This window comes from Trachypithecus francoisi, unplaced genomic scaffold (genome assembly GCF_009764315.1).
Source record: "Trachypithecus francoisi isolate TF-2019V2 unplaced genomic scaffold, Tfra_2.0 Lachesis_group7, whole genome shotgun sequence".
Classification (NCBI taxonomy): domain Eukaryota; kingdom Metazoa; phylum Chordata; class Mammalia; order Primates; family Cercopithecidae; genus Trachypithecus; species Trachypithecus francoisi.
In genome coordinates this window covers 81,837,672-81,909,760 of record NW_022681472.1, presented here as the reverse complement: position 1 = coordinate 81,909,760, position 72,089 = coordinate 81,837,672, and the positions used below count along the sequence as shown (strand labels likewise).

At 39.3% G+C, this 72,089-nt stretch overlaps 1 long non-coding RNA gene across 1 annotated transcript; it reads right to left on the bottom strand.

The window, feature by feature from the left end:
- Positions 1–16,823: 16,823 nt before the first annotated feature.
- Positions 16,824–47,862, bottom strand: LOC117079129. Its single transcript, XR_004435271.1, has 3 exons — positions 47,824–47,862; positions 44,312–44,378; positions 16,824–16,867 (listed from the first exon to the last, which is right to left on the bottom strand). It is a non-coding gene; the product is annotated as an uncharacterized LOC117079129 (long non-coding RNA).
- Between the last annotated feature and the right edge of the window lie 24,227 nt (positions 47,863–72,089).

Below are 72,089 nucleotides of genomic sequence, written 5' to 3'. Positions count from 1 at the left end.
CGAAAGCTCAAGGGCAAGGCTGGATATGACGCAGGGAGCAAGGGGCGTGAGGTTAGGCCTGGCACTCAATGATGGGAGGGAGAAACGCTTGACTATCTCATAAGAGGGCAAGGATATGCCACCTATTTTATAGTTCTGCTGGCTTTTTCACAGGAGGGGACCCAACCATGCTGAGAGCCGTGGTTCCATGTACAATGCACCTCTGTACCTCCTATGACACCTTCCATGGCACCTGATGCCAAACCAGCCCTGAATGTATTAATACGTTGATAGACTGTCCGAAAAAGTCAGTGACTATGGTCAGTATGATGATCTCACCTGTAAGAGGTAGGCTCTATCTACTTGTGAAAGTACATCTTTTTTCATAATCCTAAAATCCCATTTGATGGAAATATTAGGTTGCTGCAAAAACAATTGCAGTTTTTGCCATTACTTTTAAAGGCAAAAACAGCAATATCTTTTGCACAAACCTAATAAATCCAGTGCCAATAACACTGTGTGATAGAACACGTTTCCATAAAGTTTTGTGTTACTAAAGCACAGAGGAACAGTAAGTTTTCCTTCCTCCTTTCTTCCCTTCCTTTCCTCTTGCTTTCCTTCATCTCTTCAATGTCCATAGTAACACGAAAAACTTCTAAAAGCCCTAAATACGCCAGAGAATGCAAATTCAACAGAAAAGATGGAACCCAGGGAGATGGTGAGCATGAGAGATGGAGGGAGTATTTTATACAAAATGCTCTTGGCCACCTGGTGGAATGGGACTAGACAACAAAGGAGCAGAAGAAAAAACAAAAAAAAAACCAAAGGAGTTTTATCACAAACATGGTTTCCAAAGCAACTGCTTAGAAGTCTCTTTCATAAGATTCCAAGTTCCTCTCCATTCCCTCCTAAACACACACACCTCAACTTCAATGCTGGCATTAGAACAAGTTAGGCAGTCATGCAATCTTAGAACTGAAAGGGCCCTCAGAGATAATTTGCATCCAACCGTTGCTTCTTCCCAACACCCAGAACACCCATCTATACCTGAAGACACTCAGATTCCAAGAGAAAAATCTGTCCCAAGGGCCCATACCCACCAAGCAGCAGAGCTGGACTTGGATGCAGGCGGCTCCACAGCAGACCCCTGCTCTTCCCGTGGTTGCAAAGTGTATGCCTTACTGGAATCACTGCCTTTGGCCAGAGTGCAGTCCAAGGAAGCCCCATAAACCCTTGCTTCTCAGGGGGTGGTCCTTGATCCAGCAGCATCAGCATCAGCTGGGAACTTGTTTAAAATGCTAAATCTGGCTGGCCGCAGTGGCTCCCACCTGTAATCCCAGCAGGGGATTGGGAGGCTGAGGTAGGCAGATCACCTTAAGTCAGGGGTTTGAGGCCAGACTGGCCAACACGGTGAAACCCTGTCTCTACTAAAAATACAAAAATAAAAATAAAAAATAGCTGCGTGTGGTAATGCATGCCTGTGATCTCAGCTACTCGGGATGCTGAGGCAGGAGAATCACTTGAACCTGGGAGGCAGAGGTTGCAGTGAGCTGAGATCAGGCCACTGCATTTCAGCTTGAGCGACAGAGCAAGACTCCGTCTCAAAAAATAAATAAATAGGGACACGGATGCAGCTGGAAACCATCATTCTCAGCAAAGTATCACAAGAACAGAAAACCAAACACCACATGTTCTCACTCATAGGTGGGAACTGAACAATGAGATCACTTGGACTCAGCAAGGGGAACATCACACACCGGGGCCTATCATGGGGATGGGGGAGGGGGGAGGGATGGCATTGGGAGTTATACCTGATGTAAATGACGAGTTGATGGGTGCTGATGAGTTGATGGGTGCAGCACACCAACATGGCACAAGTATACATATATAACAAACCTGCATGTTATGCACATGTACCCTAGAACGTAAAGTATAATAATAAAAAAATAAAATAAAATAAAAAATAAAAATAAATAAAATGTCAAATCTCAGGTCCCTCCCCAAACTCTCTCAATTAGCATCAGCCTTTGTGATTAGCCTCCCAGGTGATTCGTGTGTACGTTACACTTTGAGAAGCACTGAAATAAACTGTTCTTAATTTGATACAGATAGCAACAGTTCTCCAGCCGTCTTCTAGCTTAATGGTCCAAAGCTGCGAATTCTCACAGTTCAGCGTGCCCAACAGGTCCATCATAATTACCAATAAATAAGCATTAGAAAGTGGTGCTTCGTCCTCCACACAGAAATCTGTGAACTCCATGGCAGAGGCCTTCATGATTTTTGTTCTCTGCTCAGGAATCAACATTGCTTTTGGTATCTAGGAAAGAAGGAAGAGGTATCTTTTTTAAAAGAAAAAAAATAAAATATCATATGACTATAGCTCTTTTGTTAACTTCTGCTTACTTTGCTTTGGCTTTGATTTCATGAAACCAGAACCTCCTATTTACATAGTGTTTACATAAGGTCCATTGTCCTTTTGTGGCACAAAGAGGCAGCTTAGATGAAAGAAAAGAGCACTGGGCCCAGACTTATCCAGATATGGGGTTCAATACTGCCCCAGCTTTTGGATTGCTGTGTGACCCAAAGCAGATCAGTGTGCTTCTCTGAACGTTTATTTCCTCAACAGTATGGAAATATATTATATTGGCTATGCCAATAATAAGTAATTTATGAGAGTTGCGAGAAATCACGTATATGAAAGCTCCTAGCATGTGACAGATACTCAGTGGGCATGATACAGAAAGGTTGTAATTAGAGCATAAAATGAATACTTTTTGAATATCCGCAATGCCTATAGACACCAGGTATACAACAGTAAATGAGACAGATATATTAATAGTATCCACCCAAGTAGAACGATTGTTCACTGGAAAGCAAGACAAAATAATGATAGCTAACAATGATTGAGTGCTTGCTACATGCCAGGCACTGTTCTAAGGACTTTACATGAATTCACTGATATAATCCTCACCAACATCCTATGGATACTAGGTACCATCATTAACCCTCTTTCACAGATGAGGAAACTGAGGCACACCCTCTTTCACAGATGAGGAAACTGAGGCGCACGAGGGTTAAGTAACTTGGTCCACAGTTGTATAGAAGCAGCATAGCATGAGGGAAGTTGGTATTAAGCTTCAGTAAGTGTCTGAGTTCAGATCCCAGGGTCCCTTTCTTACTGGAGAGCCTGGGATCTCAACTCAGACACTTACTGAAGCTCCATACCAACCTGCTTCATACTAAACAGCAACTACATGTATATAAACACATGCTTCAAAAGGAGAAGGCCCAAGAACTAGGAGCGTGCACACCAGGGAGCCCTGGCCAAGCCTGAGGAGTCAGAGGCAGCTCTCAAAGGGGGCAATGAGCAAGCAGTACCCAGATAAAGAAGGGAAAGTTATCCCTGTAGAACAAGTATGGGGGTGAAGACCTGGAATTAACAGGGAACTGACAGCTTAGGTCATTAATATTAAGTAACAGAATTATACTTGGCTGCTAAAGACTGCAGCTCAAAAATCAAGTATCCAACAAATACACTTGGAAAGAAAATATCTCAGACACCACTTCTGTTGTATCCACGTTCTCTTAGTCTTGACCAGCATCAACGTCTATCATTTTTAGAGTAAAATTAGACCACAGGAGAGCAGATAATGAGAAGGCAAAGGAGGGAGGGCTTTGGCACTACATCTGGGCCAGGATCCACTGATGCTTGTTTCTGTGTGACCTTGGATGGGTAATTAAAACTACCTTCTAAACCTTAGTTTCTTTATCTGGAAAATGGGATTAAGAATACTTACTTTTTATAGTTGTGGTGAGGATTAAATAAAGCCATGCATGTATGGCCTGGCTCTTGGCAAGGATTCAAGGAATGTCCTTTCCCTTCACCTGTCAGCGTTCAAAGTTAGAAACTGGCACATTGTGCAGGAAGCTGAGACACAGCCTCTAAACACCCAGGTCCTCTCTCTAATCTTGCATCTTTGAGGGTGTTTGGTTTTGTCCCAGTATCTTAACCAGTATTGAATTATCAGGTTCGGTCATGGAACACTCACAAGACTTTCTTCTCAAAATCATGTGTTTAAGATCATTCAGAGGGATTGATCGAAACTTCAATTTGGATGAATACATCCAAGTGTCCTATTAGTAATCTTTCTCATCCACAAAAACAAACAAAAAAATAAAACTGGGAAAAAAATTATGAGGAAACAGCTAGTAAAATGAATGAGGATTGCTGTTTTTCTTTTTTTTTTTTCTTCCAGCAGTGAACACTGAAGGAATATTTATGACCTCAATTTCCATCAAACTCCAGGAGATACTTTTGGAGTAAAAAAAAAGCCAGATCTTTTCAGGGATACCTAGAGCGTTAGAACCAGAAATCAACTCGAAGAGCATTAGGTCAACCCCTTCATTTTCCAGAGGATGTGAGTGATTTTTTTTATTTTTTATTTTTTATTTTTTATTATACTTTAAGTTCTAGGGTACATGTGCATAACGTTTATATCATGTATAACTCCCCAATGCAATCCCTCCCTCCTCCCCCCTCCCCATGATAGGCCCCAGTGTGTGATGTTCCCCTTCCCGAGTCCAAGTGATCTCATTGTTCAGTTCCCACCTATGAGTGAGAACATGCGGTGTTTGGTTTTCTCTTCTTGTGATAGTTTGCTAAGAATGATGGTTTCCAGCTGCATCCATGTCCCTACAAAGGACGCAAACTCATCCTTTTTGATGGCTGCATAGTATTCCATGGTGTATATGTGCCACATTTTCTTAATCCAGTCTGTCACAGATGGACATTTGGGTTGATTCCAAGTCTTTGCTATTGTGAATAGTGCCGTGAGTGATTTTTAAAGCTGGAATGAAGCTCATACGGGTTATCGGCAGAATTAGGGCTTGAATTTGGGAGTCCTAAGGCAATCAGGGCAGTACATGTGTGGCAATAGCACTGATCAGCTAAGGAGATTTTCTGCTCAGGACAAGTAACTTAAGTTTCAAAGTTTTTAAGCAGAGGACTATTGATAACCTGCCAAACTCACTTGTCTGGAGAAGGAAAGTGAAGTTGAAGGTGCTATAAACCAACAAAGCCTCAATTCCACAAATTTAAGAACATATTCTCTCTCATAATAGATGCAATAATCCTCATGCGCTTTAGTTTTCATTGACCCTTTTAAGGGAAGTCGGTGGAGTTTTCTCAGATTTGCATGTGATTTGCATATTGGTCACACAATCCCCAGCTCAGGTCAATGGGTAATCATAGGCTTGTTCCTGTTCTGGTTCTTGGTCATTAAGCAAGAATGCCAGGTGCCTTAGCCTCTGCCATGGGAAACCATCACCCAGGAAAGTACAGCCATTCTCCAACTGCCTCTTTCCAGCTGAGGACCAAGGCAGCCCTCATAATTCTGATGCCCTCCAGAGGCCTTTCAGAAAACCACGAAAGACTCCCCAGTGAATATATCAGCTATGAAAGAAACTTCTGGACCTATTAAGGACATTTGAATTTGGATTGGGCCTTCCATGCCACTAAGAAATTACTGTTAATTTTTATGAATATGATAATTGTATTATTATGTAAGATAATAGCCTTACTTTTTAGATAAGGATTCTGAAGTATTTGAGGTTAAAATACGATATCTGTAATTTGCTTTAAAATATAAACTACTCTAAAATACTAAGCAGGCTGGGTGCAGTGGCTTATGTCTGTAATCCCAGCACTTTGGGAGGCCAAGACAGGCAGATCACTTGGGGTCAGGAGTTCGAGACCAGTCTGGCCAACATGGTGAAACCCCACCTCACAACATCCCTGTGAGGTATGTACTATTTTTATTCATATTTATAAAGAAACTGATGCCGGAGAGGTTTAACAGTTTGCCCAAACTCACTCCATTAGGACTGAGGGAACTGAGATTTGAACCCATGTAGTCTAACAATGGAGTACACTCTGTTGACCATCACACTATTCACACATACTGTTTTGTTTTTAGATTTATTTTTCATACATAGGATCACACTATATGTGACATTTCAGTTTTACTTGAAATATTCCTTGGACTTATTGGATAAGATCTACCTCGGCTTTTAACTCCTGTAAGTCTTTCATAGACAGGACATAGAGATGTACAGAACCATTTCCAAATTGATGGTTATTTAAATTATTTCTAATATTTTGCTGTTATAAATATTGAAATGAACAGCCTTGCCCTTTTTTTTTAGGCTTATATGTATTTGTGTGAGTTTAGATTCTTGCTAAGTCAAATGAAAATACACATTTAAAATTTTGATAAACACTGAAGTAAGATTTTTGCTTTTCAATTTACAGTAGAGGTCAGAAGCCAAAAATCCATGTCTTAGGAGGCAGGGAAAGGAAATGAGACTAATATCTTGCCTGAGGCATCAGTCCAGTTGGCTTTTCAGCCTCCCATACCGTGATATAAAAATTGAGTTCCCCCCAAAATGAGTTCATGAGTTCAAAAAATGAGCTCATGAGTTCTGAAGTCATGAATGAGTTCAGACCTTATAACTAGAAGCCTTTAGCCTACGTTGACAAAGGTTAAAAGGTTATACTATTGAATATGGCTGTATTTCACAATCAAACTATGATACCAGTAATCATAACAGTCACTATTTAATGAGCATACACTATGTGCTGGGAACCCTATTAAGGACTTTCACAGCCTCATTTAATCTTCCTAACCATCCACAATCCTATGAGTGCCTGGAGCCAACTGTGGCTGCCTGGTTAACCCTTTGTTTCCCTTGCAGTTACAGAACAATCCTCACTTCCTTAGGGAAGCCCTTCCTTACTTCCCTGACCAGGGAAAATCCACCTACAATACCCTCTCATAGCACCAAATGCCTCTTCATTAGAATGCTTTCCAGGGGTGGTAATGCTATATTGAATATGTGAATCTTTGATTAACCTCTATTTCCCTTTCTAGGCTCCACAAGCACTGGGATGGTGAGAATTGAACAAGTGACTGAGTGAATGAATTAACCAAGACATGAGTTATGGAGCTAAACATTGACTGGTAGAGACATGTTGGAAGATAAAGATGGGAGAGGAAGGATAGTCCACGCAAGAACATAGTGATCAAAGGAATCAAGATGAAAAAAAAAAATGTATAGGTCATGTTTGTAGCACAAAGAAGAATGTACAGCGTAGTATGACTAAAACTTCCTGCCTCCACTCATCTCGGTTTACCAGACAAGAGAATAGAATGAAGTTAATCATTTACACCTTAGTTCCTTACTGTAAACTCATCAATATACCACCTATACTAGCAACATATGTGTTTAGAGAAGAACTAAAAGCAAAGGAATGCTGAAATTTCAAGCACTATGACATCAGAATGGGAGAAAAATTGGAGCACTTCAATCTTTGTAGGCCACATATTGTGGGATACCCACATCTTCCATCTATCAGCACACATGGTTCTAGCTAATCCTGGATCAGGAGGGAAAAAAAAAAAAAAAAAAAAACCTCTGATGTTTGAGCTGCAGCAATGGGCAGTGTGTTAGTGTGTTATACCAAACACTAGATTAGACATGGTGGTTTCACGAGAATATACAATTTCGGTATGATTCATACCCTTATATTCCCTGAAACTTGACAGAAGCAGATTTTGCACTAACAGCCATGCACAGTGGTGCTCATGTACAATGGCTTATACCTGAAATGACAAAGGAGTAATCTACCTCTAGAAAATGTGACCCCAATCCCCTCAGAGTGCACAGGCTCACTTGGGTTTCCATCGGAGGAATTTAACTCTTAGGGTTTGGAGAAGGGCACTGAGCAAACTGTTGGGAATGCTGCACATTGTATTAAAACAATAGACTGGCTCTTTTCCTTTGGGTGACATGGTTGTGATTTCCAGAAATAGGATGAATCGTTTGTCTCAAGTAGGTAGTGTTCATTCTAAATTCTTGGTAGATTTCCGGTGGCCTTTTCCAAAATCCATAGAAGACATGTGTATTACAGACAGACACATTTGAGAGGTGCTTCCTGGGGAAAAAAATATCCTAGGTGAACAAGTTCTCCTCTGTATCTTACCCAACTCTCCATCAAAAAAGGCTTTTTCTAAGCCTTTCTTATCTTAAGCCTATAAGGTTAACTATAGGAAGAGGATGAACTAGGTTAATCTTTAGAGAGGAGAAGGGAAGCGATATTATCAATGCTTTAGCCATGTGTATATGCAATTCGGGAATGCTTTGGGTTGTAAATAAAATAATATTGGTCTAACGGTGGCTTATATAAATAGAGTTATGCATCACTTAAGGATGGGAATACATTCTGCAAAATGTGTCATCAGGTGATTTCATCATTCTGCAAACATCATAGAGTGTGCTTACACAAATCTAGATGGTAGAGCCTCTACACGCCTAGACTATGGCATATCCTATTTCTCCTAGGCCTGTGCAGCATGTCACTACACCGAATACTATAGGCAATGGTAACACAAGCGTAATTGTTAGTATATCCAAACATAGAAAAGATACAGTAAAAGTACAGTATTATAATCTTATGGGACCTCTGTCATCTATGCTGTCTGTAGTCAACCAACTCATCCTGATGCAACACATGACCATATTGAATTTTTCTCCCTTATATAAGAATTGTGTAAATAGATTGTCCTGAGTATGTGGCAGCTCAAGGATATCTATCAGAAACACCTCTTCCTTCCATCTGTCAACTTCACTATTTTTAGTAAATTGGTCTTTTATCCTCTTTGCTATCCCCTTATGGTTATAGAATGGGTCCTAGAGTGGGTCCCATAGCTCCAAGAACCACAACTTTAAATAAAGGTAGGAAGAAAAAGGAAATGAGGTATCTGTCCTTTTTATCTAGAAAAAAAACTTCTCAGTCCACCAGCCAACTTCCCCTTAACTCTCATTGGCCTGAACTGGGTTCTATCATCTCCTTTGCCTATGAAAGGCAAAAAATAAAAATAATAAAAATAAAATAAAATAAAATAAAGGTAGAAAAGGTGTTCATGACTTAATTCAACTAACCAATCATGATTTGTCACTTGGGATCAAACATATTGCAAATGTTGTTGTTTCCAAAGAAGGTGGAAGTGGGTGTGAAGCAGGTAACTCACACCTCTATCCAGTCAGATCACCATTCTCCACCTTCAGTACCTTGGTCTCAGCCTCTTCTTCCCTCTCCTCTGCTTTTATGGTAAACAGAACATTAAAACTTCTCATTCCTTAAGGCTTAAGTTTTTTTGAGTGAGCTCATCCAGGAAACCATATTGGAAGACTTCAGCCCACAAAAATGATAGCTACCATTGATTAAACGCTTACTATAAACCAGACATTTTACTATATTTGAATTAGTATTGATAATTCTCACAACAATCCTGCCAAACAGTTAATATCCTCCAAAGTATATAACTTTTTCAGAGTCTCAGAATTGGTTTGCAGTGGAAAATTGGTTTGAACTCCACACCATCTGGAGTACAAAACCTACTCTCTGTCCTAACACACCTGCTCTTTTCTCTACTGAACTCTTAATGGAACTTAGAGTATTACCAATACCTCTATCTTCTCCTGTATTATTCTGTGAAGTATTTATGTGTGTAAATTATACAAAAAGAGTTTCCCTTCCTAGGGGCAGGAAGGTCTTCCATTTGCCCCAGTCATTTATCTGCAACCATGCCAAACTAACCAAATGAGCTCTATTTATAAGGTTTTACACCCAGTACCTAAAGGGAAAGCTCCTCAGTGAAGACTTGAACTTGATACCCTCGCCTTATCAAAAAATAAAGTCTGCTTGTTAAAACTACGGTGCAGTGGTTCTCAGTCCAGGTGTCTAGGGTGGCACTGCGGTGGAGACCAGATATCAATATATTTTTTAAATCCCTTCCAAGTTTTCATGTGCAGCAAACATTGGATTTCCAAGGTAGGACTCAGCCTCTGCCTGTTGACCTAGCAATTCAGGTGAGTCTAATGATCTGGCTAGTCTGTGCAAGGCTGGCCACATAGAAAACCTTTTTGCAGTAATAGCAGAAACTCTTTCTTGGCTCTGATCACGATGAAAAATTACTCTAGTCTTAGGCTTGAGTGTGCCAGCAGGGTAGTGGAGCTTTTGTAAAACACAACAGAACTAACATCTATAGAACCTTTATTACAACGCAAGTCATGACACTAAGAACTTTAAATGGCAAATTTTGTTCTTCCTCACATCACTCTGAGGGGAGCGATCTATTTGTATTACCACACTTTATAGACAAAATAATTTCCTATGGTCACAGAGGAAGGAAACGTGGAACAAGGGGTCCAGTCCAGGAAGTCTGACTCCTTGGTCCCTACCGTTAGCTCTATGCAGTGCTCCCTGCTCTAGATTGCATTTGGGTTCCTCAACAGCATCATGAAGTAAGCATTAGCTTCTCTACTGAGCCAGAAAAGAGGATGGGAAGTTAGAGGCCAGGATCAGACTGGACCTATGTCTTACAGCAAGAGATCTGATGGAGGAGAAACAAAGACAGACTTTGGAGCTCAGAGGACTTGCAATGCTATGAAGTCAAATAGAATAACCTTCCTACCATGTGTAATCCCTTGCGCTAAGTGCAGAGATTCGATCCTTTCATAAAGCACCAATAGTAATTCTTTCTAGAAGGCATGATACAGTGAAATAACCTTGGACCTCAGGATCTAACAGAGCTTGAATGTCAGCTACAACACCTATACGTGTCCCAAAGGCTAATTATTTTACTTCTGAGCCTCAATATCCTAAATTGTTAAAAGGATAAAAATAAACTCTTCTGTTTCAAATTACTTTGAGAATAAAAGGAGATAATAAACATGGCAGCCTGTAAATAACTGCCTGGCCCTGCTCCCTCAGCGACTGTCATTCAGATCAGCGATCAAAGGGTTAAGAAAGACAGCTTGAGTACAATCATGAAGTTGGGATATTTTATTTCTGAACAAAGGTTCTATAATTTCAGCTCAGCTATGCCTATACCCAGCTCCTCCCCAAGCTCCTGCAGCCGCCTGTGGGATGTGTAAGCAGATCCAGGGCTCTGCAGTAATGCTCTTTGAAAAAGCATTGTGCTCTAATAAGTCACTTTCCTCTCCTCAGGCGAAGTTCACATGAATTAGACTGCAAGGCACTTTATGCAAAACGTGTGACCTTCACAGGCTCTGATTTGCATTGTCATCGTTCCTTTATTCTTCTAAAGTGTCTTCATTTTGCATAACGCTATAATGTTATTCAGGCTTTGCAGTTATCACTATTTCATTGCTCCAATTATAACCATTTTAGGCAAAGCTATAGATAACCTTCAGAAACCCATGCCTGTGTGATCTTTCATTCACAAGGAGGAAGCAATGAAACTGGATTAAAAAAAAAAAAAAACCAAAAAGCTCATTTTGAGTGGAAATTTAAAACTCCAAGATTAGATTTTTTTCCCTTCTTGGGAATTAAGAGAGAGAGTGGTCTGTGTCTCCCATGAAAATCTGTATTACTAGTTAGTTATTACAGGCAAAGCTTACTACTGGAGCAAGCACAGTCACCTACGCAGAATCACCCAGTGCCATTGAGGCATAATTTGAGTGTTTCTCACCTTACTGAAGATCTCCCTTCCTGTTGTTCCCATAGATCCCACCCCATGGCAGAAGCACCACCCCAAGGCCAAGGATTGCAACCAGTTAATGAACAAACGTCTGTTGGAGACATGACATATTACATTATCTGTTTTTTGTGTTAATGTAAACGAGACTGATCCTTTCTTCCAATTTAAAGTTGATTGTAGAAAGACAGAGACACAAATTCTGAGGGATAGAGTTGGAGAGGGAGTAAGGAGATGACCCCAAACCAAATGTCAACATTTCCACACTTCGTTAGGGCCCTCGGTTAAAAGTGGATATGCTAAACAGTGGAAGGAAACATTCATTTCTCATATTATTTATCAAATACCTACTATTCACCAGACATCAGATTAAGCAGTAAACAATACAAAATGTACCCATCATCCACAGGGCTTAGCATCCTAATCATGAGATTGCAATGGGCTAGGGAAATAGTAAAGGAATTTTGGTAAATCAGAGAGCTCAAAGTTATATAGAATTATATTACATTTCAATGTGGAAAGCATGTGTGGCTCTTTATTTATTATTTTACGCTCCCTCACTCCAACTTGCTAAATATTTAAAGAAAAATACTGAAATTAGGCCGGGCGCGGTGGCTCAAGCCTGTAATCCCAGCACTTTGGGAGGCCGAGACGGGCGGATCACGAGGTCAGGAGATCGAGACCATCCTGGCTAACACGGTGAAAACCCGTCTCTACTAAAAAAATACAAAAAATTAGCCGGGCGAGATGGCGGGCGCCTGTAGTCCCAGCTACTCGGGAGGCTGAGGCGAGAGAATGGCGTAAACCCGGGAGGCGGAGCTTGCAGTGAGCTGAGATCCGGCCACTGCACTCCAGCCTGGGCGACAGAGTGAGACTCCGTCTCAAAAAAAAAAAAAAAAAAAAAAAAAAAAAAGAAAAATACTGAAATTAGTCCCTGCTAACTGCAAAATGAATATTATCAATAGGTAAATAATTTATCTATACTTAGGGCCATCTCTTTGAAATCATTGCTATTTTTCTTGGTCTCCTTCTCACCGGCACTTCCCTGGCTGTGCAGGAATACAGCTGGCATGACCCCATGGTACCATATGGAGGGCAGCTTCCCATGCCTAATCTTTGGGTGTGTGTTGGGAGGCATCTCATCAAGTCTGCTTGGTTTTGCTTCACCCTGGCTGTTCAGTGCCATTGATGCTGACGTCCCTGAATAATAAACTCTTCTCAGCCCACTAGAGTCCAATGGCTCCACCACCCCTTTAATCCCTCCACCAAGATCCTCCTCAGTTCTCATTCTGTCCAAGTCCAAAACTTACTCTAGTCCTAGGTTTGAGTGTGCCAAAAGGGTAGTACGATCTTTTATAAAACATAACAGAGCTAACATCTATAGAATCTCCACTATAATTATAGCAAGTCACTATAATGCTAAGAACTTCATGACTAGTTATCTCCTACCTTATACCACTCTTTGAGTAGAACTATCTACTCATATTATCCCATTTTATAGACAAGGAAAAGTCCCTAAGGTCACAAAGTAAGGAAACGTGAAACAAGGCATCCAGTACAGGAAGTCTGAGTCCTTGGTCTCTGCTGTTAGCTCTGTGCAGTGCTTCCTGCTCTAGATTGCATGTGAGTCCCTCAATGGCATTATGAAGTAAGCGCTATCCTCTCTACTAAGGCCAGAAAAGAGGATGGGAAGTTAGAAGCCAGGATCAAGCTGAACCCACGTCTTACAGCAAGGGATCTGAGGAAGAAGGCGAAACAAAGACAGCCATTGTATATCAGGAAATTTACAATGCTATGAAGTCAAATTGAAGAACCTTCCTACCTTGTGTAAGCCCTTGCTCTAAGTGCAAGGACTTGATCTTTTCATAAATCACAGACAGTAATTATTTCTAGGTAGTATGACACCATGGAATACAGACCTCTCTGAGTCATGCCACACCCTCACAGCAACATTGACCCCAGAGGCCATCGCTCAGTGTCTCTTGAAGGATCTCCTCAATCCCACTTTAGTGGGCCCAGTTGCAGTTCCAAGGACTGGAAACCTAGTTTCTCTTCTGCTGTATGTCACCTAAGGAATCTCAGGCCTGCTAATAAAACTATCTCTCTGTGCCAGTCCATCCTCTTAAACCACGCTGGGATTCCATGTGTTGGCTTCTCTGCCTTCTGGTGTACTTTGTGAATGCTTAGTAGGGAGGTGGTCTAGAGCTCTTTGCTCTATGTAGTCCCCCAATGTAGTCAGCACATCACCCCCTTGAGAGCAGGAGATGTCACAGGTTACAGCCCTGGCTACCTTTCTCTTCCATCTCTGACATCCTTCTCAGTCCTCTGGGCTCAGAGAGAAGGAGCCTTTCCCTATGTGAGATCCTCCTTCCCCCAAAGAGCACCCAGCCCTCCACTGCCCCTTCCCCGTGTTAAACTAGCAAACAGATGCAGGGAGGCAGAAATGATAAAGTAAAATCAATTGATAGGTACCTAAAAATATTATTCTTTTCATCCTTAAACATCCAGGTTCTCAGTCACCAAACACTGGAGCAGAAATTTTGCTTTCCATTTTGTAGATAAGAAGAAAAGCCAAAATGGAGAAAAATAAAATTGAGGGCATATCCATGCCAATATATCAACCCTGCAGGTAAATATCTATCTAGCATCCATCACTTCAGTGACACTATACTTTGGAAATCTCTCAAACTACCTGTATCTTCTATTTTTCCTTTGAGGGAGGTTCTGCTTGTCCCTGCCCTTAACAAGGGGTGTTTCTCCACGTTCCTTTCCTTGGCAACCTTCTTTTTATTTTTTTCTCTACTACTCTGTGTGTGTGTGTGCGCATGTGTGTGTGAGAGAGAGAGAGAGAGAATTCACCCACTCTTCACCCACTCTCAGAACTTAGCCATAATCTTTAAGTATAGATTCAACACATCTTTATACCTTGCCCACTTTTCTGTCTTCTGAATAGTTCTATTTTAAAGGAATGCTGGTTCCTTAAACTGGGCATTCAGAGAACTGAAGATTGTCTCCATGGCATTGACGTTCTAGTTTCTGTTTAAATCATCCTTTCCTCAAACATCTTACTGTCTCACTATTGGTCTTCATTCAGCAATCCTCATCATGCTCGCTCCCATAGATTCTGCCTTCTTGGCCTTCCAGTTTTATTCACATGTATTCCTCTCTCCACCTCCCCAGCTCCCTTACTTCATACCAGGACCTCACCACTTCTCATTGGAATCCTGCAGTGGGGTCAGGTAGGTGAGATAGATTATAAAGAAAATAGGTTCAGGCTGCGCACAGTGGCTCATACCTGTAATCCCAACACTTTGGGAGGCCGAGGTGGGTGGATCACTTGTGGTCATGAGTTCGAGACCAGCCTGACTAGTATGGTGAAACCCCATCTCTAAAACAAAAAAATTAAAAATGAAAAAATTAAAAAATTAGCTGGGCATGGTGGCACATGCCTGTAATCCCAGCTACTCAGGAGGCTGAGGCAAGATAATTGCTTGAACCGAGTAGGCAGAGGTTACAGTGAGCCAAGATCATGCCACTGCACTCCAGCCTGGGTGACAGAGCAAGACTCCATCTCAAAAAAAAAAGAAAGAAAAAAAAGAAAGAAGAAAAGAAAATAGGTTCACATTCCATCTTAGTATCCTGGCATCCTAGATGCTCCAATACCTGACTCCAAACGGAGTTATCTTATCCCCTACACTCTTACACATTCTCCACAGACTTGCTGAATTTGGCACTCATTCTCCTTGGACATGGGCTTTCCTATTATATGACAGGTAACTTATTTTCTGCACTGAATGAGTTTGCCAAGCCATTTCACTTTTTGCAATATATCTACCAACCAAGACTGTTTTTAGATAATGCCTCTTTTGTGAACCAATTCTTGATCATTGTCTTGTCTGAAGACTAATAACCCACTGTTTTCTCACCTCTACAACTCCCCCTGAGACAGAAGAATGTGTCTTCACCTTGGTGAAACTTTCTTTAATCCCCAAATCCAGGTTAGGTTAGGGCCTCCCACTGTGTTATCTCAGATTTTAGGGGAGAACCCTCATCTCTCTTTGACTTCCTTTTTCTATAGACACCACTGAGAGAAACATATTTGGTTTCTTTCTGTATCCCTGACTTAATTCCCGTGGAAGAAAGACTGAAACATCTTACTTGTGGGTTGGGGATAAGGGGCTTAGTTCATCTTGACTGCTGCTTTTCTTAGCTCCTCCCTGATCCTCTGCCTCCAGAAGCTTGACTGAGTGCAGGAAGTATCCACTGTGATCGGCTTTCCACCGGGCAACCACAACTTCTTCCTTTCCGGGAAGATTCAACTGTCCCACTCTGCCAGAGTGGGGTAGGCACAGTACATTGAATGTGCTAGGCTGAATTCTAGGCCAAAATATTGTTGGTAAAACCTCTAGGTGACAGATGTGATATTGCATTTCCCAATCCAGTTTCCATCACTAATAGAGCTGCCACGTTGCTGCTGACGTTTCTCCCCTCGGCCTTTCCACGGACTCAGGACTTCATAGGGAGGAAAAAGCAGTATCTCAAACCTCCTTTGTGATGACATTCAGTATGATCAATGCCAGTTTCTTTCCCTGTCTCTTCTGTCTAGCTGGTAAATTCCTGTAAGACAGAGACCATGTTCCTTTTCATTTTTGTATCTCTCGTGTCTAGCACAGTATCTAGTTCAATAAATATCTTAACTAAACTGACGGATAGATGAAAACTTTATGCCACCCTTATGGCTCATACTATATCTTATAATAGCAATGCATGAATAAATGGATGAATGACATATGCTTGTATACTGCCTACAGCATATTCTGATTCCTTTCACATGTTGTCTATCAACTCGAACAATCTGCAGCTCACAATTTTGCTGTAGGTCTACTGTGGGAGAACACCTGCAGCTCTTTCTCCACTGCTTTTATTTTCCAAGGCTCAGAACACTGGAATTTTGCCAGGGAGGTACAGAACTGTTCAACCCTATCACCCAGAGCTGAATCATCCACAAAGCACCATAGCATCAAAGCTGATGACAACATCCCACTCACTATATCGTCTTCGCTTTCTGCTTTTCATTTCTGGCTTCGTAAATTTACTATTCTGTCTCTCGCTGCACTTTAAGCCATACTCGTGTCTTATTCATCCTTTCTTGTCACCAAAAAGCTGACACAGGCATTCAGGAAACTGGTGTTGTCAATAAAAGAAGAAAACCACTTTTTTTTTTTTTTTGGTTGAATATTTTCCTTCAAACACATGTCCTCTTTTCCAGATATTTAGTTGTACTATTTTTAGCCTGAATTAGGTGTGCTCCTTTCCAGACTTCATTACTGCAAGCAGAGGGAAATACCCAGAATAGGTCTTCAGTTTTAACTGACTAGCCATTGCCTTATTTATTAATTAACCATCTCTATGGACTGAGTTGGTATTTATAACAAAGGAAGCAATTGCTAAGTTGAACTTGGTTTTCATTTCTAGACTTCTGGACCATGGCCATTTGTACAGGGAAAAAAAGCATCTAACAATCCCACAAGATTTTAAACTTAAATTATCTTCTTGCATTAATCATTTACTAGTACTAAATAGACACTGTATATGCTTTCTTATTAGTTACTCATTGCTGTTCAACAAATCACTTTGTAATGTCCTGGCTTTAATAACAACCATGTGTTATATCTCATGAACGTATAGATCATCTGAGAAGTTCTGCTATTCTGGACTAGGCTTGGTTGATCTTGACTGGACTCACTCATGCATTTGTGGTCAGCTGAGTGTTAGGTAGGCAGCTATGCTCACTGTGGCTGACCTTCTAGCTCGTATGTTTGAGGGTGGCCTGGTGCTGGATGACCTTGGCTGTGCCAATTCAGCAATGCCTTGTCTCATCCTCCAGCACACTAGTCCAGGCTTGGGTCCATGTAGTTGGCAAGTTTCCAAATCCAAGCAAGCTCACTGAAGAGGAGATGCAGAGACCCTCAAGAACTTTGTAGGGATCTACTTGAGGAACGTTTGCTAACATCCTAGTGATCAAGGAAAAGCACAATTCTGTCCAAAGGCAGAGGGCAGAGATTACAAATTATAGGATAAGGTCAAGAATAACAAGAAGCCAATAAGTGGGGCTATAGATGCAATTAATTTATCACTTTCCAAACTCTCCTTCTGACTTTGTGTACCTCATAAAAACACACGTATAATGCCCTAATTTAATCCTTCTGGAGATAATACTATCATCATCATGAACAATGACAGCCTTCCTAGAGCACTGACCACTACACTTAAACTACAAAATAAAGGTGATTTCATTGACACAACAACCTATAAAGTAGACAGTAGTATTATTTCACAGGCAGGTGCTTTAACTCCAAACCTCATGGGCTTAAGCATCAGACCAGTCTTCCTACAAAAGCAGTTATGAAATTATGCCCCCTAGAGAGACACATATTATGATGACAGTCTTTTGCCATACTTTGTTCTTATCTCCCAGTAAAAACTCTTTGGCAAAGAGTATATACACCAAGTCTCTTCTTATTGTGCGATTTATTTGAATTTCCCAGGAGTATGTGAGTATACAAGCATATGTGAAACTGAAAGGTGCAATGAAAAATATAATTCAGGGATCATTCACAATAATGGCTCACGAACCATTTTGTGCCAAGTCCTCAGGCCTTTGGAAACTCTCCGAAGCCTCTCAAATTGTTGCTGGGCAACAACAACAGAAATGGAAGGGAGAAGAATCTGCTTCTGGAAGCAGCCCTCAGCCCTTGGCCCAGCTGTTCTAGGCCTGCTTTCAGGGATCCAGGAAGAGAGTGATGAACCCATGCAAACTTAGGGCAAAACTAACCATATTTAACAGTAGGTGAGAATGCAGAAGGGCAAGGGGAGAAGAGATACCCAGTGCTTAATAAAGGAGCTGTCATGTCTCATGGAGGTTGACTTAGGATACACTTTCATATAATAGACCTTCAACAAAATCCTTGAAGTAAAATTCACTTCATCGAACGAAAATGTTATTAGCCTCCGAAATCACCCAGACAGTTCAGAAAGATAGTCATTAGGTTGCTGAGATTTCATCAACAACCTAGTCTATGGGTAGAGAGGGACCTTGTAGACTATATCACAGTGCCTCATTGAAGTTATTTGTCGTGTATGTTTGCTCCATGGCTCCTGGGAGGGCCCCAAGTAACAATCTAGGCCAAGGATTGAAAAATGTTTATGTAAAAGACCAGATGGTAAATATTTTCGGCTTTTCCGGCCATATGATCTGTTGCAACTTTGTACAAAGGCAGCCATAGGCAATACACAAAGTAATGTCTATGTCTGTTTTCCTATAAAACTTTATTTACAAAAACAGATAGTGACAGATTTGGCCAACAGGCTGGAGTTTTCTGACAGCTGGTCTAAGCAGTCAAGAGGTCTGTGAAGATTTGGGGCATGCAGCTGTAAGCAATAGGTCTGGCTTCCGAGCAGGGTGAAAATCCTTTTTAAATAATCTGCGACTGTAATCTGTCCAGCATGGTTAAGAATTAAGTATGTGACAACCGGTGGCCTTAGGTGACAACCGATGACAGTCAAGAGAAGACCTCTTTTTCCTAGAGGAACAAGACTGACCACAGAAAAGCCTTGTCTGCTCTCAAATTCAGTGCTTTTTTTCAGCCAACCAACACTATAATACTTGGAGATCTAAAGGCACGAAGATGAAATTAAGTCCATTACTTAAGAAGCACTGAACTCAAAGCAAGGAGAGCTGAGGTCCAGTCCCAGCCTTGCTACTTACTATCTGTATGAGTCAGTTATTTAATGACTGTGATCCAGTTTTCCCCAGCTATGAAATAAGGGATTCTGGTGTTTCTCCAAGTGTTATCTGAATCAGAATCATTTAGGTTATTATCCAAAAGGCAGATTTCTGGGCTCCACCCTAGACCTCTATTGAATTATAATCTCTGAGGTTTGGGGCCTGGTAATATGTATGAACAGCATGAGCTCTGGGGATTTTAAAATCCAGTAAAGTTTCAGACCCACTGGACAAGAAAGATCCTGTTCTAGCACTCCTTCCAGTCCAATGTTCTGGCCTGTCTGAAATCTGGTTAAAGTATACCATCTTCTGTTGTTCTCAGGAAGAAATGCCTGTTAACTATAGCATACACATGAAATTCAATGGAGCCTTGTGGAATTTTGGAAAGAATAACCAGCCTCATCTATATCTCTATTTGGAGAAATGGCTTCTTGGCTTGGGCTAATGTGTTATTTGACAATCAGAAGGGGAAAAAGTCATAACTTCACTCCCGTTTCCTCAGGCCAAAATGCAAATTTAAAACTCATTCCGAATGCCTTTCCAGGGAGGTGGCCACAGCTGATGAAAGACCTCATGCTTGTTGCAACAGGCCCTGGTAGCTGAATTTTATCCCTGAAACTGGCATAGCTTCCTTCAGCCCAGCAGAGCAGCTGAAAGGTAAATGGTGCATACACATGTGTGCATGTGTGTATGTATGTATGTGGGGGTGAGAACATGTGTGTATGTGCATGGTGTTTGGTTTGTGGTGTGTGTGTGTAGTATGTTCATGTGGTGTGTATATATGTGTATGTCTCGTGTTTGGTGTATCCAATATGGTGTTTGTGTATGCGTATACAGATATATATATGTATTTGTGTTGTGTGTGGTATACGTGGTGCTTTTGTGTTTGTGGCATGCGTATATTGTGGATATATGTGTGCATGGTGTTTGTCATATGTGTATGTTATATGTGTTTGCTATGTATGTGAGTGTGCCTGGTGATTGTGTGGTGTATGTGTGCTTTGTGCATAGTATACGCAGTGTTTGTGTCTGTCTTGGGTGTATGTTGTATGCATATGTGGGAATGTGTGGTGTGCATGGTGTTTATACATGTATGTATATGTTTAGGAGGGTCGTGGAGGGGGATTGTCAGCCAAGAGAGTCAAGGTTCATAAATTCAATAGGTCCTACTATGTGCCAGCCCCAGGCTAGGTGATGAAAGTACAGAGATAAGTTAGAACAAGTCACTACCCTGGAAAACCTCAGAGCCCAACTTGCAAATTTTCCCAAATGTTATAAGCCAGGCACTTGCCTCACATCATATTTACAGCAACCCCTTTGAGATAGAGATTGTGATTATTCCCATTTAATATTCTGGGAAGACTGGGACTAAGGAAGGCTAACTATGGAGCACTGTAACAAACCTAAAGAACTTGAACCCAAGCAGGTCAGATTCCAGAGCCCATGTCATTAGCCTCCATCATCACAGTAGCTAACTTTTACTGAGTGCTTTGCATGCTTCATGATCTCGTGAAGGTTCTCAGGACTACCCCGTGAGTTAGACACTGTTACCATTCCCACTGTGCCAAGAAATGAATGGCCCAAGGCCACAGAGTCAGTTAATGGCAGAGCTAGGATTTGGACCTAGGCAGACTTGCTCCAGGGTGCCTGCTCCAAGGATTTTGTTTCTTTGTTTCTTTGTTTCTCAAAGAGAGACAAGCATGGAAATGAATGACAACTCAGGAGATGCTTGTACAAAGCTCAGAGGAAGGAAAAAAAGAACTTTCAAAGGACTCCGGGGAGGGTTTCCTCCAGGAACTGTCATCTATTTTCTTGTACTTACAAACCTGACTCTGGGAGAAATAGCAGAGTTCAAGTTTTGACCGTGACTTTAAAGACCAAGGGAGAGTTTGATGGTTGTAATTTCCTACCTGTTTGATTTGTCCTTGGTTGGACAGGGAGCCAGGAGCCATGTTTTATCTCTTTTTTCCTTTTTTTATTGAACGTAAACTCCCTCAATGTAATGTAAAATGCCTCTACCAGTCACATCTTTTTATAGTGTCCCCTCTTCCCCAGAAGCTAGAGAGTAGTTAAGGGCAGTCAAGTTTGCATAGATGGAAGCAGGGACCAGGGAATATAAAAGGTTTGTATAAGCAGAATAATGGAGACCAGGGAGCAAGGGGCTGGGGCATTGCAAAGAGAGTCTTATTGTATATTTTGTTCCCAGTTCTGCCAGAGTTTCTAGCCTTCTTTCCAAAGCAACTTGGAGATTATTTCATAATACACTCATGAACACACTCATGATTTCACAAAACACTACATGTTTCAGAAACATAGGTCTGACTAAGCTAAAGTCCCAAAAGATAGTTTTACCCTCACAGGCTTGGGTTTAGCAGCACAGGACATTAATGACTGGAACCAGAAGTCTTAAATGTGTTGGAATTATATTGTACTTGCTATGTAAAAGAAAAAAAAAAAACTTTGAAAACAAAATGTATAAAAGAATGATCAAACTTAAATATTTGCAGAAACTGCACCGAAGACATTTTAGTAGGCCAAATGAATCAACTCCTCAAATCACCTGGAGAACGTGAGAGTGTATGGGTTCACGGGTGTGTGTGCACATCACTTCTGGCCACCTTGCATCTGCATACTTCCAGGCTTGGGAGGTCACTGCTTGCCCAGCAAGCTAATCCACTGTTTTGAAGCTCTGATGGTTAGGATGGATTCCTTTTGTTGTTGTTGTTGTTGTTGTTGTTGTATAGTTGTTATTTTGAGAGAGTCTGGCTCTGGAGCCCAGGCTGTAGTGCAATGACGAGATCTCAGCTCACTACAGCCTCCGCCTTCTGGGTTCAAGCGATTTTCCTGCCTCAGCTTCTTGAGTAGCTGTGCACCACCACGCCCGGCTAATTTTTGTATTTTTAGTAGAGATGGGGTTTCGCCATGTTGGCCAAGCTAGTCTTAGAACTCCTGGCGTGCTTCAGCCTCCCGATGTGTTGTGATTACAGGCATGAGCCACAGTGTCTGGCAGGATGGATTCCTCATAATATTCACTGTTTGTCCTAGTTCTGACTTCTGAACCTATGCAGAGTCAATTTCGAATACTTTTTAGTGGCTTCAAAACATTTTTGGAAGAAAGACATGAAAAGCAAATATGTATATAAGTAAAATGAAGAAACAAACGGATTTTTCTCCACCTGAGAGCCCACTGATGATCTAATAAATTATTGCTTAATAAATCCCTCTAGGTGATTTCTTTTTATCTGGCTTAAATATCAGTCTTGCTTGTCTTCGGTGCCCATATCCCAAGTCACATGACTCTCTCCCCGGACCCACATGTGTCTTCACACCTGCACACGTGCTGCCAACTGGCAGGCTCAGCAATCCTTGAAAACTCTGATGGATACTGTCCTTAGGTAAAGTGTGATTTCCTCAGGAGACTCCCTTTGGAGTTAACCTTGCTGACTGCTTCAGCCCTGATCCACCACTGTTATAATTGCTTCATTTCATACTCCTGGACCCCACTCTCTCACTTATAGCTTGGTACAACACCGAGTCTCGTTGCCATTTCTAGACTGTGTCTCTGTCTTAAACCACTCTTCTTAATGATTAAGTCCACTCCTATCACACTTGTTCTTGGACTGAAGCCTTGATCCCAGGCTCCTAGTTGATGATCCTCCTGACCCCATGACACCAGGCATTTTAACAAACCCAGGTTTCATCTCAATCAAGCAATTAAATGCTTATCAAAGAGGTCAATGTTAGATATGAGTTCTAAATTTCTTTTCAAAAAATTGATATGTCAGTATGTTCAATTCTTTGCCTTCTACTTTTAAACTTAACTTCCTCGTAAAGCAATTTTTTCAATCACCTACTCCACCCTAACTCACCTGCTCCACCCTACATTCCAATCACCTGCTCCATCCTAACTCATTCAATTACCTGCGACCTGCTCTGCCCTGACTCCCACCAAAGCACTCACCCTGTCATTCTCTTCAAATTAGCCAATCAAAATTAGTTTAGCCTGTGCAGTCTAATGCTAGCCAATAGGAAAACGACACAGCAGCAGGGACCACATGCGTCAGGGATAAAAACCCCTTCCCCTCCCTTGTCCAAGTGTGCGCTCACCATTGCTCCACCCATAAGAGTGTACCCTTCTATATAAAAATAACTTGCCTTGCTAAAAATTAAAAAAAATTTAAAAATTAAATTTATATTCAAATACTATTTCTTTTGCAACACCAAAACTTTATATATAACACCAAGGACAGACAGATATGGTCAGTAGCTAAAGACTGCCCCATTCCAATGTATACGTATTGAAATTTACTATCTTCTAGCCTTCATTTCTCAAGTTTTTCCTCCAAAATCATCTGAAGTAAACTTCCACATCCTTGGCTGAAATTGACTCACATGGCATCAGTTGCATCGGATGCTTTGCTAGCCTGGCACCCTATCAGAAAAGGAGGTGAATTTGACATCAGCTCTTCTTATATTTATGTAATCCATACCACTTCTTGGTGATCATGCTTCCTGCTTTAAGTGATGAAATTTTATATATATATATATATATAAAATCGATGTATATATATCGACATATAGATACATAATTATTAATTGTAGAGTTTTCTTGGGGGCAAATATCAGACTTAGATGTCCACCGTAGCATTCATCTTTTCTTCCTTAACATTGAATTTGTGCATCTTCAGTCCCCTGAAGTTCACCTCTGCAGTTCCTCTGAGATTACTCACAGTTAGTGTTTTTTTTAATTCTTAGCAGTAAAAGCATGAGATTTAGATGTGACTTTCAATCTTGTCTCTTACGGAATAATGTATTCAAGGGGGTGACCATGGGCAAATAATTTACTTTCTTTGTACCACAGTTGCCTCAGCTGTAAAATGGATATAATAATATTTGTCTTCTAGGGTTGTGAGAAAGGAATTCAATAGCATCCCTAAAGTACCCAATGCAGTGCCTGTGTGTCTTTTCATAAATAGCTATCCTTGCCCCTTGGGAATCAGCTCTTTTTATTTCTGCATCTTGACCTCACGTGGAGCTTCCGCATCTTGAACTCTGTGCTTCCACCGCATTTCCTCACGTCTCCTTGTCTCTGTGTTCTTCCCTTTCCAGATGGAAGATCATTCTCCTTGACAGGGATGACACATTTTACCAGATGAATACAGCTCTGTTTTCTCATTGTCATCTGTCAGCATTTGTCTTCTGCCCTGAGCAATGAGTCTCTTCCTCCCTTACTCTCTTTATTGTGAAAGTAGCTTTTAATGAGTCTCACTCTCACCGCCAGTACCCCTTTTATCCTGAGTGTTTTTTACAACTCTCAGTTTATTCACAAGAACGTATAAAAGGCTTCTTATATCCAGTATGCACTCAATGTTGAGGACACTGATGAAAAGAGAGACAGGGTCCCTGCTGTCACGCATCTTCTAGTGAGCATTGGTTTCCTGTAGCTGAAGCTGGGTTTAACTTGTACCTCAAATCCTGGGGTGAGTGTAGCACATGATGGAAACAGGATTCCAATCTAGGTGACCTTTCTGCCGTATGATGTTGGCACAAAGAACACTTTTTGAGAAGCCTGACCAGCATCAGGGAAATATTATGAAGTGGGCTGTCACGAGGCCCCATGATCCTCCTTCTGACATCACCTGCCTCCATTCAATAGATTATCAACTAATCCTTATTAAATGATTACTGGCAAGGGTAGTTAAGGTGTAACTGATAACAACTAGGGTATGAACCATTTCTGGTGAAAATGGAGTGGCTAATTCATATCTATTTCCAGAGAGAGTGAGAAATGATTTAAGTGTCTGTCCTTCCATCACTTAACAGTAAGCCTTAATTGAACATTTCCACAGCCCTCACGCATTAACCTCTAAATACACTTGAACAAAAGATCCTTGTACTCCATGATTACACATGCTTGTGTGATCCACATCCTCATATGATTACCTTATGAATCCCCTCCCTTCTCTATTCATTCTCCTCGTAGTGAGGTATAAACAGTGCTTTGGAGCAGTGGGTAGGAGAGCTGGGCTACTGTCTCGCTCCTGTCACATGGTCACTGTGTGTGACCGTGGGGGACATTGCTGCACCATTTCTTCAACTGTAACATAAAGGAGCAGGACTCAGAAAACCTTAAAAGAAGGTTCTGCTCTAAAGTTCCAAGTGGTTAATTACCCCAGTTTGAGAGACAATTGGCTGTAAACAGATGTTAGCAATCTGCATCCTGCCCAAACACAGTGAGCTCCGTAGAAAGAGGACAGAGCTCGAGGGGGCTCCCAGGAGGTCTGAGCATTCACCTTCTTGCCTGAGAGTTCACTGACTCATTCAGACAGTATTCCTGGGGAAAAATAGAACTGGACCTATGGCAGGGGGCTTGCAGCCTGGCTCTGTCACTTATGTGCTGTGTGGCTTTAAGGAAGCCATTCACCTCTCTGATCTCTGTTACTTCCTCTGTAAGTCGGGCATAGTGGTATAGCCATTCACAACAGTGGCAAGTCTAGAATTTTCATAAGACTAAAGTATTGATCAGATTTGAAGACAGCCTGGTGGATCTTCCTTGAGTCTGTAATTGTGAAGGTAGCAAGTACAATCACAGTGAAATTACTTACGTTGCTTGATATTTGAGGTAGCTTTAATGAGGTCACTGAGGTAGGCTGTGTGAGGTGGTGGGACTCAAGGCTCCTCAACTTACCCCCAATGGAACCGTGATTATTCACAGAGCAACTGAGACAATTCAATGTGATTCCATAAACCAAAGTGCCCGGCTCGTGCTCAAAGAAATAGAACAACATAGTAGTTTTGCATGTGAGCCCCCCTTGTGCCAGGTTAACATAACTGTGCATAACGGTTATGTTAAGCACACATAACTGAAGTGCTTTGCCCTGCAATATGGCACACCGTAAGAAAGCAAGCTAGCATTTTATAGGGGCAGCATCTAAAAAACCAATGTAATCCTCTCAGGAAATCCAGCCTTAGCTTTTAAAGTTTAAGATCGCTGAGATAATAGAACGTTTCAGACGGTTGCTGCGTGGCTCAGTCAGCACCTGGTTAATGGTGCCTACAGAGTGGAAGACTCAGGATGTGTTCATCCAGCTTTAACACTTAGAAACTGAATGCGGGCCTGGCACCTAGCAGGCCCTCAACAAATGTTCAGTCAATGAATGGATGAATTAGTAAGTCAATGTATAAATGGAGAAAAAATATTTTACGAGACCAGTGCTGTGAATTTTCAGTTTCACACTTACTCAATCCACAAGGGAGTCAATCCAGAGGCAAAATTCACGGATTCACGTATCTCTCCTGAGATAACACATGTTGAAATGTCATCGGAATAAAATATGTGAAATTTTTGTCATGAGAGTACTTCCAAGTATTTTGATTTTCTTTTCTTCTTCTTCTTTTTTTTTTTTTTTAACTCTTATTTCAGCCCTGGCAAATCCTACTCAGAGATTAAAAAGAACTTCCAGTTGGGCATAGTGGCTCACGCCTGTAATCCCAGCACTCTGGGAGGCCAAGGCAGGCAGATCACTTGAGGTCAGGAGTTGGTGACTAGAGTGGCCAACATGACGAAACCCTGTCTCTACTAAAAATACAAAAATTAGCTGGGTGTGGTGAGGGGTGCCTGTAATCCCTGCTACTTGGGAGGCTGAGGCAGGAGAATCACTTGAACTCAGGAGGTGGAGGTTGCGGTGAGCCACTGCACTCCAGCCTGGGTGACAGAGTAAAACTCCATCTCAAAAAAAAAAAAAAAAGAACTTCCTAAGTAATAGAAGCCTCTTTTCTCAGTTGGGCATGTATCTGCCTAAAGTAAACATGAACATTTTCCCACCTCTGTTGAAACTAGATGTCGCCACATGACACGTTCTGCCCAGTGGGGTGTGAGCAATGTGCTGAGGGTGGCTTGCTATAATGTCCTTAATGGGAAGGAGCTGTTCTTGCCTTCCTCTTTCTCCTTGGGTGCTGGCTGGAATGGCCAGCCTGGTTAATGAGATGAACTTGGGAATGGAAGCTACGTGTGAAAGAGTAAAAGCTAGGAAGACTTTAATCCTGAATACGACCCCTTCAGACCTTACCTAAGAGAGGAATAAACCTCCATCTTAAAAACAAACTAAACTGTATTTTGGGGTTTTGCCTGGCACATAGTTGAAGCTAACCCTGACTTATAGAGTAACACTCAGAAACTCTGGAAATGCCATTCACACAACATGATCCAACAACATGAACACTGGGTTAGGAGTCAGCAAACTGAGTTCTGAGCTCTTAGCACTATTTAGTTTGTTGATATTCAACAAGTCATTTCCTTTCTTATGATTCAGTTTTCCATTCAGTAGATACAGGTATTAAATTAGGACTTCCTCTCCGATATTACCATCCTTAATAATTCTTATAAGACTATAGCAGGAGCTACTGTATGAAACATCATATCAAGCTTAAGGATTAGGGGGAAAAAATCTAGTGTTAAACGCAGTCAACAAATATTTGTTGTGCACCTAACTCATGTCAGGTACTGCAGTAGGTACTAGAAATACAGAGGTGAACTAAACAGATACAGCTCCTGCCCCTGAGAAGAATACTATCTAGTTAAAAGGAAAGGCATTAAAAATATTGCTAAATGCAATGGCAATGGAAGCCAAAATTGACAAATGAGATCTAATTAAACTAAAGAGCTTCTGCACAGCAAAAGAAATTATCAGAGTGAACAGGAAACCTACAGAATGGGAGAAAATTTTTGCAATCTGTTCATCTGACAAAGGGCTAATATTGAGAATCTACAAAGAACTCAAACAAATTCACAAGAAAAAGCAACTCCATCAAAAGTGGGTAAAGGATATGAACAGACACTTCTCAAAAGAAGACATTTATGCAACCAACAAACATATGAAAAAAGCTCATCATCACTGGTCATTAGAGAAATGCAAATCAAAACCACAATGAGCTACCATCTCACACCAGTTAGAATAGCAATCATTAAAAAGTCAGGAAACAACAGATGCTGGAGAGGATGGGAAGAACTAGAAATACTTTTACACTGTTGGTGGGAGTATAAATTAGTTCAACCATTGTGGAAGACAGTGTGGCAATTCCTCAAGGATCTAGAACCAGAAATACCATTTGACCCAGCAATCCCATTACTGGGTATATACCCAAAGGATTATAAATCATGCTGCTATAAAGACACATGCACACTTACGTTTATTGCGGCACTATTCACGATAGCAAAGACTTGGAACCAACCCAAATGTCCATCAATGATAGACTGGATAAAGAAAATGTGACACATACACACCATGGAATACTATGCAGCCATAAAAAAGGATGAGTTCATGTCCTGTAGAGGGACATGGATGAAGCTGGAAACCATCATTCTCAACAAACTAACACAGGAACAGAAAACCAATCACTGCATATTCTCATTCATAAGTGGGAGCTGAACAATGAGAACACATGAACACAGGGCGGGGAACATCACACACCGGGGCCTGTTGGGGGGTGGGGGACTAGGGAGGGACAGCATTAGGAAAAATACTTAATGTAGATGATGGGTTGATGGGTGCAACAAACCACCATGGCATGCGTATACCCATGTAACAAACCTGCACGTTCTGCACATGTATCCCAGAACTTAAAGTATAATAATAAAAAAAATGCTAAATGATTATAAAATGATTTGTATAAAAAAGAAGTGTGTATGTTATGATACCATGGGTTAGCAGGGCATTACTTGGTTGTGGGAGGAGGGAATCAAAGGAATGCATGCAGGAATGTATATTTAAACTGAAATATGAAAACTGAATGGGGCTTAACTAGGTGAAGAGTAGGAAGAAAAAAGTACTAAAAAATCAACTTACAGGAAGCTTAAGAGTTTCATAAGGACAAGTTGATCAGGCTTATGAAGCCAGAAGAAAAGACTCATGGGTTTACTCTTTCCCAGACCTGACCCTGTTAGAAATTGATACATCCAAGCAAAATTTCCACCCAATCCTTAACACTTCTGCTTTTCAACTCAGGAAGATATTTTTTCTTGAAGTTGCAACACTGAGCATTTTTAGATAATCACCTTTTCATGTGTACTGCAGTTTTCAATTAACTGTTTGCAAAGCAGGGTTACATGTATAATTTTGGGTAATATAGGCAGTAGATAGTACTATCCTCAGTTACAGGGGCAGAAATGGAAACTTGGTGAGATTAAGTTACATTCATGTGGTCAAACAGTTAAGTGGTGGGACCTGAACTTTCTTCATCTTCTGGCCGGTGTTCTAACCATTCCTCTCTTTCTAGGGCAGAGGTCATTTGCCCATATAAAAGTGACTATCAGGAAAGTAATTTTGAAAGGAATGTTGGCCAATTAACCCAATAATGCTAGTTGGAGAGATTACGGTCAAATGATTTCTTCATCCAGAATCATTTTAGAGCATTTTGGAATTCAGATTTTGGGATTTGGGATGGTCAACCTGTACTAACTCTTTCTAGAGGGGTGGCCATGGTTAAACAAGACTGTGCATGGAAGGCAAATAAAACACTGCCTGACACATGCAGGGCCTCTATACCTGTCGTATGGCCCATCCTTCAAGACTGAGAGCTATGGGGGTACTTCCTTCAAACTGCTCAGATCTCTCTATTTTTTATATTAACTGTCTTTCTTATGTGTGCCCCTGGGTTATCTCTATCGCAGGATTGACGACAATATATTTTTATTGAATAGTTACATTTCTCTTTACCACAGATTGGCTGAGGAGACAGATGCCATATCTTCTCTATATTTGTATTTGCAACACATAGCATAGAACTATTTTTATTTATTTGAGATGGAGTTTCACTCTTGTTGCCCAGGTTGGAGGGCAATGGCCTGATCCTGGCTCACTGCAACCTCTGCCTCCTGGGTTTAAGCGATTCTCCTGCCTCAGCCTCCCGAGTAGCTGGGATTACAGGCATGCGCCACCACACCCAGCTACTTTTCTGTTATTAGTAGAGACAGGGTTTCTCCATGTTGGTCAGGCTGGTCTCGAACTTGCAACCTCAGGTGATCTGCCTGCTTCGGCCTCCCAAATTGCTGGGATTACAGGTGTGAGCCACCGCACCCAGCCCGAAACTGGTTTTGTAAAAGCTTAATAATGCTCAATGCACCAGATACAACTTCAGAATCAGCTGTTCTTCAAAGAGGTGTTTCTGGCTCTTTTTCACTCCAAACTAGGTAAGTCATTCTGTTTGATTCCTCATAACAGCAACACTTTTGCATTTCACACCTCTATTTACCTTATCAAATCCTTATGCCCCTACTAGACTGGAAGCCTCCTGAAGGAAGCCACTCCATCTGCAGGGCATCTCCCGGTATCTATCTGCTGAAAAAATGCATGAACAGATTGCTGAGACTGCTCTGAGAAATGAAGTTACTAGAAATTCAGCAATTGCACTGATAAAACAGTGACACGGGCCTTGAGTGGGTGGCCTGGCCTTGCTCATGCTTCCTGCTTCCTCTAGAGCTCTCTGCTCGCACAGCCCAAATACTCTACTCTCTGTGTGGCAAAGCTTTGGAATTTGGCTCTAAAATCAGGGGAAAGGAAGCAGAGGGGCCAGGGAGTCATTTGCAATGACTGTCCTGAGATTCTGTTTCATCATGTGCATGCACTTAGTGACACATCAGGGAACTTTTTTTTCCAGGAGCAAGCTTTTCTCTTCCCCTCCACTTGTGCATATGTTGAAAGATCACACATACGTTTTCAATGAAGTCACTGAGGATCATGGGAAGCCAGCAGTAACAGCTGGTGTGTCCGAATTACCCGGAGGCAATTTAATCTTTTGGCCTCACATTGGGAAAGCAGTTTGAGGAAGGTAGGCTCCTTTAAAACAACAACAACAAAACTGAAGATAGAGGAGAAGAACAACAAGGAGAAATTGTATGACTTTAGGCAGCTGCTGCTGTTACTAAAAGCTAGGAAAGGAGGCAGGAGGGGCCTGAAGCTGGGGATGAAAGTGAGGGTTGTTATCAACAGCAGGGTGGCCGGGACTAGTGCTCCTGGGAGAATATCATTTCCTTTGTGGAATGAGATACCAGAAGGCTTCCAACCCCCAGGAAATCAGCCTAGGGCGGTCTGGGATTGAGGATCTTTCTGATCGGTAATGCCTGGACTCATAAACAATGTCAGTATCACCCATGAGAGATGAGTAACAGGAGAGGCACAATTAGCAGGCCAGAGAATCCTGAAAACAGTCATTAAAGTCTTGAAGGATGTGGGCAGCAGTGTGGTACAGCTGTTGAGCGTGTCAATTAGGGATTCAGAGGTAGGGTGGGGGAGAGAATGCCATTCCAAGGAGGCCAGCACTTCTCACCCTGACTGCTGGTACGGCAAGCTACTGTAGCATACAACAGGGCCTCTCCCCCCACCGCCTCCTCGACTGAAAAAAGCAAGAGAGAGAAGAGGATCAAGAGGTCCCAGATATGAATTTCCTGCTGCACTTAGAGAGCTACATGTTTAGCCAAGATTTCAAGATCAGATTTTTGTACATCAGTTATTAAAAGAAACCATCCTTCAAAAGTAAAGTTTAGTTTTCCCTGAAACTGGAACATTTGCTTAATCAGAAGGAATAGTGCACCAGGGGAAATGACCACCTCTGCTATTACAAGTAATGGGATTGAAAATTTCCTATCATAATTTACTCATTAGTCCAAAAAGTTTTTTATATCACAGTCACAAAGATAAATAATATCTAGTTCCTGACCTTGAAAAATGCACCAGTAATATGGTAGAGAAAGCCACATAAACAGGTAATTACAATACAATGGAGCATGCGCTACAGTGGACGTGGGTGCCCACTGAAGATGGAAAGGATCAGGCTGGGCTGGGCCTGGAAGGCTGAGAACAGGAGGGCAGAGGGCAGCAATAAGGAAACGGAGGGTAAAGCTAACGAGGTGCAGAGCAGTGTCCTTGCTGTGTTTTTTGCATATAAACTTGTGCGGTCCTTCACTGCTTCTTAAACATATGATAATTGGTACTTTTCTCCTTTCCTGAAATTTTTCAAGCTTCTTTCATTTTTTCTCTCAACAACCTTCCATTCCGATTTTACTCATTCTTGCCATATGCTTCCTGCCTGTGAATGTCAGTGCCGGTGTCCCTCCTGATGTGTGGAACGCCCTCCCAGGATTTTAAGTGTCTCAGTCCACCAATCATTCCAATCTTCTACTTTGCCTCTTGATATGGTTTGGCTGTGTCCCCACCCAAATTTCATCTTGAATTGTAGCTCCTATAATCCCCACGTGTCATGGAAGGGACCCGGAAGGAAGTAACTGAATCACAGGGGCAGGGTTTGCCTGTGTTGTTCTCATGATAGTGAATAAGTCTCATGAGATCTGATGGTTTTATAAAGGGGAGTTCCCCTACACACACTCTTCTTGGCTGCCACCATGTAAGATGTGCCTTTGCTTACTCTTCACCTTCCGCCATGATTGTGAGACCTCCACAGTCATGAGGAATGGTGAGTCCATTAAACTTCTTTCCTTTCTAAATTACTCAGTCTTGGGTATTTATTCATAGCAATATGAGAATGGATGAATACAATTTCCTATCTCTAAAACCTCCCTCCTGAACTCATGTGGCAAAGGTTTTTGCTTTTATTTATTTTTGCTTGACAATGAACAAGAGAAAATATTAGGTAGCTGAGGAAGTTAATATAGAATAGGGTTCCTATTTCTTTGCAAATATTTCCAGGAAAGTGACATAACCAGGGCTTTGAAACAAACTAGCTTTTCATTACTATTGCCTCATTGAATACTCAAATCATTTTTACTTGAGGCATACAATAAAGAGCTGCATATTGGGTGGCAGTACTTTTTGACTTCAGGATGTTTTAGAACATGTTCAACATTTTCCCCCTAATATCAGGAACAAGGCCAATACATCCACCCTCTCTGTTCTTATTCAACACAGTGATGAAAGTGATGAAAGTTCAAGCAAGAAAGTTCAAGCACAAGATCAAGACAGAAAATCATTCGCATTTCTATACACTAACAACAAACATTTGGAAACAAGTTAAAAGCACAATACCATTGGCAATTATACCAAAGAAAGTGAAATACTACGGTGAAAATCTGACAGAAGATGTAGAGGATCTCCCTTCTGAAAATGACAGGGGCCTTTTCTGAACTAGTGAAAGTTCCTTTCGGCTGTTCTCATGTCCGTCTAGAATTTTTCCCGTTTCCTGCCTGAATTCCTGGATTCTCGGATGATTCTTGTCTTCCTGTCCGAATCAAGAGATGTCAAATGAGGACCATGATAAAGCCAGTTGTAAGTTTTCTGATGTCTACACCAAGAAACTCACACTTAGTGGGATGTCTGCTCTCAGGTAGAACCAAACCAGTTAACCAGTTAGGAGATACCTAGAGCATAGTCTTCAACACCTGGGAGGATGGGAGACAAGCAGAGATCTTGGTTAGTAAAAGCGTTCAAAATCTATTTGTGAAATCAATGTTTATTCACTTAATTAGAAATAAATATGTAAATAAATGGAATTCTATTGAATATCTAAGTAAGACCCAGTTATGGCACATGTTCTATTTTCTCTTTAGTTTTTCTTTTAGTTTTGGCTATACATATGCAGGCTGGTCCTATAGATAAACTGTGTGTTACAGGAGTTTGGTATACATATTACGTTGTCACCCAGGTAGTAAGCATAGTGCCTGACAGGTGGTTTTTTGATCCTCACCCTCCTCCGATCCTCCATCCTCAGGTAGGCCCCGGTGTCTACTGTTCCCTTCCTATCTGTTTTATTTTAAGCACTTTTGTATCTTAGCAAGTTGAATCCTCATACCAGTTGTGTTAGTCGAACGTCATTATCCTCATAATATACATGAAGGAGCCAAAACCTAGAGATACTAAATAACTATTTGAAAACAACAAAGCTAATAGAGCCTGGATTTGCACCCATACCTCTGACTCCAAAATGTATACTCTTAACCAATATGGTACCCTGCCTCCCCAAATTCTCAGAACATCTCATTCTGGTGTAGCCATGATTACCAAAGCAGGAAATAACATGTAAAGTCAACAAATATAAATCAAATATCTTCAGTGAAGGAGAGACTGAATGAGCCATATCTTAAAAATATGGAAATATATGCAAGCCTCATTTGCTAGAATAAACTTTGAGTAATGCTGAGTAAGCCAAACATTTTGGAAGTACTGGCAACAAAATAAGCAATTATATGCTAAAAGGACAGAGGTCATTAAATGCTAAAGGAAGAAAAAAAGTATAAGCTTTTTCTTGCTTCCTCTGGACAAAACTGGGGTCAGTCTGTAGAAGCTGCAAGGAGAGAGTTCTCAGCTCATAGTCTGAGAAATTCTCAAGCAAGAATTTACAAAATTATTTCTTACAAAAGGTTTTTTCAATAATTATCTAACAAAATTACAATTTCTCTAATAAAACAAAACATTCTTTTGGAGAAAAATTAGAAAACACCACAATACAGAAAAGATGGAACCCAAATCTTTCATCACTCCACTACACAAAGGCAATAACTGTTAGCATTTAGGTTTTTCAGAAAGAGGAACATTCTCAATGTCAAAATGGTCCAGTGAAGGGTAATTGCTTTCAAAGGTAGTGAGTTCTCTGTCACTAGAGGTATGTAAGCAAAGACCAGGTGGCTAGTGGATAGGGGCTAGTATAGATGGATGCAACCATAAAGTGGGCAGAAAGTGGGTCTGGACTGAAAGACATTTAAGAATGCTTCCAACTTTGAAACTACAGAAATCTATATGATCCAGGAAGAAAGCAGAACCAGGTCTGGTTTATTTATCAAGGATTATTTGCAATCTAGAACAGATTCTAGCACATGGTAGGTGCTCAGTAAACATATATTAAATGAAAATGAAAGAATAAAGGAAGGAAGAGGGAGAGAGAAGTAGGAAAGATGGGAAGGAAGGAGAAGAGAGGAATGCCTGATTAGGGAGCAGGTTCCAGATTCAAGCCCCATTCACTCATAGATCCTCAGCCATTCATTTAGCTCCCGCCATGTGCCAAGCACTATCCTGGTTACAGGCATTTGAGATGCAGTCCCCTAGCTCAGTGTTCACTTTGGAGTCCCTATTCAGTCTGACAGTCTAAAACGGGCCTTGTCTATGGGTGTGGTGGTGGTTGGGGAAGTTTGTCTCCATGAGGCTTGGGGCCCAGCAATCATTACAGGAAAGAGACACGTTTGGAAAATGACAGGTGGTTGGAACACCTGTGCTGTGTGATGCACAGAGGTGTCTGTGTAGGGGGGTGGGCACGTGTCAGCAGACACAAAAAGACCCTTGGAGTCATTTCTCCCTCTATAGGGTAAGTGAGTGGAAGACACAAACCATTTTTCCAGGCTAGAAGCTCCCTTACACCCCCAAATCCTCCCTTCCAAATTCTCCCTTGAGTCCCAGCAGCAGAACTGCATTCTGTGTGGCAGAGCGGGTCCAGTGGCACTTTGCACTTACAAGTAATTTCAATTTTATCAGACCAGCTGGGGCTTGTTTTTGAGTCTGTGAGAAGATAGGAAGTGCTCAAACAGGAAGCTGGGATAAGGTTACACTGACAGATCTGTGATTTTTGCCCATGACTTTAGGGCTGAGGAATGTTCTGCTGCAAAACGGCACTGCTACAACCAAGTTGAAAACACACACAAATATATACATACGCACATGATTACACCGATTTGGCTGTTTGGAGCTGGTTCTGACTCAAAGTTTGTGTTATCTTTGTCCTGTCCTGAGAAAAGCTCCTTTAGTCATATGGGCTTTCCCCTACCCTAGGTTGGCCTTCAGGATCCACTTTTAAGGCCCCAAGCTCAAATCTCAGTTAATGGGATCTTAATGCCCACAGTTTTCCAGAAATCTTGAATCTTCCCTTTCCCGCTCCTCACATATTCAACACTCAACAAGCACAGCATGTTTGTCTCTGAAATGGTTCTTAGATGCATGATCTACTCCCCCTAAGGATACTCAGGGCCTCAGGTCAGATCCTCACCATCTCTTGTCTGCACTGATGCTCCTGTGCCTTGAATTGTCTCCTTGACTCAGTCTCTGCCCGAAAACCTTTCTCCATCTTGCTGCCAGTGTAACCTTCCTAGGGCACAAATTTGATGAAGTTATTTCCCTGCTTAGATATTCCTGGTGGTTCCTTACCCTTAGTCATGCCGCTCCAAGCATGGTCTGCAGATGGGCACCAGCCTGTGAACTTTGTTCCTGTCCCTGAGAGGTAAGTGCAAAAGTAGAGAGAGCATTTGGAAGTGTATATGGACATTTGACATCCCCATGTTATCCAATGTGTCATGTGTGGTGAGTAGACCGGTGTCATTAAGTAGAGTCTACCCAGGGTGTTGTGGAGCTCACATGGAGAGTCATCTGTGGGGCCAACTCTATACTCTTAATCGGTGCACAGTTGGGGTAAGAACAACAACGACAACTGGTCCTGTACCACAGACAGTGTGAGAAGCACAGCTCTACAGGATACAATCCAAAGACTTCACCCCAAATCCTTCCCGACCCAGTCTGTGTCCGTGGTTCTTCCAGTATCTCCTGAAACTCCTCCTTTACTTTCCTCCATCTGTGAAGCTGCTTGGCAGTCCTCCAGACAATATGTACATGTGAATTCTTCCCGGAATGTCCTTCCCTGCAGCCCTTTTCTCATGTTCTTACACATCTTTCACGTCTCATTGCAGCTCTGCTAGAACGGCCTCTGTGAAGTCATTTCTGATGCCATCTCTAAGTCTCCAACACAAATACCGCCTCCTTGTGTCCTTCCACATTACCTAGTTCATTACTGTGGCAACTTCAAATGGCATGAATAAGACAAAATCCCTTCTATCGAATGGTCTCTAGCCTATTTCTCTCACGAATACTTTTCTCATGAATTTTCTGTGCTGTGTCTCCTTAAAGAGACTGTGTATTAAACAGCTTTGTGTCTACAAGGCCCTCATGCTGTGAGCACAGGCAGAACTCAAGGAAGGATACAAGGAATGAAACATTTGGGATTCATTGTGACAATGAAGGTTGAGACATAAAAAGAGGTTCCGGAAAATCTTTGATCCTCTCAGTCTGTCTGGGCTTTCATTTCTTCTTTTACCACAGGTGGGACTGGAGTTGTGGACACCCATAATTCCATTGAAGCTCCAATATTCAACTCTACAGCCAGGGAATTTACATTACCAGAACCTCTTCCCTCCAGAAACCCCTAGAAGACGGCCCGATTTCTCAGACTCTACACACAAAAGTAGCAACCACAGAGATGCACATGGCTCCATTTCCTGAGACTCTTCTTTGGATCTTTCTTATGTCGCATCCCTTTAGGGATGGTGTCCTTTCATCTGCATTCACAATGCCCTGGAGTCAGGTAATTTAGATAGAAAGAAATGGAAGAATTTCAAATTTGGACTTTTTATTTTCTAGTGAGTTGTTCAGGTGCTTAAGGCTACAAGAAAACATGGCCTAAGTCCCCAGGCTTGGCAAAGGGCATCCTATAGTCATCGACACCTAAAACAAGAGATCTCAAGTTAAACACGTTAAGTAGAAAATAGGCTGTCATTATGGGTAAGTGGGCAAAATTGCCCCCATTAAACCTACTGAATTGAGGATCGTGTTCTTCCTTTTCTCTCCTTCCTACTCTCTATATCAGATTGCACAGAAATGTGGGTGGAATATTTATTGTCCTTTGGGTTTTCAGATAGTTCTGAGTCTCCTGTCTCCCACTAGATTTCACTGCAGCAGCAAATTCTTTTCAGACCTGATTCAACATCCAGTTCTTCATTTGGAGTACACTATTTCTACCTGACCAAATTCTTTCTTACCTCACATTGGAAACATTGCTAAATTGTTTTAATTCATAGACAAGTGCTCATTCTCCGTGGCATCACCCTCCCAGAAAAGTGGGCCAAATACTGAGAGCACAATCTCCCTTGTAAGCCTTGCTGGTGTTGCTTTCTTTTGTCCAGAACAAGCGTCCCAAAACCCTCTGTGCCTGGCTAGGTCAGACTCATCCTTCATGTCTCACATTAGATCCCACTGCCCTGGGCCCCCTACGTGTTCCCAAAACTGGGGCAGATGACATTTTTTTTTTTTCTGCTCCCATTCTACCCTTGAAAACCAACCTTTGGAAGAGAAGTGACAGTAACGCGAAGGGCAACTTATCTCTACCTTGGTCCTGAGCAGAGCAAATGCCCTAATTTTGACGTCTTCCTCTCTCAATTCAGTTTCATGTAAGAAAGGTTTTCAAATGAGCAAAGATTGAAGAAGAAGCTGACATTTTTATTGCCGCAAACAAACAATTCTTCTCAGAAATACTCATTTGAGTCAGAAATATCTAACAGCATGGTCAAAAATACTACAAGAATAATTGCAAAGGAGTTATTTACCTCTCTGGAATGTCCCAGTTAGGCATAAGCCTTAACAAATGCAGCTGGGGATGTTTTCTAAGACCCTGTGACATACACTTCACAGGATGTCAGCACTGCTTTATAATAGCTCCCTCCCCCTAAACACACACACACACACACACACACACACACACACACTTTCCATGAATTTGACTGGTGGTTCTTGATTAGCGATTCTTTAGACTGAGACCACAAGAAAGACTGAATCTGCTATTAGTGTGTGGGGCTAGTCTCCTTGGCAGAGGTTTCTGTCCCTGCAGAACGCCACTGCGTCTGTTCTCCCGTTTCAGATTCCTTGCGCTTAATTGACAGGCCAGCTTCCCTCCTCCCCCTTCTCTGGTGCCATATTCACGGGCCTGCAGCACATATTAGTGTTTCCAAAGCAGTGTTCCCAGCAGGAGTTCCCACAGGGGGATACACACCCAGGAGGAAGGAGATAAAGGTCTAAAAACTCGGCTTTAATCGCATTTGAATTTGGGAAACTTGTTTTGATTAACAAGTAACGCTGTAACGGCGTATCTCTTACAATTTAATGAAAAGAGGTTTTTCTCCCTCCTTGAGAAAGTGAAAGAGGGAGTCAGATAACTCCGTGACACTTCCCTCCACCCACCCCCAAGCAATAATTTGATTCATGCAGGCTGAGAAATTTGATGCCAAGACTGACGGGGGTGGGGGTACACACACGCATACAAAAAACACTTTCAAAGGGCTCTGGCGCCCTCTGCTGGTAACTGGTGCTGAGACCAGCATCATAGGATAGTATTCGTCCTTACTGAACGTTGAAGTTGACCTATTCCACTTCACTCACTTTAAAGACAAGGACGCTGGGATTGAAAGAGCCTCACTCAGTAACATCATGTGGCTTGTTAATAGAAACTGTACTGTGATCCAAAGGACACACTTTCATGTGAGGAACTCCTTCTTTTAAATATTGTTTCCTTACTAGCTGTGTTCTTGAACAAGTTATCGACCTTTCTTCAAAAAAAGTACCCTTCTTCAAAAGATACTTACTTGACACATCTATCTTGGGCACCATCATCATCCTGTGGGTCACCAGGGTTGCTTGGATAATTGCGTTATCTAGGCTGGTGAGCTCCCCTTCTTTTCCACAGTTCCATGGGTTTGGTTAATGAGAAGATGGGTTGCAGATGGCAGTTTGTTGGTTAAAGTTACATAAATAGCTGCTCCTGCATACATCTGGTCTGTGCTCATATTTACTGCAAATTGTAATCCATATAACTTTAGGACTAACTAAAATGTAGATGTGGTGTGTATTAGTCCATTTTCATGCTGCTGGTAAAGATATACCCAAGACTGGGGTAGTTTATAACGAAAAAGAGGTTTAATGGACTCACATTTCCACGTGGGTGGGGAGACCTCCCAATCATGGCGGCAGCAGGAGAAAATGAGAACCAAGTGAAAGGGGTTTCCCCTTATAAAACATCAGCTCTGGTGAGACTTATTCGCTACCACGAGAACAGCATGGGGGAAACCGCCCCCATGATTCAGTTACCTCCCACCGGGTCCCTCCCACAACAACGTAAGAGGGAGCTACAGTTCAAGCTGAGATTTGGGTGGGGACACAGCCAAACCATATCAGGGTGTTAATTACCAGCCCTTCTTACAAATTTACTAGGACACTACCTTCTTCCATTTGACTGAATGGTCCCTCCTCTTTCTCTTTCTCTGCCTCATTCAGCACCATCACATTTCAGGTTTACACCTGATCTGCCACTTTTCATTTCAGAGCTAATAAGCTAATTACCAGAAGTTTGTGGAATTTCTTTATGTAAATGTGCATATTTACCTTTAATTTGTAGTATTTTGGTACTATCAAAATCTGGATGAATTCAGACATTCTGAAAGGTCTTTTAGTGTAAACTTGCTCTGATAAATTCCTTCTGCCTGTGGAAGCCATTCTAAAAATGTTTGGCCCTGATAAGAAGCATTTTATAGACTTCTCTGACTTTAGGCAGGAAAAGTACAATGGTGAGGTTGGATATTGCTTGGAAAACTCTTTCCCATTGTATGGAATCCTTTTCCTCAATTATACAGTTATTCGTTAAATGTCAGTTATATGTGGACTAGAAGACACAGGGATTAAGAGAGACTGGTTACTGACTCCATAAAGCTTATATCCAGCAGAAAAAATAAAGGTTATTGATCAAGTATTGCTTACTTCCTCTTTGCCACCACAAACCATTTTACTAATTGCAATGGCTGTACTTAGAAGTTGACTCTAAGATGTTTCTCTGGGATTTTACTATAAAATGAGTGTTAAAATATGCACGTTTTTGACATTATTTTGCATACACACACAAAAGCAAGTTGCAAATTGTACAGAGTTATAGAAATATAAGCTATTAATGTCCCAGATGTTTTGATGCCCAGCTCATAATCTTTTAACCACACTGAAAGGCTTTAAGCTTTAGTGTTTAAAGCATTGGCCAGAGGAGATAATCAAAACATGAGTCTTCCCATGCCTCAGTCCCTGCAGTTTCTGATTCAGTAGGTTTGAAGTCAGATCCAAGATTCTGATGTGTGTAGCCCATAGACAACACTTTTAAAAATACCTTGTTTCAGCCTGCAGGTTTTTTGTATATCAATTCAGTCATACTTTATAAACTATTATTATGAGAGATACACAGATGCTTACTGGAGACCTTCTGTGTGCCAGGCACTCTGCATGGTGCTTTCCCACGGTGGTTTAGCACAGTGGCCAAGAGCAAAAAGGGTTCAATCCCAGCTCACTTTAGTCTCTCTGGGTTCAATCCCAGCTCACTTTAATCTCTTTGTGGCCACTGTGTCATCACTGAAAGGAAGATAATCGTGGTAGCTTCATCATGAAGTAATGGTGATGATAAGATGGGTTGACAGGGCTGAGCGTGGTGGCTGGTGGCTCACGCCTATAATCCCAGCACTTTGGAGGCCGAAGCAGGTGGATCATGAGGTCAGGAGATTGAGACCATCCTGGCCAACATGGTGAAATCTAAAAAAAAAGTTAGCCAGGTGTGGTGGTGCATGTCTGTAGTCCCAGCTACTCGGGAGGCTGAAGCAGGGTAATCGCTTGAAACCAGGAGGTGGAGGTGGTAGTGAGCCGAGATCGCACCACTGCACTCCAGCCTGGTGACAGAGTGAGACTCCGTCTCAAAAAGGAAAAAAAAATAGGTGGATTGACACATGTAAAGCATTTAGCATAGGATCAAGAAAATGAAGGTGGATAATTTTATGTATGTAATGGGAACATCCATGAGTTTCATGCTACCTTTAGGTGCTAATGGCAGCATTGATATCTAAAGGTAACATGGAAACTCATCTATTGCTTGATATTTGGTGAACTTGAATAGAGCACTGGCTCTTTGATCAAGTACACAGAACCAGTAAGCAATACTGCTGGGACCAAATTATGACTGAAATCGTAAATCCAAAGCCTGTTTTGAAACATACAGAATCTACACTCTTTACTCCCAATGAGCTTTCTAGCAAATCAAGGCATTACTCATGAAAGAGTAACGATGAAAGCATTTTGTAGTGCATGCCAAAGTAGGTGAGAGAGAATAGTAAGTTCTATATCAGTTAGAAAAGGCAGCTCCATAGAGACCTTGGAAGATGTGTCCATTGCCTAGTGAATGGAACGATGTCTAAAGACCTTACGTTAGCTACAAACCCAAGTTTCCAGACACTCTGGATTCAGTGAGAACAAAATGGGAGTGTTTAGCTTCTACAGTAATAAGGGGGAGAACAAATTGTTCTCTGGACTGTGCCAGGTGTTATGCGATGAGAAGTGAAGCCAGCATATTCTGCAACGTGTTTCCACACTTGAGTGCGATCTGCCTCATCTGGGTTCAGACAGAGGCTTTTGTCCTAGAAGTGAAAGGGAAAGCCCCCTTATTGCAAATAAAGCTCATTGTGTCCCCCTTTATCACTATGGGAAATGGGGTTCTCAAGTAAATCACATTACTGGTTAAAAACCACATTACTGGTTAAAAAATATGTATGCATTCCTCAACCATGGTAAAGAAAACAATTCATAGTGATATGGAAGCGGGGAAGGGAAGTGCTGGGAAGGGAAGAACCTGGTCCCTTTAAATGATACAGAAGTGGGCGGGGAAGTGCTGAGTAGAGGAGGACTGGGTCCCCTTGGCCTGTGCCCTCTGACCTATGTAAGGACAGGAGTTTTTGTTTTGCTGCCCAAATGTTGCATTTCCCAAGACCTCCCCTGGCCTGCCACACCCCCATCCTGTGCCTATAGAAACCCGGAGACCCTAAAAAGCAGACACACAGGCAGCTGGACGTCCAGAGCAACCTACCAACAGGCGCCAGCAAGCCAGCAGGCCACCGACCGGCAGAACAACTCAAGAGTTTGGCCGGGGCAGTCAAAGGAGAGCCCAGGTCGCTGAGCAGCCTGACTCCAGGGAAAACCATCTCCTTTGTGCCTCCCCCATCTGCTGAGAGCTACTTCCACTCACTAAAACCTTGCACTAATTCTCCAAGCCCACATGCGATCCGATTCTTCCGGTACACCAAGGCAAGAACCTCGGGATACAGAAATCCCTCTGTCCTTGCGATAAGGCAGGGGTCTAATGGAGGGGACTAACACAAGCTGCCTATGGATGGCGAAACTAAAAGAGCACCCTGTAACACACGCCCACAGGGCTTCAGCTGTAAACATTCACCCCTAGACTGCTGTGGGGTCAGAGCCCCACAGCCTGCCTGTCTGCATACTCCCTTAAAGGTCCAAGCAGTGGGGCACCAAAGAAGCCAGCCACACCCACATCATGCGCCCTGCCAGGGGTAAAAGGGAACTCTTCCTGTTTCAATAGTACAGCCATTTGATCCAGTGAGCTATAAAACCCAGGGTAACTGGTTTTATTTCTGAACTTTCTTTATGTTCCGTAGTTTGACAAGTGCTCTATGGGACAAATGATGGCTTGAATGTAGCAACATTTTCTTACATTTTCGTATCACTCAGCACCAAAAAAATTTTGCTTTTCGTAGTAATGGTCTCTTACTTAAAAAATAAATATGCAAATTGTTTAAATTGGATGTTCCCATGATAGGGCAGTGAGATTACGTCGTGAACAGTAGTAAGACTTGGCATTCACATCTGTCTGATGTGGGCGCGTTAAATATTCTTTCCATAGTTGAACTTGTTCCCCTAAGGAGTAAAGTTCTACACCAGAATAGATGTTAAACCCCCCAGCTTCAGTTTCTCTCTAATGAAACAGCAAATATACGTTTTTCATTTTCATTCATATCCAAATCAATTATCACTTCCTGTAGAACATTCTACTGCTTTTTTTGTCTGCCAGCTCTCTTACACATTACTTTCTTTCATAATCCTTATTGCATCCAGATGTCACAATCACGATTTGTTTAGCAGTTAGCAATTATGATGGCCATGACTGAATTTACACCGTAATCGTGCAAGAAGCTGATGTTCCAGTGTAAGCCAAAAGTTATCTAACTTTATAGACAAAAAGGCAAGAAACAATACTTTGAACACCAAGTGTGAGGCATCAAAGGACTTTCTCTGGTTTTTCACAAGGTGATAGAGAATTTTAGCTCCTGAGGAGGGAGAACAATAAAAAGGGCTCTTACCCCAGTTGGTTAGAAGGAATTCTCTTAAACTTAGTTGACAAGAATGAAGTGTTATCCTCTGAGCAACCTGATACAGAGAAGACATTTCTGAAATCAGGAAAATGTTCATAGTTGTGCCCACCCAATTAAATATCAGTACACTACCATGGAGTTAAGGAGGATGCCCAAGAGGACAGAGATCCATCCCCTACATGCTCGTATTTGAGAGATGGATATAGGAGTGTGTGTGTCTGTGTGGATGTGTAGGTGTTGATGTGTGTGTACATATAGGTGTGTGTGTGTGCATGTGTGTGTTAGACTAGATAATGGCTACACTGAGACAGTATAGCAGGTAATGGCTATGTGTTCTGACAATTTAGATATAGTACAATTATCAGAAAATGGGGGGAAATGGGGAAAGCATATGAAAAGTAGAATAAACTTGCTAGTGACCTTATGTAATATGTGGCATAAAAGAGTGTTACTTCAGTTTAGATGCTGAGAAAAAGAAGAGGGTACTAGCTAACTTAAATGGTGTCATAGAGGAAAATAATATACAATAATGAAGAAAAGGAAGACACTAAGGTATGATGTAAAAATATGAGTGAAAGATCATTATGACCACAAATAAATAAACCTTTCTAAATAATAAAAGACTTATCAAAAGAGAGCAAATAAAATAAATAAGATATTCAGACTTTAATATATAAAGATAATTATATATTACACATATTCAAATAAGCACAATATGTATAATTTATAATAAATATATTTTAGATGTAACACATACAAATATGTTACATTTATTACATATTTAAATATTCCTATATGCACATATATATAATATAATGTAATATCTGAACTGAGACCAAACATATCATCATATTAGTAGGTCAATAAATTTAATGTGTTTACCCATTAAAAAGAAAATATTTTAAGCATAGTTAAGAAAGCAAAATACAATATTGTGCTGTATATAAGAAGCATACTTAAAGCACGGAGATTCAAAAAGGTTAAAAATTAAAGAATGGTACATCCAGACAGTGGAATATTATTCGGTGCTACAAAGAAATGAAAAGACATGGAAGAAACTTCAATGCATACTATTAAATGAAAGAAGCCAACCTGAAAAGGCTGTATACTCTATGAGTCCAACTAGATGACATTCTGGAAAAGGCAAAGCTACGGAGACAGTAAAATGATCAGTGGTTGCCAGGGGTTGTGGGTAGGGAAGGCTAAAATAGCAGAACACAAAGAGTATTTCAGGCAATAAAACAACTCTGTGGCTGGGCACGGTGGCTCACGCCTGTAATTCCAGCACTTTGAGAGGCTGAGGCGGGTGGATCACCGGAGATTGGGAGTTCAAGACAAGCCTGACCAACATGGAGAAACCCCGTCTCTACTAAAAATAAAAACCAACTGTGTGTGGTGGTGCATGTCTGTAATCCCAGCTACTCAGGAGGCTGAGACAGGGGAATCACTTGAACCCGGGAGGTGGAGGTTGTGGTGAGCCAAGACCACGCCATTGCATGCAAGCCTGGGCAACAAGAGCCAAACTCCGTTTCAAAAAACCAACAAACGAAACAATTCTATATGACACTGTAATTGTAGAGACATATCATTATTCATTTGTCACATGCATAGATTGTACAACACTAAGAGTGATCCCTGGTGGAGTCTGGGTGATAATGATGCATTCATGTAGTAGTAAGGATGTTGATAATCGGGGAGGCTGTATGGGTGGGGTGGGGTGGAGTGGGGAGTGTCGGGGGGTATATGAGAAATCTGTACCTTTCGCTCAATTTTGCTGTGAACCTAAAACTGCTCTAAAAATGAAGCCTATTAAAAATTAAGATAAAAATAAATACAAAAATAGTAAAAAGCAAAACTAAGCTAATGCAAAATATAAAAATGAAGGAGAGAAAGGGTCACGATCTTGATCATTAACAAGATAGAATTTATACTCAAAAGCATTAAAAGTCACTTTATAGTGCTAAAGGCAACAGTTTACTATAAAGCAATTGCGGCTGTTAGAATTTGCTTACCTGATAACAGAGTAATATATTTCATAAATCACTGTGTAAATGAGATAAAAAACACACAGACATAGACTAATAGCTGAAGACTTTAACACACATATCTTAAGCAAAGACAGATGAAGCAGACTAAAAATTAGCAAGTATATCTAAGACTTAATCAACTGTTTCTCATGCTGCTTGTATCCCAACTCAAAGCTCTCCATCTCTCCTCTAATTTCAGTCACATGGGTGGTACACAGTTCCTGATGGGCTTTGACTGAACTCCTGCTGGTACTATCTTGCCTCAAGCATGTATGTGCAACGGTATTTCACTTTCTGCCCCAGGGATTCTACATCCAGACACTAGTAAGAGCCCAGTGCAAGCACATCTGCACAGCTAAAAAGCACTGCTTCTAAGGGTAACCCTCAACATTGCAGCTAATTAGCACTTACCCAGCAATATGCATTGTAAATACTCATAGAAGCCGGATGAGCATTGAACCCCATTTCCCCAAGTGGCACTCTCAATAACACATTCTTATATTGATTATTTCTCCTTCATCCACTCCTTCTAGTCCTTCACTCCTGTTTCCAGGGATAATCTTGTACATAGGTTACGTACACACAAAACCTTATCTTGGAGTTGGCTCTAGGAGGATCTAAACAAAGATAAATGTATAGCCAATAAAGTAATCTCTCGCTCTGTGTGTGTGTGTGTGCATGCATGTGCGTGTGTGTGTGTGTGCCTGTGTATATAACATACATAGTCTACCAACAAGGCATATGCTTTTTTAAAAAGTACACATGGAGCATTTGCAAAAATTAAAGACATCTTAATTCCCAAGTAAAACCTCTATAAATCCTAAAAAATTGAAATAATAATAAGAGCATTCTCTGATAACAATACAATAAAACTAAAAAACTAGTAAAATAGCTAAAATCCTCTTCTATCTAGAATTTATAAAAAATATGCTATAAACAATTTTTAATTCAAAGGGGAAGATAAAATTTCAACATTTCTGAAAAATGATTATAATGATTGCATGATGTTATCTCTATGAGATAAAGCAGTTATCAGAGACTGTATAGTATATTTATAACAATAAAAAGCAAAAACTTTAAAAATAACATACTCAACTCAGAAAGTTGAAAAGAGAACCACCAAACATGCAGAAGGAAATAATAAATATTAAATCAGATTATAATGAGTTAGAAAAAATTATGGTGAAACTTATAAAGAAATAAACCTAAATGCTGGTTCTTTTGTAAAGCAACAAAAATAACAAAAAATAGATAAACAACCAACTAATCCAAATGAGAAAAAGAGTAAATATAAATATACAAAATTAGAAATAAAAGCCATCAAAATAGAAAAATTTTTTAAATCATTGTAATTACTTTGCAAAATCCAAATGGAATACATAATTTTTAGAAAATATAATTAACTGAAATTGACCTCAGTAAAGGCATAGTCTAAAATCTTTAATATTTATGAGCAGTAGATAATATAGTTACGGTTTCTCATGAAAAGCACCAGCTCCAGATAGTTTCACAGGAGAATTTTTCTAAATCTTTAAAGCTCAGATCAACCCAATGCTATTAAAAAGAGAAACAAAAAATTTAAAATTAGTTTTGAAGGAAAACAATATGATCCACAAATTTGATAAACATTATACAATAAAAGGAATCTAGAGAAGAGTCTAAATTCTAAATGTTGATGCAAAATGTTAAAATATTTGCAAACATAACTTATTAGCACATTAACAAATAGTGCGTCATGACCAAGGGTGATTTATTCCAGTAATTAAAGATGGCTTAACATTAAGAAACTCATTAATATAATCTATCATATTAATAGAGCTATGGAGAAAAACATTATTAGATATAGAATAGTATTTTGAAAAAATTGAACACATTTATATTTAAAATATTCAATGAGACAAGAATTCAGGAATATTTAATGATAAAATTAAGACACAATCATCTTACTTAATGGAGGAAACATTAAATTCAGTCCCATTAAAGTCATGACCAAAAAAGATGGCTATAATCTCTATTACTTTTAACACTATTGTTGAAGTACTAGCCAATGAAATTAGAAAAAAGAATGCAATTAGAGGCATCAAAGTTGGAATTGAAAAGGTAAAACTATCTCTTTTTATAGAAGCTATGATTGTGTATTTGGGAAAATCTAAAAGAAGTAATAGGAAAACTACCAAAACGTATAGCCAACTTTTAGAAGAGAAGCATAAACTAGAATTAACCAACAAAATCAATATATGTCCTCCATATACATAAAAAGAACAATTAGAAATTATAATGGAAAGAAATGCCCATTGTAGATAGTAAATAAAATTAAAAATAAATAAAATAAAATATTTATAGATAAATTTAGGAAGAAATGTTTCAAATTACATTAAAAAATTATAAAATGCTATTGAAAGTTTAAAAACTATGACTTGAATAAAATATACTCTGTATTTTGACAGAAAGATGTAATACCTTTTAAAAATTGGTTCTTTCCAGTTAATTTATAAATTTAAAACAAGTCTGATAAAAACGCTACCTTTTTCTGGAAGTAAGTACCCTATTATCCATGCCTCCTTACGTTTATGCCTTTGTATGATCTTCCCCCTTAAGTGTGGGTGAGAATTGTGATTTGCTTCTGAACAAAATGGTGAAGCACGGATGATGGGGTGTCACTAAATGACTACGTTTCATTATGTAAGACTGTCTAGCAGACATATTCTAAAGAGTATCCTTGATAAGTTGATAGAGCAAATTGTTATGTTAGGAAAGGCCACATGGAAATATTCCTAGATGCTTCTAGAAACTGTGGGTGGCCCCTAGTTGCTGAAAGCAGTCTCCAGGAAATAGTCTGTAAAAACTCAGGGTCCTCCAGTCCTACAAACAAAGAAATGAATGCTGTCAAAACTGGAGCGAGCGTGGAAGCAGATTCCTCCCCAGTCAAGATTCCAGATGAGAATGCAGCTCAGGCAATACCTTAACTGTAGCCTTGTAAGACCATATGCAGAGGACTGAGCTAAGCCATGCCCAGATTTCTAACCACAGAAGCTGTAGAAAATAAATATGTGTTGTTTTAAGCCAGGAAGTTTGTGGTAATTTTATTTTTTTATTATTTATTATATCTATCTATCTATCTATCTATCTATCTAGATATCTTTAGAGATAGAGTCGTGCTCCGTCGCCCAGGCTGGAGTGCAATGGCACCATCTCAGCTCCCTGCAAGCTCTGCCTCCTGGGTTCACGCCATTCTCCTGCCTCAGCCTCCTGGGTAGCTGAGACTACAAGCGCCTACCACCATCCCCAGCTAATTTTTGTATTTTGGGTAGAGATGAGGTTTCACCATGTTAGCCAGGATGGTCTCAATTTCCTGACCTTATGATCCACCCACCTCGGCCTCCCAAAGTGGTTTGTGGTAATTTTTATATAACCATAATGGATAATGAATGCAAATAAACAATGAACTCTGAACAGAAATAAATAAATATTGTAAGTATTGGATGAACTAGCTCACCAGACATTTAAATACAAAGCCTCTATAATGAAAACGTTGTTCTGGCACTTGAATAGGTAGACATACCAATGGAATACAGTAGAAAATTTAGAAATAGATCTGATTGCATATGACTTTTAATAATATTTTCAAAAAGCAGCATCTCAAGTATGATAACTGGATAAACATTTTTAAAAGTTAAAATTGTATTATTAAAAACAGGATAATTATAAATTTATAAAACTTTTAAGGATAAGAATGAAACTCTAAAAAAAGAATTAAACTTCTATAAGTATGAGAAGAAAATGTGGGTGAAGTTTTTCCCCATTCACTAATGGGGAAAAATTTCCCAACTATACCTCAGTATCCAGCAGTAATAAGGAAAATAACTAATCAATTGGGTTAAATAAAAATGTAAAACCTGTGTATGACAAAATACAGTAAACCAAGTAAAAAACCTGGAAAGCATATTTGCCATGTATGTTATGAAGAAACTGATCCTTTTCTTTATTATATAAAAAACTTTTAAGATAAATAAGTAAAAGGCCAAAACCTTATGATTTTTTTTAAGTAGGGCCAGAGATACAAAGTGTTCATGCAAAAAAGGAAAGTAAATGGCTTTTAAGTACATAAAAGGATTCTTAATTTTACTCATATGAAGAGAAATAAAAGTTAAAACTACACTGGCTGACAAGACAGGCTGTGAAAAAACAATCTCATCCATTGCCTGTAGAAATTAAAAATATTTCAATTACTATGAAGGAGAATTTGGTAATATCTAAGAAAATTACATGTGCACTTAATTTTTGTCCCAGCTATCCCACTTCTAGAAATATGTTTCAAACACACTTTGACAAAATGTTACTCAAGGCTAGGTAGCTCACTGTAACACTTCAGCCTTCCCTGTGTCCACATGACTCCTTCATGAGTGGAGCAGTTCTCCACCTTTGCACCTTTGACAATGAGCTTGACCGTGGGCTTGACTAGGACGCATGTTTGCATATTAGCATGCGATTGGAAGTGACAGTGTATAAGTTCCAAAGCTGGGCCTTAAGGACTGTAAACAATTAGTGACCTTTTAAATATTCACTGAGTTGTAGTTAGTTGTTTGGTTACTTTGCACTTTTGTAGCAAAAACTGATGCAAAGGGAGCACTATTTATAACAGCAAGTAACTAGAAACAACCTAAATGTCCATAAGGACACTTGGGACAAACCGTACTAGGGACAAACTACACAAAGGATTATTAGGCTTTATGTTTAATTTGTTTTTAATAGTAAGGACAATGGATGCTACTAGATTAAGTTAAAATGATTGTGAGCAATTATTTCTTTTGAGAATCTTCCATTAAATGTTCTTCTAATATAGAACATTTAATTTTTTCATAATATTTTTGTCATTAATCAAGGAACTAATTCCAAATTACTGCTTTGACTAGACCACTACTTTTAGTGCTAGTAAATCAGAAAGTGTGAATATCAAATTTGGATTCTTATTCAGAGGAGAATCATGAGTTGCCATGAGCCGAGAGTCTTAACTTTTTCTCATCCAAAGTGATCTCATTTTCTTAATGGCTAACATGTATGAATGAGTAAGGAGGGACTGTTTTGGGTGCATATTGCTGTATGTAGCTGCTGACTCCGCTTCCCTCTCTGATTGCTGTGGGGGTATCATGTCATGGCAGGTGAGATCAAGGGCTCAGGTCAGACAGACATGAGTTCTAAGTCCTGCTTCCCCATTTCCCAAAAATTTGAATTACGACCAACTTAACTTTTCTACAACTCAGGTTTCTTATCCATCAAACAGTTAATAATACCTACCATGAAGAGTTGCTGTGAGGATGAAAAGAAGGAACAAATATGAGAGTTCTACACAGTGCTTGGAAGAACACGGGTGCCCAAATACCTTGTTGTTTTCTGCCTCTATCTCCTATTATTGAAATTGTGGAAACATGCATATAAATGTGTACTGTGAACTCTCCTAATAATAGTACAATTCAAGATTTTCACTAACATTATGAGTAAGCTTATATAAAATTATTATAATTATTACTGAAACATAAACAAATTAAAACAAAAATTCTTGGTAACTCATGGACATCATTATAAGAAACCACAATTGTATACTAAAGGTTCAAAGTTAGCATTGCATTAAATGATTCTCCTGTTTAATCTAGGTGTATATGCTGAATTTGATTTTAAAGTATGTAACATTTTCATTATCCACTCATTGGTTGATGGGCACTTAGGCTGGTTCATATCTTTGCAACTGTGAATTGTACTGCAATAAACATATATGCAGGAGTCTTTTTGTTACAATGATTTATTTTCCTTTGAGTAGATTCCCAGTAATGGGATTGCTGGACTGAATGGTGGATCTACTTTTAGTTCTTTAAGAAATCTCTGTATTGTTTTCCGTAGAGATTGTACTAGTTTACACTCTCACCAGCAGTGAATAAGTATTCCCTTTTTACCACATCCATGCCAACATCTGCTGTTGTTTGACTTTTTAATAATGGTCATTCTTGGCAGGAGTAAAGTGGTATCTCATTGTGGTTTCAATTTGCATTTCCCTGATGATTAGTGATGTTTCATGTTTGTTGGATATGTTTGTATATTCTTGTGAGAAATATCTATGAGTGTCATTGGCCAACTTTTGATGGGATTAGTTGTTTCTTTGGCTAATGGCAGGCCAGTGGATTTGACATATACCACAGTCAAGCAGACTTTGTAAGAGTCATCAAGAACCAGAAGGAAAATCCTTATAATACATAGGGAATTTATTAGAATACTAAGAAGGGTCTTGTCTTAGGACTGAGGATGATGAATTCTAGCAGACTTCCTCTATAAAGGGATAGGCAGTGGACATTTTAGGCTTTGAAGACTACATAGAGTCTCTGTTGCATATTCTTTTTTCTTTTATAATAATTTAAAAATGTAAAAGCCATTCTTGGCTTGTAGATAGTACAAAAAATGGTACTTGACCTAAACTAAACACTGCTTTGGTTCTACCTAACTAAACTTAAAAGCAAAACCCAAAAGGATCAAGTTATGTCAAAGCTATTAACTGGGTCATAGAACAAAGTTCAATAATATTTATAGAAATACAAATATATCAGTACTTGTCTTAATTTGTTTGGTTGCTATTTAAAAAAATACCATAAACTGGATGGCTTATAAACAATAGACATTTATTTCTCACCGTTCTGCAGACTAAGAAGTCCAAGATCAAGGTGCTGGCAGACTTGGTGTCTAGTGAAGTCACACTTCCTGATTCATAGAAATGGCAACTTCTCACCATGTTCTCACACGGGGAAGGGCAAGGCAGTTCTCCGGTGTCTCTTTTATAAGGATGCTAATCCCATTCTTGAGGCTCTGCCTTCATAATCTAGTTGCTTCCCAAAGTCCTCACCTTCTAAAACCGTCACATTGGGGATTAGGTTTCCACACATGAATAGGATGGTGGGGTGGGGGTGGTAGTTAAAAATATTAAGACCATAGCGGTACTCTATTGGGTAAAATTCACAATGTTTGATATCCAGTAAAAATTGCCAGGCATTCAAAAAGCAGCAAAATACAAACCATAGTGAAGATAAAAATTAATCAAAACCAAGAAATGGAACAAATGAAATAACTTATTCCCATAACGTGAGCCATTCTGACCCGAGCTGTGGCTCACAGCTCTGGCATTGAGCTCTATTTCTGTTGTGTATTAGATATTTTCTTTCTCTTGAATTTAAGATCAGCACCATTTCCAATAATTTTCTTGTAAAATCTACCTAAGATTTTCTATGCACTCGTAGCAGTAAAGCAGATCTTTCAAGACACCTGCATCCACCGTAGTGCTTGAAGGGCTTGATTCATTTTTTTGTTTAATCAACACACCTCAGTCTTTGAGAATCCTGAAGGGCAAAGATTTGTCCTGATCCTTCAGCAAACTAGAATTTCCATTGTCTCAGGGAACGTCAGTAACGACCAACAGAGAAAGCAAAGAATAGCTGTGTGTCCAATATAACCACTAGATGGTGCAATGCCTTCATATTTCCTCAACAGTAAAACCCAAAGGTGAATTTAGTCCATTACAAGGAACACTTTACCAGATAGCTATCCTAATTTGTCATTCCACTTGCCTGCCTTACTTGCCAATGATCTTGTGAGAAGGAACTGAGTCAAATACAGTTTTGCTTTGCTTAGCTTGAAAGGGAGTTTTTAAATTTAATTTTTTATTTTTCTGTGTTGATGCTGTGCTGAGAGTTTGCATATTTGAAAATCAAACCATAAGAGGAATTCTAATTCCCCACTCCCCACCCCTAAGCATGAGCTGCTCACCTGCCTCATAAGCCCTGCCCCACATTTCAGCATTCTTCAAGGCCCCAGTTTTCTCTTCTACATTAAGCATTCACTGACCTTTCCAGTCCACTATCATCTCTTTTTCCCAAATTCCTATTTTTTCCCCTAAATTCCTAATATTTTTGCTTTGCTCTTTACTAAATGGTACAGTGTAACATTGGAAAAGTTGCTTTACCTATTTGAGGCTCAGTTTTCCCTCTATCTAATGGAAACAGACATAATATATCATTCATGAAATTACTATGTTTGAATAAAATAATACATGTAAAGCAATTAGCACAGTGCCCAACACACAGTAAATTCTCGTAAATATATTTACTTACCAGTCTTTGATAATATAGCAAGTATCATTTTTCGCCATTTTGTGCTTCAGTTATGCACTCAGTAAATATTCCTTGAACATGAATGACTTGCCAAGCATCTGCTTGCTGCCAGAAATGGAGCAGTGAAGAAGATTTACATGATCCACACCCACACGTGCCTTACAGTAGAGCAAAGGAGAGGGAGATAAATCATTCTAATAAGCTCTACAATAGAGGAAGTCCAGGGAGCTATGGACGCATGCAGCAGAATTAACTTGTCTTGTCAGGTAGAATTAAGAAAGGCCTCTTCAAGGACGTATCATCTAAACTGATGCCGATGAAAAGAGTGGTTGGGTAAAGGAGAGAAGTGAGATGAGATTTCTGTACAGGCTATGACAGCCCAAAGGCAAAGACTAGGGTTTGGCAGTCATGGCTTTCAAATACTTTTGATGAAAATCTACAGTAAAAATTATATTTTACATCATAATATGTACACAGACACCCCCACACAAAACTAAAACAATACTTACTCAAATAGTGCTTAACTGGACTGCAAAAAAATACTTTCTAAGGTTTTCTATTCTCTTTTATTAAAAAGTATTGGCTTCAGGACATTTGTCTTGGCAAAAATTTCTTGAGTAAGACTTCAAAAGTACAGTCAACAAAAGCAAAAATGGATAAATGGGATCACATCAAACTACAAAGCTTCTGCATAGAAAAGGAAACAGCAAAGGAAAGATAGTAAAGGAAACATGGCTAAGGAAACAAAGTGAAGAAACAACCTACAAAATGGAAGAAAATACTTGCAGATTATTCAACTGACAAGGGATTAATAACCAGAGTATATAAGGAACTCAAATAGCTCAACAGCAAAAAGCAAACAAAAAAAAACCCAAAACAACAATAAACAAATAATCGATTTACAAAATGGTCAAAAGATTTGAATAGACGTTTCTCTAAAGAAGACATACAAATGACCAACAGGTATGCGAAAAAATGCTCAACATCGCTAATCATCAAAGAAATGCAAACAAAATCACAAGAAGATATTATTTCAGCCCATTAAATGGCCACTATCAAAACTACAAATAATAACAGATGCTGTTGAGGATGTGGAGAGAGGGAAATGTTTGTACACTGTTGGTGACAATGTGAATTAGTGCAACCACTATGGAAAACTCCATGGAGGTTCCTCAAAAAGCTTAAAAATAGAGCTACCATATGATCTAGCAATCTCACTGCCAGGTATATATGCAAAAGAAAGAAAATCAGTATATTGAAGAGATAGCTGCATTCCTATGTTTATTGCAACACTATCCATGATAGCCAAGATACGGAATCAACCTGTCTCTGTCAATGGACAAATGGATAACAAAAATGTGGTGTATATACATGACGGAATATTATTCAGCCGTGAAGGTAAATGAAATCCTGTCCTGGATTTCATTGAGAATAAGTTCCTGTCCTGGGTGTAAAAATATTGTTAAAAGGAATAAGATTTAGTGTTTGGAAGTACAATAGGGCAACTATAATATAACATCAGTTAACAGTAATTTATTGCATATTTCAAAAATAACTAGAGTAGATTTGGAATGTTCCAAACATAAAGAAATGATCAATTATATTTTTAATAAGTTTATTATAAATTTGAACTATAAGTTAACAGTAATTTATTGCATATTTCAAAAATAACTAGAGTAGATTTGGAATGTTCCAAACATAAAGAAATGATCAATTATATTTTTGTTTTTTTGTTTCTGTTTTTGTTTTTGAGATGGAGTCTCGCTCTCTCACCCAGGCTGTAGTGCAATGGCACAATCTCAGCTCACTGCAACCTCCGCCTCCCAGGTTCAAGTGATTCTCCTGCCTCAGCCTCCTGAGTAGCTGGGATTACAGGCATGCATCACCACACCCAGATAAGTTTTGTATTTTTAGTAGAGATGGGGTTTCGCCATATTGGTCAGGCTTGTCTCAAACTCCTGACCTCGTGATCTGCCCTTCTGGGCCTCCCAAAGTGCTGGGATTACAGGCGTGAACCACCGTGCCCAGACAGAAATGATAAATTTTTGAGGTGACGAATATCCCAATTGCTCTGATTTCTTCATTACACATTGTATGCTTGCATTAAAATATTACATGTACCATAAATATATATAAATATTGTGTATCCATAAAAAAATTTAAAATCATTTTTTTTAAAGTATTGGTTGTACCTCATCACAGAGCACTAAAATACATGAAACAGAAGCAGGTAGAAATGAAGAAAGAAATAAACAATTTAATAATAACACTTGGAAACTATAACAATCTGCTTTCATTAATGGATAGAACAACTAGGCAGCAGACCAACAGATACATGGAAGATGAAGAATACAAATCTTCATCTTCAACTGGTCCTAACAAACATCTATAGAACACACAATCATCAACATCAAATTATATATCCTTCTCATGTGCACATAAACATTCTCCAGGAATGACCATATTCTAGCCACCTCCCCCCAAATAAGCCTCAATAAATCTTAAAGGAATTAAATTTAAATTTGATTCTGAGAACTACAGGAAGAAATTGGAAACCAATAATGAAAAGGAACATGAAAAACTGGAAATTCTGTGGAAATTTAACAGCCCATTCCCATGTAACCAATTGATCAAAGAAAAATTACATGGGGAATTAGGAAATAGTTTGAAATTAATGACTATGAAGATACAACATAACCAGAACATATGGAATGCAGCTAAAGCAGTGCTTAGACAGAAATTTAGAGCCATAATTGCCTGTATTAAAATAATAAGAAGATCTCAAATCAATAACCTAACTTTCCACCTTAAGATATTGGAAAAATAAGATCAAATTAAACCTAAATCAAGTGGAAGGAAGAAACTAATAAAGATTACAGCATTACTTAACGGGTACAATGTGTATTATTTGAGTGATGCATACTATAAAACCCTGACTTCACCAGCATGTAATCTATGCATGTAACAAAATTTCACTTGTAACCCATACATTTATACAAGTAAAAAATAGAGCATACATTTGAAATAAAAAATATGAAACAGTAGAACCAAAAGTTGGTTCTTTGAAAAGACAAGCAAAATTGACAGACCTTCAGCAAGATTGACCAGAAAGAAAAGAGAAGGCTCAAATTACTAAAATCAGAAACGAAGGGACATTACTACCAACCTTACAGAAATAAAAACATTTATAGAATGATACCACGAACAACTGCATGCCAATATATTAGACAAATTAGAGGAAAGAGAGAAATTTCTGAAATTGACTCAGTATGAAAAAGATAATCGGAATAGGCCCATAACAGATAAAGAGAATGAATTACTAATTAAAAAACAAAACAAACACAACAGCAATGACAACAAAACTACCACAAAAATAGCTTAGGCTCAGATGCCTTCAACGTTAAATTCCACCAAACATTTATAGAAAAATTAATAGAAATACTTCGTAAACTCTTCCAAAAATAACAGAAGAGGGAACACTTCCCAACTCATTCTGTGAAGCCAAAACTTCCCTAATATCAGAATCAGACAAAAATATTACAAGAAAAGAAAACTGTAAATCAATATATCTATGAATAGGTATGCAGAATTCCTCAGCAAAATAGTAGCAAATGGAAGCCAGCAACATATTTTAAACAGTGTGTATGACAACCAAGTGAGACTTATACCAGAAATGCAGCATTGGCTTAATATGTAAATTAATCAATTAATGTAACATATCATATCAATAGAATAAAAAACAAAAACCACATGATCATTTCAATAGCTATAGAAACAGTATTTGACAAAATCCAACATCTGGTCGTGATAAAAACACACAAAAAATAGGAATAGAAGGGAACTTCTGCGATCTAATATAGGACATCTATAAAATCCCACAGTTAATATTTGCTGTGAAAATCTGGTTGATTGCTATGTGGCATTGCAGTGGCACGATCTCGGCTCACTGCAAGCTCCACCTCCCGGGTTCACATCATTCTCCTGCCTCAGCCTCCCGAGTGGCTGGGACTAGAGGCGCCTGCCACCACACTCGGCTTTTTGTACTTTTAGTACATAAAGATGGGGTTTCACTGTGTTAGCTAGGATGGTCTCGATCTCATGACCTCATGATCTGCCTGCCTCGGCCTCCCAAAGTGTTGGGATTACAGGCGTGAACCACCGCGCCTGACTGCATTATACTCTTTAAAGGATGAATTAGGATAAGGAAAAGCAGTCAGAAAAACATACAGCATCTTTAGAAAACACTGAGCACCTCTTGGCTGAGCATAGTGTGAGTCAAGAAGAACACAGGATTCAAACCTTGAGTGACAAGGTGACAAGTGGATATTTAATTAGATGAGCCCCAAGAGTCATTGAAGCTTTCGGAGTGGGAGAGTATGCAGGGATTTGTGTCTTAGGAAAATGTATCTATCAGTATCTGGCATGAAGCAGATACTCAATAAACGTTCATTAAATGGCAGCAAAGTAAAATATGCTTTGAAAAAATAGAAACATTGAGTAGAGAATCCAATTAAGAGGCTGTAATGCACTATCAGTTACATATCCAAATCCCATCTCCCCACCCCATTCCTCTCAAATCAATCCTCAGTTTCATTCTGGCTTCCTCACTCTTCTATGCAGCCAGGTACTGAAGACGAGGTTAGCCCAAGCCTCAGGAACTGGATCCTGCTTGGCCAAGATAATTCCAGAGGTCCTTCCAAGAATTGGATTAAGCATGGATTAAGCATGAACACGTGTTAGAGTTTTGACCTGTGGAGACATATGGGAGTTTTGCTAATAATAATAATAATAAAATAAAAAAAGAAACACATAGAAGAGAGGACCAGTCAGTGGGCAAGACTGACCCATGAGATATAAAGAACTGAGAGATTGCAGAGAAGCTGAGCTGCAATCTTACCGTTATGCCTAGAACCACTACGGATGTGTTTAAATTTTAGAGAAAATAAATTTTCTTATCATTTTAGCCAGGAGCATCAAGGTTTCATAGTACTTAAAGCCAAAAGCTTGTTGATGAATAAAGAGACCATCAGAACTATCCAGGCAAATGGTAATTAAGGCTTGAGCTAAGATGTTGACCTCAGGAAAAGAAAAAGTTGAACGAATTTGAGAAGCAATTTAGGCATAGAATAGGACTGTCAGACTTAGCAAATAAAAACACGGGGCACACAGTTAAATTTGAATATCTCCCCTGCAACGTTTGAAACACACTTACGTGAAATTATTATTTGTTGCTTCTCTGGAATTCAAATTTAACTATTTTATCTAGCTGCCTGAGTGCAGAACTTTCAAGACTTTTAACCACTGATTTGATGCGAGAAAACAAAGGCAAAAAGAAGTTACAGAAGCCTTTGGAGTTTTAAGCTTGAGTCATTGGGAGTCCAGGGAGTCCATACCACTAAATAAGAAAAGGAAGTCAGGATATTTTGTGGAGTGGGTAAAGGTTTAATTGGAAATGTATGGTGGGTGAGATGATTAACAAGTTACCTTACAATAGCAGTCCTCAACCAGGGGTGATTTTGGCCCCCAGTGGACATTGGGCAATGTCTGGAGACATTTTTGGGTGTCACAACACAGGGGAGGGATTGCCACTGGTGTCTAGCGGATAAAGGCCGGGATGCTGCTAAACATCTCACAGTGCACACGACAGTGCCTTGTGACAAAGAATTATCGCATCCAAAATGTCAATAGTGGTGAGGTTGAGAAACCCTGTTTTAGAGTATGGGGTGAAAAAAAGAGATATTTTTAGGATGTTTATATTAAGTCTGCATTGGACTTTAATAATCTAATTTTACTCTCTGTTTAGCAAGTATTTAATCAGCATCCAATATGTAGCAGGCTGTTTACCAAGAACATAAAGAGGAATAAGATATAGATAGAGTATGGGCTTTCTAGAAACTCAGCCCATCAGGGGAAACGAATGTGTAAAAGTTTCTGAATAAAAGCTTGCAATAAGTACACTGAAGCAAAACAACTTTATCTAAATTTGAGAAAATATGCCATATGTTTGCTGTATCCCACAAACATGCACCCCAGAGCATTAATCTGAAAAACGCCCAAAGGGTCTAGTCTAGAGAATAGCAGATCTTTTTTAACACCAGCAAAACATCATGTCGATAACAGTAAAGGCTACGGGAACGTGCCTTAACCCTAGTGTAGAAAGCACTATTGACTGTTTTCTATGTTCAAGAGCAAAGAAAGAAACACCTTGTAATGGTTAATATCAGATGTCAACTGACTGGATCAAGGGATGCCTAGATGACTGATGAAGTGTTATTCTGGGTGTGTCAGTGAAGGTGTTTCCAGAGGTGATTGACATGGGAGTCAGTGAAATGAGAAAGACCTGCCCTCAATGTGAACAGGCAGTATCCAGTTGGCTGGGGGCCCCTCTAAAAGAAAGCAGGCAGAAGAGAGATACTCTTTTTCTTCTCCTTCCCTTGATATCAGACTCCAGGGTATTTGACTTCTTGACTCCGGGATTTGAATCCATGGTCTCCTGGGGCTCTCAGGCCCTTAACCTCAGACTGGGACTCCACTGTTCACTTACCCAGTTCTGAGGTTTTGGACTTGCCCTGAGCCATGCTACAGGCTTTCCTGGGAGCCACACTACTGGCCTCTCTGGTTCTCCATCTTGCAGACAGCCTATCATCTCTATGACTTTGCCTCTGTGATTATGTGAGCCAATACCCCCAATAGATCTCCTTTCCATATATATCTATTGGTTCTGTTTCTTTGGAGAACTCTGACTCATACACACCTATTGGTGCCTAACATCCTCCTAGAGGACTTCCTATTTCAGCTCATTTACTCACCATAGAAACAGTATGAAGTGATTGTTACTATTACCACAGGCATTTCACAGGTGAGAAATTTGAGGCTCTCAGAAATTATGTAATGTGTAAAATGTGTGTTTTGGGCTCCCAGTACTCCCTTTTCAGATTGCTTCCCTTTTTCTTTATTTCATTCCTTTTTAGATTTTATTGTGTGTGTGTCTTCTTTTTAAACACACCTTAGTTGAGCTGGTGCTCTTAATTGCAAAGATAATTGTTGGGGCAAACAGAATTAAAATTGTGCAGAGCTACACATCTACACAATATAGTACTGTTCAGCACTATAAAGAAATGAGCTATGAAGTCATGAAAATACATGGAGGAAACCAGCAAATTACTAAGTGAAAGAAGCCAATCTGAAAAGGCTACATATTGTAGACTCTAACTTTACAATATTCTGGAAAAAGACAAAACTATGAAATAGTAAAAGATCAGTGGATTTCCAGCATCAAGGAGGAGGAAGAAATGAATAGATGGAGTAAAGAGGATTTTCAGGGCAGTGAAACTGCTCTGTTTCATATTATAATGGTCCATACATGTGATTATACATTTGCCCAAATCCATATGTATTAGTCCATTATCACACAGCTATAAAGATACTAACTGATACTGGGTAATTTATAAACAAAGGAGGTTTATTTGACTCACAGTTTAATATGGCTGGGGAGGCCTCAGGATACTTATAACTATGGTGGAAGGAGAAGGGGAAGCAAGGACCTTCTTCACATGGCAGCATGAGAGAGAAGTGCAAGCAGGGTAAATGCCAGATGCTTATAAAGCCATCAGATCTCATGAGAACTCACTCACTATCGTTAGATCAGTGTGGGGGAAATCATCCCCATGATCCAATCACCTCCCTTCCTTGACATGTGGGGATTACAATTCGAGATGAGATTTGGGTGGGGACATAAAGCCAAACCATATCACCATAGAACATGCAACCCTAGTTTAAGAGATAATTCACATTAGGGTTCACTCAGTTCATGTTAGGGTTCGCTCACCTAACAGTGAACCCCTGTGTGAACTATTGACTTTGGGTAATAATGATGTGTCAATGTAGGTTCATCAGTTGTAACAAATGTACCTCTCTGGTGCAGAATGTTGATGGTAGGGGAAGCCATCACGTGTGGTTCTTGGTACTTTCTGCCTAAATTTGCTATGAACCTAAGACTGCTGTAAAAAGTAAAGTCTATGAAAAATAAAATTAAATTAAAAGGCTACTGGGGAGTTCTGTTAAAAAAAAAAAAAAAAGAAGTGAAACTGCGAGTATCCTGTGGTGGTTTTTACCTCAGGCTGTAGGTGCTCTGCATTTGCCTGTGTTTATTGGTGACGGCTCAGCCCTCTTTGTGTTCTGAAAGGAAGTGACCCCTTGAGATTCCTATCTGTTCATTCTCTCTGGAAACATAGTGATAAGGGTCAGTCTGGTGGAACATGGGCAAGCTGTGGACCTTACATTCTCCTGGTTAATTGGTGAACGGCTCACGCAAGGTACTTTAATCAACGAAGCCTCAGTCTCCTAATCTGTAAAATGGGGTTGACAGTGAAAATTGTATTTAATTATTCATTTACTGTCCAGTTCTTCTGCCAGAAAGGAAGATCCACAGAGACAGGGACAGTGTCTCTTTTATTCAGTCTCATTACTGCTTCCACAATGCTGGAATTTAATGGGCATTAAATAATATTGTATTAGAAAAATGGATGAAGGAATACATACAGAAAACATCATGTGTGGCCTGCAGGGTGGTTGTGAAGCCTGAAGGAGCCAGTGTATGGGAAGTGTCTGGCGCATTTGAGGTTGCCCCTTTCCCTGGCCTTGTGAACTTATCTTTTCATCTAAAGCAATCCTCAGCAACCACTGGGAGAATCATCCCTGGCAACCGAGAACAACAATAGACATCTAAACAGAGAGAGAATTCAGGGGTACAACTGACCCAGAGAAATGAAAGAAAGGAGACACCTGCTCCATTTCCCCTTAACAACATTTACAGAAGTAGGTCTTTGTCTTTCCTAATTGCACATTGGGGAAAAGCAGTATCAATTTAAATGTAACACGTTTCAACCAAGGGATTGGCTATTTCTGTCTCAGGTCTAACATAATGATTCCCAAGAAACTTCAAACCTACTGATTCAATTATTTGAGGAAAATTTCTGAAGTTGAGATAGGCATTATGCTAGGTTTCATTATCATTTTCCTCCATCCAAAGGAAGACAGGAGTGAGAAATGGAGCCAGCAGTGCTTTTCTGGAAGAAAAGAGAACTATGTCTCGTTCTGGTTCTGTCAACAACAAGTTGTGTATACTTGGGCAGGTCCTGTCTCCTCTTTGGGCTTCGACTTCCAGATTCCCAATATCTGGAAATTAGCCATATCAGTGATTCTTCAGCCTACATGTTCAGAATAAAACATTGGATTAATATTCAGATACAATTTTATATTTTGGAAAAAGTCACTACTTTTAAATCACAAACTGTATCTTAATTGGTGGAAGCAGATGGCAAATACAGTGATTATAAATGAGGCTTATTTTCAGGTACTACTGCCTCGCAATCCCAAAGAAAATATATCCTAATTTTGAGATGAACATGTGTGTGTGTGTGTGTGTGGTGCATGGGAGTGATTTTTATTGTTTATCACAGTATGTAATAGACTTATAGTGAAGAAACACTGATTATATGATTCTTTTATCATTTCCAGGTTTCAGATTAAAGGACCCTATTTAAATGAGTAAGATGGTGATGATAATTTCAAATATTGGGTTGTTTGGTATATGCAAGGTATTGTGCAAAACACTTTATTTAAAACTTTATGCCTACCTCTCAATGGCCACTAAATAAATTGACAGAGAACATCTCAATTACATTCTGCATCATTTCTCTCCTGGGATTTTCGAGGCTGCGAACGTTATTACTTATTAAACTTCCAAGTCAATTTCCACATAATAAGATATTGCTTTTCACCATAAAGACCCAACTTAATGGATCAATAATGGAATAACTTCAGTTTAAAGTTATCACGAGGGAACTGAAAATTATAATTCAGCGTCCTCTGTACCTATTTTCTTATATAAGGAAAGGAAATTAGCATTCATGGACTTCCTAGAATGTGCCATTTTCTTTTGATTTAATATTTTGAATAGCTTATGTTACTGACACATAGTAGGTGCTCAAGCAATACTTACTGAATTAATGAAGAAATTAATCAGTTAATTTTAGTCACCATTTTATAGATGAGGAAACTGTGGTCAAAGATTAAATAAGTGCCCCAAGGAAATGGAGGCAGGATGCAGTGGATCTGGGATTCAGGTGTGCCTAATGCCAAGCCCTAGCTCCCCGCTTTCCCCATTCTCCCTCTTGTTTTCTAGAATCTGTCCTGGACTTCTCAACAGCATAGTGCATAGTGCATGGTCCCCATGTGGCTTTTTTTTTTTTCTTTTCTTTTTTTTTTTTAAGCTAAAATCACCTTCAAAATTTGAGTCACCTGTACACCAAAACAATGCTATAATCTGCAAAAAGAGATATGCAGAGATGACAGGATAGTGAGAGAAGTGAGAAGAAAAACAAGTGAAATGTAGATTACTATTGATCACTTCAGCTGGAGCTCTAACTATACCTTACCTCCTTTTCATTTCCCCACCCACCCCGTTTTTTAACCTTGGTGATACTCTTGAGTAAAAATAATCCTTTATGGGCAGTGTGTAGCTTCAAGTATTGAGGATGGTGTTGGTCAGAAACCAATAAAAACAAAATTAATCTATCGAATGCCAGGGACAAGAGGTTGAATCCATTAAATAATGTGATACCTTTCGTGAAAAGGCCAACATTTTATTGGCAATCTGGCAGTAACATTCTCATAAGACCTCATGAAAATCAAACATCATCCATCTCTGGATATAGAACATTTTAACGGCTTTAATTAGTATACAAAAGTCAGCAATAAAAATATATTACTGGCTTTGAAGAAGAAAAATGGAAGCTTATAGGGGTGATCCAGTTATTTAGGAGATAGAGAATAAATCCCATCCTTTCTCATTTTTCAACATTTGTCATTCTGTTTTTGTCATAAAAGAAAGTATGAAATAAGTCACAGAACTACTTTTAATTATTTTATTTTGAAATTTTGTAATTTTCTGATGGTGAATGCAAGTATAAAATAATGTTTAGAAAATACAGATTGTTATAAATAAGATAATAAAACCAACCACAGTGCATTCAGAGATAACCATTGTTAGAATGTTTTTTATGCAATAGAAATTTGAGCAGCAAATATTGACTAAGCAATTAAAGAAGAGAAAATTCCAATAAGTGTTAAAAAATAATAAACTATCCTCAACTCCACTGTTTGTTGGGGAAAGGGAAATGCAAACTAAAAGAAAACAAAATAAAAACAAATTAAAAAAAGGAGAGACATGGTTAAAGAAAGTGTTAGAAAACTGGAACATAAAGTCAAGGAAATTATATAAAATGCAGCACAGAGTGAAGAAAATATAAAATAAGTAAAACATCTGCTAGCTAGAAAATATAGAACAGAATCTCTCTTTCTCTCCGTTATGCTTTCCTTTTTCTCTCCCTCCTGCTTTCCTTTTCCTTAACTTACCTTTTCTGAATAATGTAGCTGAAAAGCCATCAGTTGGGACAAACCAAGGTAAGCAGTAGATTGGGGGAGTGAGAAATTGCACATAATGTTAGAACTAAGCAGGGTGAGAAGGCATTCATGCAGGGGGAAAGGGAACTCGATATTGATAAGGAAAGCCCAAGCAGAGTGAAGAAGACATGCCCATTAAGGGGCAGTCCAGCATGTGGTGTTAGAGCCTGAGCAGGATTCAGCCATCTTTGCAAAAACGTGACTCAATGTTAGAACTTACGCTTACGGGTAGGTGGAGGTGGGGATGGGAGATTGTTTACATACCCAGAGATTGATGAAATAAGTTTATTAAAAACAATAAGAAAAAGAATCTTACTGTTGGAAATGGTAGTTATAAATACAAAACGGGAGAAAATTAGAGTAGAACATGGGCTATGGAATTGGAATTAAAATATCAATGGTGTGTTATTTTTCTTTTGCTGCCTTAACAAATTATCACATACTTTATGATTTACAACAACATAAATTTATTATTTTACACTTCTGACAGTTAGAAATCTAACATGGGTCTTACTGAGCTAAAATCAAGGTGTTGGCAGGGGTGCATTTCTTTATGAAAACGTCAAGATGTCACTTTTTTCCATGCCTTTTTCAGCTTCTAGAGGCTGCGTGGGTGCCTTAGATTGTGCCCTCTTCCTCCATCTTCAAAGCCAGCAATGACAGGTGAGGCATGCTCACATTGCATCACTACCTTCCTTTTTCACTTTTAAGGCCCCTTGTAATTCCATTAAATGTACCTGGATAATTCTGGAAAAACTTCCTATTTTTAAGAGCAGCTGATTAGCAAGCTTAATTCCATCTACTACCTTAAGTCTCTTTTGCCAATAAGGTAACTAACATGTTTACAGGTTTTAGGAATTAGAATATGGGCATCTTTGGAGAGCCATTATTCTGCCTACCACAGATATATATTTATGATTTTCAGTATGTATAGATAGAAAAGTAAATATATATTTAAATGTGTGTATTTGTACATATGTGTGCATGTGAATACACACATATTATTCCCTTGTTCTGTCTACTGGGAAATCCTGGGGCTAATGACACTCCAGTAGTAATGAGAACATGTGAAAGGGCCCAGAGCATGACTTCTAAATAACATTCTTCACTGTAAAGAATGAGAACACATGGACACAGGGAGGGGAACAACACACACTGGGGCCTGTCAGGGAAGGGGCAGGGGAGGGAGAGCATTAGGAAAAATAGCTAATGCATGCTGGGCTTAATACCTAGGTGATGGGTTGATAGGTGCAGCAAATCACCATGGAACACGTCTCCATACGTAACATACCTGCACATCCTGCACATGTACCCCAGAACTTAAAAATAAATTTTTTTTAAAAAAGAATGAGGGTTCATTGGAGAAATGGCTGATTCGGAGTTGAATCATGAAAAAATACGATGGGTCTGAAACATCTTTTGATGCCAGAAAGCAAGGAAAGACACAAAGAAGGATGGGATGTACCAAAAAGACACAGAAGCCAACTTGAAGGGATGCCCACTGGCTAAATTAAAGACAACTGGAGCATTAAAATAAATAATGGTAATAGCGCATTGTCATACATTGAATAAAATAGGAAGCTATGAATCCACATAGATATTAATAAGCAAGTGAACATATGGAGAGTTTGGGGAGGAATGAGATATTTACGTAGTTCTAAATTACTCCCCCACAAAATACATATTAATTATAAAGGAAACTTCACTCTGGAGAGGAAGATAATACCATATTAATGAAATAAGCAAAATGTGAATCAAGAGTAAAATAACAAATAGAAATTGGACATTATTTAACAGAAGTCCAGAAAACAAAGAACAGAGCATTTTTCCTGTGATATTCCTGCCAAAGATGCAGAATATGAATCTAATCATAAATTTTTCATACTTGGCTATAATGATAAAAAGTCGGATTTGAAAAGCTTGACAAATCATAAATGAAGAGAAATAAAAATTTGACTATGAGCATATTATCAATAAAAACAATAGAAATCAGAAGAGAAGACAATATCTTAAAATTGTTTACTCATGTAAACTCTACTTGAAGGATAAGAATAAAATAAAGACATTGAGAAAAACACAAAATAAATTGCCATGAAAAAATATTTACTAAGAATAAATGACAAAGAAATCAAAATATGAAGAAACCTCAATGAAATGCGTCTGAAATTGAAAATCTTCTACATAAAAACCTCTAGGACTAAATGGCTTCACTGATGAATTCTGTCAAAGATTCAGAGAATAACACCAATCTTAGACAAACTCTTCCAGATAATGAAGAAGGAAACATTCCCCAGCTCATTTTCTGAGGCCCATATCATTCTGAATTCAAAATCTCAAAGGCCATTAAAAGAGAACTGTAGATCAATATTCTTCAAGAACATAATATAAAAATCCTTTTTAAAAGTTAATAAATCAAATCCAACCACATAGAAAAAGAGAGAATATACTATGATCAAGATTTTTTTGACAAGAAATTCAAAATTCGTTAAAAATCTGAAAACAAATCAACGTACTTCATCATAATAATAGAATAAAGGTAAACAACCACATCATTATATCAATGGTGTGGAAAAAGCATTTTAAAATATTCAACACCATTTTATGACAGAAACACTCAGCAAACTAAAAATAGAAGGAAACTTACTCAATTTAAGAACATCTGTTTAAAACCTAGAACTATCATAATATTTAACATCATACTTTAAGCCCAATGTTTGATCACAAACAAGGCAATTCACTCTCACCACTTCTATTTAAAATTATATTGGAAGTCCAATGCCACCACCAACACAAAAAAATAAAACCCACATAGATTAGAAGAATAGAAGCAAAACAGTCCTCATTTTCCAGCTATATAACCATGTATGCAAAAAAGCCTTGAAAATCTACATATACCAGAATAATAAATGCTAGCAAGATTGCAGGATTCAATACCAATATACAAAAATCAATTACATCTCTATGTTCTATTAATGTGTGATTAGAAAATAAATATTTTAAACTTCATTTATAATAGTATTAAAAATCCTTAGTGGAAAATTTAATAAAAATGCCTAACACTTATACAACAAAAGCTTCAAAACATTGCAAATAAAAAGTAATAAGGACCTAAACAAATGCAGAGATTACTACTGGAATAGCCAACACTGTCTAGATGGCAGTCCTTTACATACTGATTGAGAGATTCAACGTAATTCCAATAAAAATTCTAACAAGATTGATTTTATTTGGTAAGCTTATTTAAAAATGTACATGAAAAGGAAGAGATCTAGACTAGCTGTCTTCGTCTGTTTGGGCTGCCATAACAAAATGCTGTCAACCTGGCAGCTTGTAAACAACAAATTTATTTCTCATACTTCTGGAGACAATAGGCAAATTCAGTGTCTGGTGAGGGTTGCCTTCTGGTTCATAGAAATGGCGCCTTCTCCCTGTGTCCTCCTATGGTGGACGGGATAATCAGCTCTGTGGGGTCTCTTTTATAAGGGTGTCAATTCCATTCATGAAGGTTCCCTTTCAAAATGAGATCACCTCCCCAAGGCTCCACCTCTCAATACCATCACATTAGTGATTAGACTTTCAACACAGGAATTTTAGGAGGCTACAAACATTCAGACCACAGCACTTACCAAAATAATTTTGGAAAAAAATTTAAAACTCATACAACCTGATTTCAAGGCAATATAAAGCTATATTAATCAGGACAGAGAGATACTGAAGTAAAGATAGATCCATAAATCAATGGAAAGTTCAGAAATAGACCCGCACTTATATGGAAAATTGATTTTCAACTAAGTGCCAAGTTATTTAAAGAGTGGAAAGTGCGCGTTTCCAAAAACGGTGATGGAACTGCTGTGTATATGTACCAAAATAAAAAGAAAAATCATACAATTCCTTCACACCATACACACAAATTTTAAATGAATCAGGGACCTAAACGTATAAGCTAAAACTATAACACTTAGAGAGGAAAACACGGAAGAAATCATTTTAACACTAGCTTAAGAAAATATTTCTTGGACGAACACAGAGTGTATAGACATTGCTGGTATGAAAAAAAGTGGCACAGCCATTTTGTAAACAGTACAGCAGTATGTTAAAAGGTCAGCCCTGCACTTACCATATATCCTAGGTATTTACCTAAGAGAAATGGAAATGTATGCACACACAAACTCTTTTATGTGAATATTCATAGCAGCATTATTCATAATAGCCCCAGACTGAAAACAGCAAATCCAAATGGTACCAACTAATCAAATGGTAAAGATGAACAAATTTCATATATTATGAAATACCACTTACCAATAAAAAGAAATGAAATACCATGATCAATCTCAAAACAGTGCTAAGTGAAAAAAGTCAAATCTAAGACTATATACTCTATCTTCCATTACAATTAAATCTTTAAAAAGGCAAAACTAAAGGAATGAAAATCAGATCAGTGTTTGCCATAGGGCTGGGAGTGAAGTCTCGCAATGAAACTTCTTTAAGGTGAGGGAAGTGTTCTGTATCTTGATTACGGTGGAGGTTACAGTGCTGTATATAATTCCCCAAATTGACAAAACTGTTCACTTAAGATGGATGGACTTTACTCTATGTAGATAATACCTTAATAAAATAAACTTTTAAAATGTGTTAAATTGCATTCTTATATCACAATATACACAAAATTCTGTTTTAGATGTTTGTAGACTTTAATATGAAAGATAAACTTTGACAGTAAGATACAATAATATGTTCTTTTCTGATCCAGGAAATGAAGCATTATTTTTGGAACACAAAAAGCACTAGCCATAAATGCAAAGATTGTACATTCAGTTTTGTCAAAATTAAAAATGTATAGTCATTGAAAACAAAGTAAACAACTTGCCCTGGTTTGCCTGGGGCTTTCCACGTTTTAGCAGTTTATAATCCTGTGTCCCAAGAAATCCCTCAGTCTCAAACAAACTGGAACAGTGAGTAACTCTATCAAAAGTCATTAAACAAAGTGAAGACAACCCCCAACTGTTAACCAGTATTTTCCACAGGCATAAAAGACAAATAATTCTCTAGAATATTAGCAGGTAAAAGATGGCAAATATCTTATTGATAAATTCACAGAAGCCTTAAACGGACACTTCCAAGAAGAGGGTACATGAAAGGCGAAGAATCATAAAAGGATGTTCTTTCCAGTCTCTCTTTTTTAAAAATCTGGAAAATGAAAATTAAAAGTGAGAAACTGTAGTGATAGACCATTAGAAACCAACATGGTTTTCCAGAAATGTTTAGAATCTGAGGGCACCAAGTATAAGAAAGAATTTGGGGAAATAAACACTTGTATAAAACTCTAACACAGGCCAGGTACGGTGGCTCACGCCTGTAATCCCAGCACTTTGGGAGGCTGAGGCAGGTGGATCACAAAGTCAGCAGTTCGAGACCAGTCTGGCCAATATGTTGAAACCCGGTCTCCCAAAAAATACAAAAAATTAGCTAAGCGTGGTGGCAGGCGCCTGTAGTCCCAGTTACTCGAGAGGCTGAGGCAGAAGAATCGCTTGAACCCAGGACACCGAAGTTCCAGTGAGCTGAGATCGTGCCACTGGGCTCTAACCTGGGTGACAGAGTGAGACTCCATCTCAAAAAAAAAAAACAAAAATTTTTAAAAAGCCTCTAATATATAAACAGATGAAAAAATTCAGTAGAAAAGAATTTGCTAAATAAAATTATGAAGTGAAAATTGTGTATATCCTATAAACTAGTAACCTTACCCCTAATTATGGAGTTGTAGAGTCATGGAGCATGTATATCAATTGATGTTCAGAGGAATCTTTATGGTAGTCTTGATGCTAGTAGAAATAAAGAGAAGGAAAAATAGAAGCAGCATAAATGTCCATTGAAAGAAGATGGATAAATTAATTAAACATATCCACACAGTGAAATACTGTTCAGCTGTGAAAATGAGAATCATAGCTATGATTTTCAACATGGATTTTAAAAACAATATGAAAAAAATCAAGTTGTAAAAGAACACCTACAATGGGATACAGTTTTTTTCAAGTTCAAAACCAAGGAAAACAAAGAATTATTAATTTATGGATATATGTATGTGGCAATATTATTAAGAAAATACAAGAATTTAATTTTTATTTATTA